A 69375-nucleotide genomic window follows, 5' to 3' on the forward strand; every position below is an offset into this window, starting at 1 on the left:
CTTTGCAATATAGGCAGCTTCCAGATGTATAGAGTTCAACTCCCAGAATTCTCAAAAATTGGCCTTAACAAATTGGAGAAATCTGGACTAGGGAAGTTCAACCCTCCATTCAGTGCAAGAATCCATTGCTATGGCATTTCCAACAGATAAATACCCATCCTCTGTTTATTCTCCTATGTGAAGGCAAGTCTAAGGATTCCCTACTCCATTATGTAGAGAATAACAACTGCAGTGTTTCCCTTAAAAATTATGGCAAGAAAGGTCATAAAATGGGGCAGAACTGCTTGACAGCAGTCTTACTTAAACCCTGAGTTTTGGGCTCAGTTGTGGTTGTAAGTTGAGAACTACCTGAATTCCATTAGTTTGGTTTTTTTTCTGCAAATGCTTCATACAATTAGATCTTTTTAACTGGTGCTCCAGCAAGACACCCAGATCTCTTTCATGTGCATCACTGTCCTGTATAATCTCCTAGATCCTATTCTTATGCCTTTTCCTGTGGTAATGAAGGGCTTTGCATTTACTTTTTAGTGCTTTCTGCTCATTGTTGCAGTTTGTCAAGTTCTGAATTTTGATACTGAGGTGGGACTTGTCAAACAGCAAGGCCCTGAATCCCCAAGAGATCTCTAGAAACTAAAGACTGAATTTGTTAAAGCTGATGAGGCTTGCATAGGCAAAGCAGGGAGCAAAACTCCAAATTAATGTTAGGAGATAATGAAATCTGTGGGCAAAGCTGCCTGTCAAAAGCATCCAAAATTACAGCATTTATTTGGTTTTATTAATGATTCAGATTGCACAAATTCACTTATCATATCAAGAAGTTCACGGTATTAATGATTCAGATTGCACAAATTCACTTATCATATCAAGAAGTTCACGGTATTAATGATTCAGATTGCACAAATTCACTTATCATATCAAGAAGTTCACGGTATTAATGATTCAGATTGCACAAATTCACTTATATCAGAAAGTTCACGGTATCTGTTGAAGGTTCTTTTCAGAAGAGATGAATGTAATCAGGTAGCAATACTACCTTTGAAACTTTTTATATTTAAATTTTTCTTTGCTGAAAAATTAAATTACTCCTTTCATGCATCCTGGTCTCCTCTCTGATAATTTACCTCTGTTAATACTTTATTGACTCATTGTTTTGTAAATTAGTCTTTAGTCTTGATGTTCTTATCTTTCAGCCTCCCCCTCTCTTTTCCCAGAGCAATTTGTTCTGCTTCTTCCAGCTTCTGGCTTAAACCATTTGTGTTGCCAGTCATCCTTGTGTCTAGAAGAGCATTATCTACATTTTCTACCAGGCTTGACAATCTGTAGCACCTGGCTCCAATAATATCTTGGTTGTTTCTCCTTCTTTGTATTAACAAGATGTTTTTAGAACCTTTGTGTACAATTCCTGGATCTCAGTACATATTGTTACTTGCTTACCCATAATGCCATTTCTCTCCTTGCCTGTTCTGCCCCTTTTGAATAAGTTACATCCTACAATTCTTGCATTCTGTTCATGATTTTCATCTCACCAGGTTTCCATAATGCCTACTATAGTCACCTTTCTGCATTGAGAGTTCTAGCTCTTCATGTTCCACACATTCACTTTAATTGATGGCAGGTGTGTACTGACCACTATTTAACATCAGTTTGAATCTGATTGGTTAATTCTGAACAGAGCCATATCTCTACTTATAAGAGAGTGTGCACACTTATACAACCACACTATTATAATTTTTCCCCCTAAAAGATTTCAGTTTGTTTCTCAACTTCTACAGCTTACATGCTATATTAAACATGGGAAAAATTCTGAAGTGATTTATCTTGATTTTTTTTACATCTCAAAAACCGGGCATTTTAATGAGTGTGTAAACTTTTTATACCCACTGTAGTCTTGCATTTTTTTGCTTCCACTCCCAGAAAGTGTTTCTCAATCTTCTGCTTATTAGCAGGTGCAGACAATGTTATTCATGTCAACCCTTACTTGACTTTGCAGATTTTGCAAAAAGATTTTATCTACAATTTTTATAATCATTAGGTATCCCAAATCAGAACATTTTGACATACTTCATCAACTGGATGTGTGCTGGTTTGTATGAAGTGATTATTTTTAGGAGTGTCTTCATGAATTGTTTTGAGTGTCATCATGGATGTGTGATTTATTTCACAAAGAATGATTACACATAAGCCAAAATGGCAGAATCTTTATTCTTGGAAGCTCTCTAGGATGCATAGTATTAAACAGCACAGGATACCTCCATTGCTTGCCATATCAACTTTTCTGTAGGCCTTTAGAACCCAAAACTTTCATGTAAACTACATTTTTAAGAAGTACTTAATTTTTCATATTGTGCATAAAAGCAATTAGTTTCAGAGCTTTATTTTAGTCCTAGAACTCAAGCTAGGAGTTCAGGTAGTCTGTAGTTTCCATATCTTCGAGTGCAAAGATGCCTTGAATTGCTCTGCCTTGAATTCTTAAAGTGAAGCATTGAATTCTGCTTTCCTGCCATACCTATTTCTACAAATGCCTCTAGACTCTTTGGATCCAAAGCACTTCATTCTGCAGTTTTATCACCAACCCCCTTAAAGTAAGAAACCCATCTCAGTACAGCTCTCTGATGAGATATGGAGGCAAAAGGAACTAGTGGATGGTGAAGAGTGACATAAAGGAATGGGGAAGAGAAAGTTATGTGTCTAATGCTTGGGAATAAGGATAGGACGTTGTTCAAACATGAAAGGATGAAGTGCAGATGGATAAAAGGGATTAGAAAAGGTTTGAGGAAAGCCCAGTGGAGGAGGAGGAGGAGGAGGATGTGTATGTGTGTGAGAGAGACAAAAAGAAAAGCAGCATCTGCTCCTGAGTGCAAGAAAAAAGGGGGAGGGGGTATTCCAGGGACATTGAGGAATGGAACTGTGGTTCAAAAATATGCCTGTGTTTTGTTGCTCAAGTTCCACTCCTTTCTTGTATTCAAGTTCTTGTTCGTTTAACTCCATCAATTTGGCATTTGAGGAGATGGGAGCCTTATAGCTAACTACACCCATTGTTCTGTGAATGAGCATTTCCATGCCTTAATTTGTGACAGAGCCTATGGTAGTTTTTCAATATTCCAAACATATCAATTGGCCCAAAATGAACAGTCCCATCGAGAATCATGATGCCAAATTGAACAACTGAATTGCAAATTATAGGTAGAGTTGATTCCCAGAAAACTGAACTGTTGATTGTAGCCCATTTAAAAAAAAATTCTGGGATGGTGGGAGTTGAGATTGTAAGGATTGCTGAATGCTTTTTTGTTATCAAGTTAATGCTGGGTGTAGAGTCTCCTGCTATGATTAATTTTCAGATGATGTTGTATGGCTGGCTTTGTCATCCTCATCAGCTGTGCTGAATCAGAGGTTGCTGTTTTTTCTCTCTGCTGTCTATTTTTGTCAGGGAGTTTCTAAGGCTGAGAGACTTGGGAGTAGGAAGTTTATAGGATGTTTCTGGCCTCAACATCATTCTCTTCTCACTCCAACATATGTAAAAAGATCGCAAGGAATATGTCCTCTCTTCTCTCCCAGCCTTTCTTTGATCCTCTTTAGAACTTCACTTCACACCAACCAAAGAGAGGTAGAAAGCTACAAGGGAGAAAGGTCACCTGGTCCTATGTTGAGAGCTTTATGGTCCCAGTTTAAAACCGTCTTTTCCCCTCAGTTTTGAAGATTGTAGGGACTAACTAACCTCCTTCTAAGGGAGATGGGTGGCATACAAATAATCAAACACTGGATCAAGGATTTTAAATCATTATCTTCCCTGTACTGTTCATTAGAGATATTTATTTAATTATTCTATTTCTTTAAAACAAATGCTTGAAACTAATTTGCCGCCTGATCTCGTTTAATAGGCAGATTGAAGGTAAAATGAAATAAGGCGATTTTCTTTCCACAGTGTTTTATCCACTGAAAACTGAAGTATGTTGGGAAACCCAAAATACTGAAATAATTACTGGAATGTTACTGCAATAGATGTAGTGCCTTGAACGAAATAGATAAATCCATTTGTTTAAAATCTTCAACCATATTCTGGGTGAGGCCCATTCCATATGTGGGGCCCAGGACAGTTTTCTGAATTACAACCTTTCCTGAAGAGGACTAAAGTTGTACGACTCTTCCTTTTGCTTCTACTCCTGGAGCATAATTTTTAATTACTATCTTCTGGACCAATTAAACAGTTACAATTCCTGAATAACGCCAGCTTGCATTTTGTAGGGTAATAGGAAGAGAACCCATTTTGGGGGTTCAAGAATTGCTGGGCAGTCAAAAAACCCAAGATAGTGACCATACGGCATAATGAAAGTTCCACTTTTTTTTAAATGCGTATCATGTGTCACACATAAACAGGTGGAGCCATCATGGCCACCATCTTGTCTTTTTCTATAATCCCTGTGGATATCCCTGAAGAATTGCTGGCCTGCTTCCTACATGCCTGGAGTAGAAGACACAGCAAATTATCCTTTTGTATGAAAAATGCTTTCAAATTTCAAAGGGCTATAGCTTTTTTCTTTCTCTCATAGTGATTCAGCTCACAGCAACATGAGAGTCCCTCTCTGAGGGAGACGTGCGGTTCAAAATGTGAAAAAATTATATGAAAATGTTAGTGAATTCCTTCAGATGCAATTTTCATTTCTCACTATAAATGTTACCATGGTGAAGCATAACTTTTAGATTTTTTTCATGATGTGTCTCCTGAAACCATTTTAGTCTGAGAATGGTGATTTTTAAAACTCTTTTTGGTTTTCTTTCAATTTACTTGGGGATATTGTGCTCCTAAGCATATTTTCTAGAAAGTGCTGTTTGCTACATCTGCATTGCTAATATGTGATATATATACTGAGAAGTTAAGGCTCAACTATTGTCCCAATGAAAAATCCTTGGCTAGTCTTTATTAAATTTTCACTCGTGCTACTTTTCCATGTTGGGATGAGGATTCCATCAGGGTCATTGAACTTATACACAAAAAGTGACTTTAAATAATCATTTAATCTCTTTATTCTCTTTATTCTCCTTGGCATTTTACCTCGTGCTTCTGCCTTGATTCTACTCCTATCGCTTATGTTGATTTCCATCCTCAATAATCTTGTTTTCTTCACCTTCAGTGAGACCTCATCCAACTGAAACTAGATTAACTCCAGCAATATCTTACACTATAAATTGAACTGGGTAACAATAGACCTGCATCCCAATAATTTTACTTTTGAGAGGATTCACTATCATGATTTTTCCTGGGTAAAACCTTGTGAACTTATAATAATTAGCACACCATCATTTCAATCTTTGTTCTAAGGTGAATGGTGCTTTAAAGTGTGCTTCTAAATCTGTAACTTAGTTGCAGGTTCTTTAGTCATCATTTCAGAACAATACAGAAATTTAGTGTTCTGTTTGTAATAGAAAGTACATTATTTTCTCCATAAGCAGCTCTGCAAAGTGTTATTTGTATTAATAGTTCATCATCAGTAATGGGAATGAGGACTTAAAGAACTTTAACCTTTGAATTGAAACTTTTGCATTGAAACCTATGAAGAAAATGGCAGACAGCATTTTGGTTTATTTAACAATAACCTTTGCTCTCATGTAAATACAGATAGATCTGCAACCTTAAAAGTGAGAGGTTAGCTTCTGCATTATGACATGGAGCGCAGCTTAAATCGTAACTGCACTGCACTTTTCTGGTGTGAAAAGGAGTACTTGGCTCAGATGTTGGTGTGCAATGCTGGAGCCCTAATAGACTTAGATACAATCAGCTTTTTATTTAAATTCAGCACTGATTTAAAATGTGCCTGTTTTATATTGCAAGCGTATGTCTCCATATTTTGCAAATTTATTACCCTAGATCAGAAGCCTTTTCCCCCTTCTGTTTTCTATTTCATGCAGCATATGTACCTGCAAAGGAAATGTGGGGTGCATATGCCAGTAAACACTAGAAGAAATATACTGACATGTTTTCCTTTTGCTGGGAGTCATTGAGCAGTATTTGGATGGTCTAGGGATTCCAGGCATATAATTTGAGATCTCACTTTAACGAGCATTTTAAATTGACATGTGACTTTTGCATTTGATAATCATTAATATTTTTTTAATTTTACAAGCATCATTGAAACATGAAGAGAAATGAGTAAGTAACATTGATTTTCCTTTAATGAAACATACAATATTCAAGGCTATCCAACAGGCTTGAGTTTAATGGTTCATTGCCATGTCCTGATCTATAAAATCATTTCCACTAATGCCATTCATCAACATGAATTATATCTTACAAACCTAAATTCAAACACAATACCAACTTTTATATCAACTTTTTGGGTGTCTATTTAATTTGCCAAAACATTTACTGCAGATAGAAATGTAAATACAAAACATTTTAGGAATTTTAGAAATTAAGCCAGTATGGCTTAGAGATCTGATTATACTCACATTGTTCACCAATATTTCTTCTGCATGTTGAATTTTACAATTTTTTTTAAAAAGTTCATTGCACATTTCCTTTTTACATACTTTTTGCCGATGACAAAACCCATGGCCATTACCTATGGTGTTTTAGGAACATGGAAAGTTGCAGACTAATATATCTGGAATACCTTAAGTTGCAGAAGAGATAGATAATGGTTACAACTGCCAGTGTGAAGTATTTTTGGGGTATTAATTGTGCTCACTCTTTTTATGATCATTGTTGAAAGATGTATTTATGCAATTGAAAATTAGTATCTATTAGACCTTCATTTAAAGTCAAAAGAAAATTGCTCCTACTGAGAAAATAGAAGTTGTTTGTGCTGAAACAGGGGAAAATCCTGTTTTGGAGACTCTGAAGCCTTCATGGGAAAATGAGGAAAGCTGCCTGATTAGCCCTTCTTCAGTCACACCCCAAGTTGCTGTTTGGGAAGCTACCAGAAGGGTGTCAGCTGGATCAGAAGATATTTCTTTGGGATAGTCTGCTTGAGAAAGGAGTTATAGGAATGAATAGTTTTTGAATGGCTCCCAAGAGCACTGACAATGTGAAAATAACCTGAGATTGTGGTGCCATTGGAACTGCAATGCAATGGTTTGCATCCAACATGAATGTTTTTTCAATTCTCAAAGCTTAGGTGAAAACCTCTCCCAAAATACTAGAAAAAGGGAAATGATTTCGGGTATGTAAAAAGGAAATGTGCAATGCACTTTTTTTAAAAAAATTGTAAAATTCAACATGCAGAAGAAATATTGGTGAACAATGTGTGGGAAATGATTTCAAGGGAAATGATTTCAACCCGATTCCACAATTAGAGGGTTTGTATTTTGCCTCTATATATTCAAAGTTCTGCTTAGAGCATTATTTCAGTACCTTTGAACACAAATTTTGAGAACCAACTGATTTAATATGACATATTATGAATTGTGAGGGACACATCCAACGTAAATATATTTTGGAGCAAGCATTTGTAATTTCTGTAGGGCCAAGGGTCAATCTTTTTTTTAAAAAAAATAGTATATCAGGGATCATATTTACCAAAACAGATGTGGGCTCAAGACAAAAGAAACTAATTCAGGACAATACAATTAAATATACTAAAAGGATGATTTGGTAGCACTCTTCGGAGGAGTTGTGAGGATCTGAGCTGCCATTTCTAGCTTTGGGTTTTGTGCTCGTTCTACTACATCTTCAGTACGTCTTTCTCCTTGCACCTTTGGAGAAAGGCTAGATTGAAAGTGGGCTTGCTTGTACTGTATTCCATATTGGATTAAAGGCAGGATATACATCTATTATATTAGCTCAATTGAAGGGCTCAAGAAATGATCGGGAGAAAGAATGCTTACAGCTAAACTGAAGTCTTCAGATGATAACAGTGGAAAGCTGTTGAGTATTAGGGGAAGCACCATTGCATTATGGCTTTTGGATGATGGCTCCTGTCTATTTATGGAGCAACTGGTTTCCAGAGGGAAAAATACTTACCAGTTAGTTCAACTAATAAAATAAGCTTGGACCTAACCCTAACCTTTGAAAGCTGTTTTTAAGAAATCTAGAAGATAATGAGTGCAGAAGGCATGGCAATGGGATTATGACATCATGCAGGTGGGTGAAAGGCGGCAAGGGCACTTCCATTGGATGTTCAGTTAATCACCAAAATATCTGGGAAATAGTGTTTCTTTTATCGATTTTTCACTAGACTTTGGAAGACCTCAGGATTTCTAGAAGATGCAAAAATATAGAGTATCCACCTGTTCCAGGGCGACTTTGCAATATCTTTGAGTTTTCACTTGTCCTACTTGTATGACTGACCACTTTTCCACAGGGTCCAGAGACGCACATTTTGTATGGAAAAAAAATGGGCAAAAAATGGCAAACTGTGTGAAAGAGCAAACCCACGTGCTGTCCAACGGGCGAGTGCATCTCTTAAGCTGGGTGAAAGATGCCATAGCACACAATTCAGAATACACTTGCCTGCTGATCTCAAAATCTGGGAACAAAGCTTCTACCTCTTCTATCACTGTAGAAGGTAACGGGTCTCTTTTGGGCAGTGACTTTTTTTTCTTCAGATTTCAAGATGTCACACAGAGCTCTAAAGCCAATGCTACTCACAAAGAACCCTGAAGCAGAAAGTCATGAGCTGATCAAACCTAATGGGCCAGATTGGCTGCTCATTTCAGGTAACAAAAAGGGGACCCAGTGGGAATACACAGATTAATGATGTCAAGAATGCTGACTTGTTCCAACACAAGCAAATTGGCATCTATGCAAAATTAGCAGTTGTGGTTAAAGGATGCAGCTGCATTGTTGCTGAGCAGAAGAAAACTTGGCAGCCTCCCGATAATTTAACACAAAAATGCTGAAATGAGCACGTGTGGGTGCCTGGGCTCTAGCTAGAAATATTTTTCTATCAGTGTTATTGCACAATATACTAAGTTGCTTTTAGATAACTCCCTTTTTATCTAAATAAAGCTTACAAAATAAGTAACATCCTTGCTAATCGATTATTTGAACGGCTATGTAAACGTTAAATATTTTCATAGCATCATATGCTTGCCCTAGATCTTTATAAGGGAACATATTATATAATTTTAAAAAAATATAAATATTTGAATGTTTAATAAGCATCTAACCCAAATCCCTCCCTCCATTGCTTACTATTTTTAGGTAGCAACTATCAAGACACCTGGTCAAGAGAGTTTGCTAGCTGGAGAAGTGTTATTGGTGATCATGAGAAACTGTTGGAAAATTGGAAAAATATATTGGTAGGTGTTACATACAGGGCAGGTGGATTTGCATTTTGTTTAGATGAAGGAAGGGCATTTCATTTTGGCAGGTTGCCTAGAAGAAATTGTCAGAATTGTCTTAGTGCAGCACTGTTAGCATTTTCGCCACAAAACAGAAACACTGCAAGTCACAACGTACAACATTATTTGGGAAGTCTCGGGCTGGTCAGTTATCATTTCTAAATTCATATTAGTTATTTTGAAACCTGGCAAACCAACCTGTTATTTTTCTCAATTGCCACATTGGCAATAGCTAGCGATAGTTTGGATGTTTTTCTATATCCAGATCATCTTTCTTGTACTTTCATGATTCACCCTTAGGCACTCCACCGAATTCATATTGCCAAAAGCAGCAAATACACTGAAGAAAACCCATATTGTTAGCTCACTTTCATCATAAAATCCTTATTCCAGAATGCTCACAGAGCCAATTCAAAGGACCCACAGCAGTCTAATATGACTGTAGTAGTTCAGAGTGCACTTTTATGAATTGCATGCTTACTAGTTTATTGAGAAGTTGGTGTAGTGGTCCATGACTATAATAAAAACTGAATTGAAATTGAGAATTTGAGGTGAACATGCAAATACTTAATTCCATGTAGAAAGTAAGATTTATGATCAGCAAGCTCAGGGACAAGCTGTTAAATCTATTACTGTATATTACTCATAATTAAAAGGCTTCTTCTGGTTCATATTTATTTAGGACAGTTGCAACAAAAATGGCAGTGTGAGATGCTAAAAGTGTTCTTGAAAAAGATACTCTGACATCGAACTAGATCAGGTATGACCCGTGCATCAATCATTCTAGAGCAGAAGACAGCAGTGAAAATAGCCTGTTACTTTATCAGCTGATATGAACAGTGTCTACTGAAGTGCTGCTATCAAGTGCTTGGTAAATATCCCCATGCTGAGAAAAAGAATGTTACATGATGTGCATGACTGCATTACCCGATATTTAATGAATTCCATGACCAATGACTTCGGTTTTTGCCTATTCAAAACAACAATTCCAGCTGGGCTAACTGTAAAGTACATGGAATTTCACTGCACTATATATTTATTAAGACAATATAATTCTGGCAAGGTAGCTCTTTCAGTTTAGTCTGGTTAGTTGCCTGTGGAACCCTTTGAGTAAAATGGATTATGCCTGCAAATAACTTCTGAAACATTCAATTATTTCTTCAAGTGGATTTTTATAACCAAGTTGTCATTCTGAAGCCTAAAATGATTGATCTGCTGAATCAAGTAATACAAAACAGTTTTCTTTTAACAATTAAATATATATTTTGACAAAAGTAAATGAAAACTCTGCAACTGCCACAACCACACTATACCTAAAGGTGAAGATGGAGTATGACTAGCTAAAATTGCACAATTATCTTGCTCAGAGCTAAGTTACGCCAATTCACATGCAAAACACTTTGCTTCAGTTTACAAACTTCGCTTGGAAACCTGGTAGAAGAGTTGCTAAAACATACTGTGTGATCAGTCTTCTATGGATGTGTAGAATACAACCACATATTAAATCAAGTCATCCACTCAAGTCAAACAAGATGAAATCGGCTTCCCTGGGTTTTAAATTTCTGTTAGCCGAATTCACAGAATTTTTACAGAATATGCAGAAATTCATAGTGATGCCACACGGTAAATTACATCATTCCCAATTATCCGTAATCTTACCAAATCCTTGAGGCACACATGCTGGCCCCATTCTGGACCCATGCTTAGATGAAGGGTTTTCCTGTTCCCCCATTCTATCTTCAAAACTGCGTATTTCAATATACAGAGAACCCAATGACAATTCACAACTTCTTGCTATAGAATAGAAAACTACCTTAAATAATGCCAGAAATGATAACTTTCGTTTGCTAGGAAATGTAGAAAGTGTTGCTGACTAGAAAAATATTACAAAGAATCACAGTTCGAACTATCTTATGCTATCTCCAGTGTTATAACACAGCAGTGACTTTTAAGATATTTTATTATAGATCGAGGTAGCTTACAGATGCTCTCCAATTCTCTTTTTTTTTGCATCCACCAGAATATCTTCCAACCACAATTGTTCAAAATTAGTGGTGCAGTTTCCACATTAAAACATAAAACTTCTTACTAAAAACCTGACAACTTTTTAAGTAAGAAAGATATGTTTTCAAAATTTGATGAACAATGAAAAAAAAACCCACTGTTTTTAAAAAATGTTAAGTGCATTCCTTGGCAAAAGACAACTTGCCCCAATAACCTGCACTAATAATGAAGGAAGATTTTTATTGTATCAGTTTTTGTTGAAGGAAGATATAAAAACTTTAACCAAATTCCCTTATCAGTACTTATCGAATGTAATCACTAATAAAGGAGCAAATAGGATTTGGAAATCGCAAGTACGACTGGAATGTTATGAAAATTACAGTGAAAATTTCCACTTTTTAAAAGGCACACAAAGAAGTACATAAGAAAAGCAGCATTTTCTCTGTGAAACTGGCCAGTAATAGCATCAATACCCGATGTTATTTTAGTGCAAACATTTTTTGCAATATAAGAGGCATACTGCAAACGAAGTTGTTTTACAGTTGTACAATTATTCAGTTGTCTCAAGACACAGAAATATTGGAAAGCTTATCATAAAGTGGCCCAAAATAGAATTATCCTCCATATCCCTCTGGCAAAAATAAGAATGGCTAAACCTTCTGAGCAAGGGGTGTCGAACTCCCACACAATTGGTTCTTCTGGTTAAAACCAAACTTCTGGCTCCATTGGAGAAAAAAAAAAGTTATGCCGATAGATCAGGCTAACTTCTCTCCAGCTTCTAAGTTTACTTGGGGTCTGGAAAGCTAATACAAGAGACTGGATTTTTAAGACAGGGGTCCTCAACTGCTGAGCTGCAGCCCACTACCGGTGTGTGACCTGTTTGGAACCGGGCTACACAAGTGGCGGGTGAGAACATGCACAGGTGCAAAGCTCCCTTCATGCAACCGGCAGCTGCTCACACAATGACCCTTTACATTTTTTTTCTCTGCTAAATTGAGCTGTGCCTTTATCATGGATATATGAGCAAAACTGTAGAAAAGCATGCTTAGTAAACTCAAGTCATTTCACATCGCCTGCTTCTCGTCTTGCACTGCTGCCCTCTTTCTGTACAACAGAATCCTGCTAACTTTCTAAAGATAGCCATTAACAGAGAAATTACTTTGTATACAAAAAAGTAAGCTATCTTATGACGAACCTTTTCTGTATCTATGACTATACCACCAAACTCCCTTTTACAAACCTGTAATCCCTTAATCTGGAGTAGAGTCAGGGCGATGGAGCTGAGCATTTTACTGGTTGGACACTCTTCCTAACAGCACGTGAAGTTTACAGCAGATTTTTTTTTTTCTTTGCACCCTAGGAGAGAAATATCTGCTGCTACCTAGGATTGGGAGATCAGATGTCATGGTTCCGCTAAATGAGACAGTTCAAACAAATTGCAGGCATTATCTATCTAAAAAGTCTTAGTAATGAAACAAAACATCCGCACTCATGGAGGGATGCCAGAATCTGACCTCTCCTCTCCTTGATAAGTCATATCCTGCACAATCTCCCTCCCCTAATTACACGTCATAAATCACATTCACCAATTAGTTTTACATATGAAGTTACACTTCCCCTTGACATCAGCATCTTCACCACTAGGCCACCTCGCCACACATGACTGTAATCTACCATCAATATTTAACAAACTGTTGAAGGTTTAGTTGACAGTTGAGAGGACCCCATTCAGGATATTAGCAATAAATATATTTGTAGACTCCAAGGCTGTACACGGTCCTCAAAAGTTCTATAATGGGACAGAATAGGAAAATACAGTACCAATAAATTAATGATTATTCTCTATGTATTTAATAATTCCACTTTGCTTCTACCATCTTTTAATTACACACCCATGACCTACACCAAATTGCTCCATCACAAAATAAACCAGGTGGCAGTATTGCATTTTTGTTTTGCTAATTTGCATATATCCAAACAATCATTATGTGTTAGCATATTTTATATATATTTACAATAATGTCTGGGAGAAAAATCAAGGGTGTTCCCTTCTCTTTTTTCATCTCATATTACTATTTTATGCACAGCTATCACACAGAGAAAAAGATACCACTTACAAGGATAATGCAGCTCATTTGTATCAATCCAGACTTAAGTGATATAATTATAGGAAATTATGAGAACAGTGATTGGAGACTCTGTGCTTATACAGAGCAGAGTTAACAGTCTGGCATTCAGCTAAAGGTGATTTCTTTACAGTATTGCTATATGAAAATACAAACAAACCAGATTCAATTCCTGACTCATTCTGTATTCCATTTGGATGAGCCAAGCACTTTCGCTGAGTCTACCCTCGAAGGGAAGTTAATGGCTCTGAATTCTTTGGCATTAAATTATCTCAGAAATTCAACTGTGGGTTTTATATCCTATGTTACAGATAATTAAATTTAGATAATTCGCTATTTACAAATCTATATACACTCACACAAACACAGAGACATAAAGTAAAAGTCAATAATGCCAAAGAAGGTAGTCTTGATTTACTGAGGCTCCTCAACACCCAAGGGCAACATGCCAGAGGTTGACAGTTTTTCCAGCTCCAGAACGTAAGGATTATATTCCTCTTCAAGCTTTTGCTTCCAGATCTTAACTAGAGGTGCAAACAAACAAAACACAAAAAGATTTTCCTCTGGGCAAAGGCATATGAACAACAATTATGGACTCTAGTTCTTACAAAGGCTATAACATAAAAGGCAGGAAGGCATGTATTACTATGCTTTTGAGAATACTAAAGTTGGAAAAATGGTTCCTCAGGGTAGCTAACTAGTAACTATTTCCTACTCAAATCTTGCAGGTCTTGTATTGATCCAGGCTCACAAAAATACGCATAATCATTCATAAATAAAATGATAGTTTTCTAATGAAGGAAACTATAAATAACAATCCATTATAATAGGGCTATTTTTTATGAAATGAGTGTTTTCATTTATTAAGAACATCGACTATATGCTAAATAACAGTTTGGTTAAAATAATATTTTTAATTATCACTTTAAAAGCTATGTAAGACAGCTTGTAGGCCATCCATGTTCCCAATAAGATTCTAATTAATCCATCATTTGAGACAATTTATCAGATAAAGTGCCCAAACGGGTGGCAGAATTTAGACAACTTTGGATGATCTCAAAAAGCAGGGTTGGATAGGTTATCTGAAAAGGATCAGCAGGGCTAGAATGGGAAGACAACAACAACAACAACAAAAATCACAAGCCACTGCTATAATGTTGTATGAAATCTAGATTAATGCTTCCATAGAATCATCAGAAGTTGAACTTGACACAAGGAAGATGACTTAATTAGCAAAAGTGGAACACTATACAAATACCACCAAAAGCTGCTGATGGCACCAATAACTAGATCATGAAGAATAAAAACTAGAAAACACTCTTTGGCAGCATTCAGGTATTAGTTGAATGGTTCAATACTTCAGGCACAAGAATTCTTGAAGGAAGTAAAGAGCAACACATCATCCTATAAAAAATAGTTGCTAATCTGTCCTATCTAATATATTAATACAGCAGTTCCAACCTTTCTGGCATCAGGGACCAGTTTTGTGAAAGACAATTTTTTTCATGGACCTGAGAGGGTGGGTGGGGAATGGTTTTGCATGCAACCTAGAGCACATGCATGCACTCGCTTCGCTTGCTTTCCCGCTGCTTGCGAGGCCCAGTTCCTAACAGGTTGTGGACCAGGGGCTGGAGACCCTTGTATTAACATATTTCTTGGTCAGTACAGCACAATATGGCCTGGGTTCAGAAGAATCACTGCTATCAGAAATGAAGAAATAAAACAAGTACGGTGGTGGAAGAATCTAGAGCACTGATTCAATCTTTTCTTATAAGTGATACCAAACATAACTCTGAGAAGGGTATTCAACTTTAAATACACATTCTATCACAAATGAAACCAACAAGGTAAATGTGGTTTTGCTTGGTTTCTCCTAAAGAGGCAGTCTCCATTCTGGATATCTGTAGTACAGATAGTCCTTGACTTATGACAGTAATGGAGCCTGCCCATCCATGCCGGACATCAAGGACTACATTAAATGAAATACCTAATAACCTCCCTGCCCCTGGTTTCCCCAATGCATTCATTAGGTCATTAGGTAGAGCATGGGGTGAGTCAGGGATGGGAGAAACCGAGGGAGGCCTAGTGCAGGCCCAGGCACTCCCAGGAGGCCTCCTCCACCCTCTTAAGATACCCCATGCTCTGCCTCCTGCCCCTTGGTTTCCCCAAAGCCCTATGGGCCTCCTCCATACTCCAGCCCATCACTGTTTGCGGTATGACAGGCCATTTCACAAACATTCAGAGTTACAATGCACACCTCGAAAGCTAAATATGAATCTGTTTCAGAGTTACAAATTCTGCAGCACCCCTGCAGCCATTCACCCTTATGACCATCCAGAGACGCTGCAGCAACCCCCCCCCCCCATTTCTCTCCCATTCTGCCCAGCCAGGTCCTCAGAGGCACTGGGCCTGCTTTGCCAACATACTGGGTACCATGCACTCCTCCCCATCCCCACTCCCCTGTTACTCTTTGCTTATCTTTTGACAAGCTCAGGAAGTCAGGGTAGAGAAGGCCGCTCCCTCGTTCGGCCATGTGGCACAATCAAGAAGATAAAATCCAGTCACTTTTGCCTCTGTTGTAATCCTTCCCTCTCCAGCCAGCATAAACCACTAGAATTTCTTCTTAGCTCTGCCAGTGCTAGCTGTACACTAATGGCGCTAAGAAGAAATCGCACCTATTTTGGTTCCTTGCAAGCCTTTCCTCCCCAGCTAGCATAAATCAGTAGTAATTTACCCTGGCTGGGGAGGAAGGGATTGCCATGGGAGCAAAAGAGATGGGATTTATTCTTTGCTCTACCAGCATTAAGAGTAGCGTAAAGCTAGCACTGGTGGCGCTAAGAAAACATGCATATATTGATTCCATGCAAGCCTTTCCTCTCTGGCCAGCTTAAATCACTACCATCTCTTCTTAGCGCTACCAGCGCAAGACTAAAGTAAAGTTAGAGCTGACAGCACTAAGAAGAAATTGTACTGATTAATGCTGGCTGGTGCCACTAGTGTAAAGCTAGCACTGGCGGAGCAAAGAAAAAATTCTAGTGGTTTATGCTGGCTGGCGAGACAAGGATTACAACGGAGGCAAAAGTGACTGGATTTCATCTTCTTGATTGTGCCACGTGGCCGAACGAGGGAGCGGCCTTCTCTACCCTGACTTCCTGAGCTCATCGAAAGATAAGCAAAGAGTGACAGGGGAGTGGGGATGGGGAGGAGTGCATGGTACCCAGTATGTTGGCAAAGCAGGCCCAGCACCTCCGAGGACCTGGCTGGGCAGAATGGGAGAGAAATTGGGGGGGGGGGGAATTTGCTGCAGCGTCTCTGTGGACGGTCATAAGGGTGAATGGCTGCAGAATTTGTAACTCTGAAACAGATTCATATTTAGCTTTTGAGGTGTACATTGTAATTCTGAACGTTCGTTAAATGGCCTGTCATACCTCAAGGATTACCTGTATTTATTTTTGGGTATTATACTACTTTAGTATTCTGCTACAGAAGTCTCAAGGCAAGACTGGTTTAAAAGGCAGTCGCTGACATCACTCTAAAGATTGAAGCACAAATTGCAGCTAGCTTTAACAAACCCAGATTAACATCATCAGGATTTGAAGAATTAAATGACATATTCAGCTACCACAAAGTAATGTGCAAAATTTGCAACTGAAGAATATTCCAGAACATTCTATTCTCCCGGAACTCAACGTCTAAGACTCCTAAAACAGCTTTGGGTTTAACAAATTTACTTTTGAAAATTTTGAATTATTCCAAGAATGGCATGGTTGTAGTGAGAGAAGAGAACATTCTAGAGTTCTCTAGAACATTCTGTAATTACTGAATTGTGGTACCTATGCTATCATAAAAACTGTTCACCTTAAAAATGAAAATGTACAGATGAACTGAAAAGAATGTACATATTTAAACCAAGACCCTGAAAACTCACTGTAATTTGGGACATCCTCTTCAGACTCTTGAAGGGGCACTATAACAACGTCTAGTCCAGAATACTTTTTCTGATGGGTTTGGAGTGTACAGTCACTTTGTTTTACTTCTTCACTTGACTCCTTCTCTAAAGCTGAAATCATCTCCTTGTAGGCCAGCCTTGCTTCCATTGTCAATTCCACCATTTTGTGAAAGTAGTCCTAATTTATAAGAAAGGGGAAATTTGCACTGATATAATATAATATAACTGATTATCCCAAAACAGCATAGTTCAATGTTCAGGGATTAGACAGCTCAACAGTATCAAGCTGTCATGTGTTCCCAAGTTCAATGGTATCTGGAAATCAAGGGTTTGGGTTTTTTTTTAAAGGCTAAAACACCAAACACAAGGGACTACAAAAATGATTTTGGAAAATAGCATTTTATAAAACACAGGAAATTAAAGTGCTTGAACTGCCTACTGAAATTGCGTATAGTAACATTATATAAAATCTGCCAGCAATCAGAATCTATAAGTGCAGCACACTGAAGCCAAAACACTGTTGTAGAAAAACTGTAGCGATGATACCTATGTAAAAATTCAATCCATATTATAGTGCCTCTGCATGTCTCTGTGGTCAAGATCATAATTGTATGTGAAAATAAACACTATTTACATGAACTGAGCATGATACAAATAAAACTGTACAGATAAGTAAGACCAGTTTGCTTATTTTTGTTTCAGGGAAAGTCCACCTTAGGAATTCTGAAGCCATGAAGTTTCTTGATTTATCAGTAACTTGCATAGTATTTAGAAATAGGGGCTTATTTATAAGAACAAAGGGCAACTTGTTATACTAATGGTTTTAATAAGTTCATCATCTAGAAATATAAAGTTAAACTAGGCAGCAAAAGATTTTGTCATCTTGATAAACAGCCCAGATGCTGCACCAATATAAAGGAATGGACTGATGCTAATAAATCAACAATGGCAATCACAGTTGGATACTGCAAGAGAAAGATGTATTAGAGCAGACATGTCAAACTCGCGACGTCATGTGACGTTGTGCAACGTATCGGGACAGTTTTGCCATTGCCGGCAATGGGGTGGGCGTGGCTTCCGGATGATGTATCCGGCCCGTGGGCTGGGAGTTTGACACCCCTGTATTAGAGGCATACAATTAGCATAGGTATTGAAATGATTTCCCTAGGTTATTTAATAATTTATCCTCACCAAAGATACACAAATTGAGTAGGCATTTGAACATGTGATACTAAAGGTGGGAAGGAGATACTAAAATTAAATTGAAAATTAATTTTTCCTGACTTTGGGAAGTTGGGGGCAGTTGGGAAATATGTATATCTTCTCTTGTAAGGAACCATGGATTAATCAATTATCTTTTCTTAAAATGTTTTTATTCAGTATGTCTTGTTTACAGGTGTAATATATTATGTTTTGAATTATATGGAGTAATTGGGTCATGGGAAACGTGCACTGATTTCTTTCTTCAAACAAGTTAGAAATAATACTCTGCTACAGTCACAAAGGCATTTGTGTAGGAAAGCAAAGAGGAAGTAATTTGCTGAAATTTCAGACACAAGCACAATTTTCTTCATGTCACTCAATAGTTATTATTATAAAGGAATATCTGACATATACACCTTTGAGGCAAAACCCTTTTCTCACTGCAATAATGCCTGCTTGCTAATCAATCCATGTCTTCTGTGCAGAGCCCTGACTCAATGAAAGTCAACTTTTATTTGAAAAGAATTGCTTCCGAGAGTGAGATGGGCAGCATATAAATCCAATAAACAGAGTTACCTGTAACTGTGAAGGCAAAAACTTTCTTCTTGCAGACATCTGCACTGAACCAATAGGTAACTGAGAAGTAATCATGAACAAGCCATTCTGCATTGCTCTAACACCAGAATAGCAACAGCAACAGCGCTTAGAGCCAGGGGTAGGCAACCTTGGCTCTTTTATGACTCGTGGACTTCAACTCCCAGAATTCCTAAGCCAGCATAAGCTGGCTCAGGAATTCTGGGAGTTGAAGTCCACGGGTCATAAAAGAGCCAAGGTTGCCTACCCCTGGCTTAGACTTTATACCGCTTCATAGTGCTTTACAGCCCTCTCTAAGCAGTTTGCAGAGTCAGCATATTACCCCCAACAATCTGGGTCCTCATTTTACAGACCTTGGAAAGACGGAAAGCTGAGTCAACCCTGAGCCAGCACCAAGTTACTTAAGGGCACAGAAAAATGCCCTGGATTACTGACAGGCATCTTTTTAAATGCTAGCAGTAGCTGTTGCAATACTAACAATTAAGACTTTTTTTTTTTATTTAAAAAGTTTTAACATACAATTTTCCTTTAAAAATCCCCCCTCCCCCTCCCTTCTCCCTCCCCCCCTACCTCTCCCCCCTCCCCCCCTCCCCCCCGACTTCCCAGAGCTAAATACAAGGTATATAAAAAAAAACAATCATAAACAACCATATACTAACATCCATAAACTCTAAAATCCATCCCTCTCTAGCTTATATAGGATAATATATATATATATATATATTAAATAATAGAAAAACAAAAATAGAAAAAGAAGAAAAGAAAGAAGACTTATTCAAATGCTACATGAAACTTCTTAACCCTATAAATCCATTTTCTCCATTCCATAATATAACGTTCTTGCGAAAAATCTTAGGCCAAAATCTACACCATCTCTGCCAGGTCAAAAATCTTTGAAGTCACTCTCCTATAATCGGCAGTTCCTCTTTCTTCCATTACTGAGCTATCAAAAGTCTTGCTGCCGTAATATATTCCACCAAATTTTTATCCAAAAAGCCTTGATCTTTTTACAAGTCCACCATACATGAAAATATGTAACATCTTCATCTCCACATCTCCAACATTTTGGCTGATAGTCCGGATACATACTTGCAAACTTTTTAGGATCTAAATGCCATCTATAAAGCATGTTATAAAAGTTCTCTCTTTACGTTCCTAACCCAAATCTTTTCCCACGTGTCCATTGCGATAACTTCCTAGATGTTCGTTGTGGAAGTTCCATAGACTTCTGCTGGTCTTGCTCTTTTATTATTTTCTTTTTGATCGTTTTAAAGCAGCACGCGTCACCCTCCGCTCTCCAGGATCATCCAAAGAAATTGTAGCTTGATCTCCTCCAGCACCATTCTCCTCTGTCTGTCCATCCTCAGTCTCTTGATGTTCTCCTTCTCCAGATCCCTTTGCAGCTTCCAGAAGTGATAATGAGGTTGCTTTTAAAACGTTATTATAAAAATCTCGCGCCTGCATCACAGTAATCAGACGGTACCTTTTACCTTCATACATCACCATCAACCCAACTGGAATCTCCCATCTGAACCTTATATCTCGTTGCTTGAGCTCTTGCACGAGGAATATAAAATCCTTCCTTCTCCTTAAAATCTTTGGAGGAATTTCTTTTAAAACCAAAACTTCTTGATCAGCAATCACCACTTTAGAATCATAGGCAACTTGTATAACTTCATCTCTAATTTCCCTCTTAGTAAAATAAACCACCACATCTCTAGGCAGCTTTCTCTGTCTTGCAATCCATGAATTCACACGAAACACTTTATCCATGCCTCCCTTTATTTCAGATGCTGGCTGATTCAATACCACTTCCAGAGCCTCAGAAATCAGCTGCTTTAGATCTTCCTTAATATTCTCTTTTAAACCTCTAATTCTAACAGCAAACTGCATCTGGTAATATTGAGCAAGACTCAATTCTCTGTCCATTTTGTCTCTTAAATCTTCATTCTCCAGTACTTTTGCTTCTAATATGGCATTCTTTTGAGTCAAATCTTCCACTTTTTCCTCCAATTCTTCCACACATTCAGCCACTTTATACACTGAGGACAAAATGTCTACCTTCATCACCCTGAACTTCTGTTCCATCCTCTCTTCCATTCTCTCCTCCAATTTCTCCAATTTCGCCTCCATCTGTGCAAATTTATCACCCATTGATTCCAGAATTACCTGGGCATGTTTTTCAAGAGCATCTTGTAAATCCTTCGATGTCAATACATCAGGAAGATGCAACGCCTGCAATGATGATTGTTGTACCGGAGAAGTTCCAGCACTCCGAAGAGTTTTTGAGGGAGGTTTAGCCGCCATCTTTTTCACTTGTGACGCACTTTCACTTTAAGTTTAAAAAGTCCATCAAGCTAGAGAGTAGAATATAATAATCCTCTTCACCTTTTCCTCTTGTACCGCTCTGCCTGCTCCTTTTATTCCATAGTCCTTCCTTCAGGCAGGGGTGGTCGCAGACGCCTGGCTCTGCTCCATGAAGTCCGGAGCAGAGACGCTGACCAGCTGGGAGCCACCCAGGCTACGGGGGAGTTCAATCCTTCAGCCGCCCAAGCTACAAGCTCAGGCGGCCCCGGAGAACTCAACCCCTACCTGGGGCCTCACCCCCTCCTCTTCTCCCGAGGAGAGGGCTTCAAATTCGCCCGAACAGCTGATCGGCGCTGTTTCGGGCGAAAATCACTCAGCTGAGCCGCGGGCAGCCCGGGAAGGCTGTCTCCGGCGCCGCGCAGCCACCGGAAGTCCTAACAATTAAGACTTTTAAAAGCTGAAATTCAAATCCATATTAACAGAAGAGGGCAAACAACGTGCGCAACTCACCTGAGCACCATCGTAGCTGAATATTCCCACCACACTAACAGGCACAATTTTGCCCATGCAGTGCCCTAGAGCTTTGCGATTGAGAGCAAAAACAAATGGAATATTCTGTTCACATGCAGTGTCAATTATGAGATGCAGAGTCTCATCCAACCCACCTGTGATTAAAAAAAAAAACAAATTAAAAGAACGAACTGTTAAAAAGAATTTTGCTGACAAAGTAACTAATTTTTCTTCGTTTCTCTCCTGAGGTATCCCCCAATGCCTCACTAAACTCCATCACAAAAGTGATTTGTTTGCTTCAGGTAAATACATTTTTAATGTTAAAAAAAAACACCTTACCTTTTGACTGACTTTTTTCACAATTTGGAGAAATGATGACACATTTCAACTTCTTCAGCTTTAGGTGTTTCAACACTTCTCTGAGCCCCATAACGACTCTGCGTTTTGTCTTGGCCTTCACAGGGTCTTTCTGATACAGGCGGTCTTGGAAACGAACCAACTCTTTTAGGAGATCTGTAACGCAGCTGTCAACCTCTTTACTAAGCACTTGAGTACAGTAGCTAAAGAAAGAACCAATTGTTTCAGTATTTTAGCAAATGCCCGACTTCCTTCTGTCTCTTTCTTATCCACTCTAATCGAAGAAGTCTACGTTCAGAACAAGTAACTTCTATACCATGAAATAAAAGTACAAAAACACTGAGTAAAAATGCCTTAAGAGAAACATGTGGGGGAAAAACATACATACAAAATAAAGGCAAACTGTCCTCATTTAAAATTTTCCTTATGTACACACAGCTATACCCCGATGTAGTTAAGATTTCTGACATTCAACATTTGGGATGGTAAACCAATACGCTGTGCAACAGTCGTACGGCAACCTAAGCAAAATGGACACCACTGAATGTACAACATCAGAATAAGAGCTCCTTTATAATAGGAAACAGATGATCAAAAAGGTATTAATTTGTTCAGCCAGGTGAAGATTCACTTCCAGGTGAAGACTGTGGAACAGATCATGAATTATTGATGTCAAATATACAAGTTCAACTTTAAAAGTTAAATAAATGCTAAAGAAAGTTTTACCGGGAGAAATACATTCAGAATTTAAGCTCAGTTAAGGGAACAGATGCAACACGCTGATGTGAAAGAGAACCTGAAGAGAGATGAGAAGAGATAAGAGACCCCGTAAAATTCAAAGATTTCAAAGAAATTATTCAAATGACTTGCAGATCAAGCATCAGGATAGCTGGAAAAAGACAAAGGATGAAAGCGAAAGCCTCTGGCAATAAGAAAGATTTACGATAACACAGACTTGCAACATCAAAAAGGAAAGGATTAGATAGTTCAATAATGTAAAAAAAGAAAATGATGTAAACCCCCCACCACAGAAAATGATTTTTAAAAGTCCAGATATCCTTAAAAGATCACCAAAATCACGGGAGAAGTTTCAGCCAAGCTGGGCTTCTTAGTAGTAAACATGAAATCAATTGAATAGAGGCAAATTAAGTTAAAGGAAGTAGGAAAGATAATACAGGTAGCCTTCAAGGTATGAACCTAAGGGAGCCTGCCCATTAGGATTGTCTAAGTCAAAAAATTTGTCAAATGAATCAGACTCAATTTTATAAATTTTTAAAATCAAATTCATTAATTGAATCAAATGGGTTGTTAAAGGAACAAAGATCTGACTCACTAGTTCCTTTGATTTCTTAACTAACATCATGAAGGAGAAAGATACAAGCAATGGTTTCTTCAGCAGAAATGTAGAGCAAGTAATGCTGGACATTAAGGAAGAGGGAAAGAATGAGGATTACAGATTTGGAGACAATTTTAAGAGTGCTGTGGACTGCAAGAAGAACCAAACAGTTTTGGACTAAATAAATTCTAACGTACCCCTTGAATCTAATAATCAGCACAGAATACTTTGGACAAGTGGTATGATGGACTGGGGGGGGGGGAGAGAAAAAAACCCTCTACATTTGGCAACATTGAATAAAGTAGAAAATATCACTGAAATGTCATTGGAAAAGCTATAGATTATTATCTGGAACAAGTCAAGAAGGAAGACATTTGTCCCTACTGATACCAGGGGCTGAATCAAACTGACACCTAACTAACATCATCTGAACCAAACAGTACATGTAAGGATAAGATAGTTTAAAAATGTCAACTTCTTCTCCTGTGAACTAAACATTTCCAATGGAAAAAACGTATCCAAAGGCGCAAATCCATCATTCCATCCTAACATGTAATTTGCTTATAATTAAGGTCATTGCAGAATTTTACTAATCCAGCATGTAGCTGAATGTACGGAGGAAGTCAAATTGGATTTGGAACAGGGCCGTAGAGGCAGCTCCATCCCTTTCTGATCTTCAGGAGTTCAGTTGGAAATCTCAAATCGAAGTTACTTGTTTGAACATGAGTGAAAAAACAATCTTGAACTGCGTGGGAAGCTGTACTACTATTTCAGATCAGTATGAATAGAGCTTTCCTTCAGACACTCACATTACACAAGTTGGGGAGATTAAGAAATGATATCTTCTTCATTCTCTATCCAGTGTGGAAGTTTTTACATATTCAGTTGAACTCTTGAACAGGCCTTGTAAGGATTCTATTCAGATTGCAGCTTTGTGCCAGAACTACCATCAGGCATCTCACTTCACAGAGCTCCCAGGCCGATAACAAAAGCAAGGTTTGAATGACTGGTTTCAATGTACTTACTCTCTAAATCTTCGGCTATGGATTTTGGGAAAGCTGGGTTTCAACTGTGATGCAGCAATGGGATTTTGCACGGAGCCACCAAATTCTGTACATCTCAAGTCCACTTCTGAATTACTCTCGGTCAGAATTACTGGGTACTCTGCAACTTCTTTTACAACTTCTAAGTAAAAGGAAGTTGTATACACAAATGGTTATTTTATTTTAATAGATGAAAAGCCTTAGAAATATTATTGATTAATTTAGGTCAGTTTAAATCTATTAAGGAAGTATTAAAGTTAATCTGGCATGAAAAGTGACAGGCCACATGAGGAGAGATTACAGAAAGGATAGCCATAGAACACGACATTTTACATATTTCTGTTTAAAGTTTAAGCAATCTTTGTACACAAAGCAAATAGTTAACATTTAAAATAATCACATCACCATCCTTCAAAAGCATTGCTTCATATTTATAACTAGTGAGTTAAAATCAATACCAAGAAGGAGAGTGCTCGATCCATTTGTCTGAAAGCCAAACTGAACAATTAGTATGCAATATTCCAAACATTACTAAAATATTCTTATTTTTCTTTGTTCTATGTTCTCATTGCATTTTATATTATATTTATTGTTAAACTTTTTATATTGCTTGAGAATGGTCTGAAGATGTGATACATACACATACTGTACACTAAAGGCAGATGATATGCTAAATATATATAATATACCATGTGTGTGCGTTAGTTATAGTTACATTTAAAATTAGATTAAAACATAAAATAGAAATAATATGTCTTCTTCACATTTTCAAGCTCTTTTAGGTTATAAGAGAAGCTAATTCTTTACTGTTCTTGTTTTAAACTGAACAGTGCCTTTTGCATTTAGAAAACCTGGCAATGCTAAATACCAAGAAGATATAAGCACGGTGCAATGAAGATCAACCTTATCCACTGCAGCTTTTAACTATCTACAAAAGGCCCAAAAGTGGCAGTTATATCCGCAAAACGAAGATAAGAATTTTTAAGCAAGATTTTTTTTGTGCACTCTGTAGGAAAAAAGCAAAGTCTAGGCCAGGGGTAGGCAACCTGGCTGTTTTATGACTTGTGGAGTTCAACTCCCAGAATTCCTGAGTCAGCACGGCTGGTTCAGGAATTCTGGGTATTGAAGTCCACAAGTCCACAAGTCATAAGACAGCCAAGGTTGCCTACCCCTGATCTAGGCTTATGTGCAGTAGCTGCTGTATCACAAACAAGCCACTCCAATTATTTATTAACACATTTTTTAAAAATCCATTCCCTATAAGCACCTGGAACTGATTGCGTGCTGATGTACACTGCAACTTCTTTGGAGGGTTGACAATGTTGCTCGCCATCAGGAACAGATTCTGCATTCTGCTCAACAGCATCAGCTTTCTTTGGTATAGCCATCTGTTCCAAAATGTGCTGCTGTTTTCGCTGTTCTCTCTCCTTTAAAATAATCTTTAAAAGAAAATACTTGCATTAGGCTCTCCCCAAATAAAGCTCACTGGTTCCTGAAATATTGGCAGGCAACATTTAACTACTTTGGGATGCTTTTTGTCTGACTTTCCATGAAAGGTAGCACGGCAAGTGGATAGATTTTAAATATGTGACTTCCGGTCCTGCATAGCAGCCCAGCAGTCGAGGGGTTCGGGACGCCATGCCCTTTGGCTGAGTTTCTTCCTGTTAGAGGGGACCCTAGATGGGCTAGAAGCTGCCCCGAAGAGGCGACAAGGAAGGAAGGAAGTCCTGGGAACCTTGGAGAGATGGCAGTCGACCTGATCAGTTCAGGAGAAGCCTTCCAGAAACCAACAGGAGAAAGGCTAGCCTAACTTCAGAGTCTAGCCCAAGCTGCAAGCAACCGAAGTCAAAAGCACTATTTTAAGCTAATTGTAAACAGCGCGTTTGAATCCTGGTAAGAACATCGATTTTCTCTATCCTACTTATCAACTTTCCTGAAGGAAAAAAAAATCCCAAAAAGCAAAAAACCTCCAAAAGTGAAGGAGGGGGATTTTTGCCCCAAGGAAGCAGCGAATTAAACTGTTTGTGGAGGACCAAAATGTATTGAAATGAAATGACTATAAAACCTAAATTTGGATGTTTGAAGTTACTGAATGGTTAAGATTCTCATTTCAAAGGCAATTTGTTCATTTTGAAAATTTGAAAAATAAACCAGTGCTGACATCTAGTGGTGGATGAAGACTACGACAGGTATGGCTTTCATCAGGACTTGGCAAAATCTGGAAAAAACTAATCTCTACTTGTGACCTTCAAAGCTGTAACAATAGAGAACAGCTGTGACAAAAAAGTAAACAATCTGGGCTGCAGACAAAGTGAGACTTACAAACTTCAGGGAACAACAACAACAAAAAAATCTTTTTTGAACTTTCTGGATTACAAGTATCTATTTAACTCTGACCCCAAAGCTTTTTGCAGAAAAAAGAAAATTTGGATTCTTGGTCATCATGGAAAATCAGAGATTTATAAAAAGAAACTATCAAGAAAAAATAAATAATTTTCAAGAGGAGATATGTTGCATCAAGCTCCCTTCGTCCAGTGCGCTCCCACAGGGAGGGTCTTCTCAGGGTGCCGCCGATAAAAGACTGTCGGCGGATAACACCCCTGGGGAGGGCCTTCTCTGTGGGTGCGCCTGCCCTCTGGAACCAGCTGCCCGTGGAGCTTAGGACTGCCCCCGACCTTTGCACATTTCGCCGGGACCTGAAGACCTGGCTCTTTGAGCTCTCTGGCCCAGGCTGAGAATTTTTAACTGGTTTTTTTTAATTTTAGGGATAATTTAATCTTTTTAAATTTGTTTTTAACTTTTGTACTGGTTGTTTTAAATACCCTGTAAACCACCCTGAGTCTTTCGGGAAAGGGCGGTATATAAATCTAATAAAATAAATAAATAAATAAATAATTCAAATAATAATGATTTCAAATCACAAAAAAATCCAAAATAACTTTGAAAATATAAACCAATTCATTTCCAATTTAACTTTACAACAACAACAACAAAATAATCCCAGGAAACAACAACAGAAAAGGAACAGATAAAACAGACAACTGAATACAAATTTGAGGATAGAGGCTTAAAGATGGAACCTAATAAAACAAAGAAGTATGATTTAACCCAAGTGGGGAAAAATTATACAAAATACTGGATTTGGAAAAGACAAGTTATACTTTAACACCACAAAACAAGGATAAGAATTTTTTTTTTGACAAAATGGACTGCAGATATACTAGGAAAAACACTAGAACTGGAGAGACAAAAATGATAAGTGAGGCAGAGAGAAAAAGAAAGAAAAAGATTTTCAACAAAAATGAATGGGCAAATGCCTCTCACAAAGATATTATACTTGACTTACCTTTTATATCTACAGTAACACCTACAAGAATATTTGACTGAGCAGAACATACTGATTAAGAAAGATACTGGGCAAAAGAAAAAGGCTAAGGTGAAAATTAAGAAAATAGACAAAGGGGCCTATCAGAGAGAATATTTAAAAAACCTGTTCAAATATGGTTAAAGAAATAGAAAAATTTTGGATGTGAATTTGACTTCAAGAGGGAAGAGCCCCTCAAGTAACATAGTACTTTATTTTTTTATTTCTTGATATAAGTAATATAAGAGTTGGAATGGCTTATATAAGAGGAAATGTTTTAGATATCTAAAGGTGATTGACTTTAAAAAAATTGCAATGGATTAAAAATGTTTTGAGTAAGAGTTAAAAGACTAGATGACTAGATTTATTAAGTTGAATATTTAAAGATTAAATATATTTTTAATTATGGTAAAAAGAATGAATTTTTTTTAGAAATAAATATGCATTAGTTTATAGGAAATAGGGATTTTAAGTAGCATACTATCTTTTTATTTTTTTTATTCTTATTCTTTTTTCTTTTTTTAGTCTTATTATTCCTTAAGAAAGGTAAAAGTATTGGGTTGGCCTGCATGAGAAAAAATAGACTTAAATATTTAAATGTAATTAACTTTTAGAAAATCTTAACCAGTAAGAATGTTTTGAACATTGTGGAAAAACAAATGTAAACAAGAACTGTAAGCAGGATCTATGATGAAACAACAAGAATGACTAGATAGAAAAGGAATATTATATTGATGTGATTATTATCTGTAAAAATATTAGAAAACGTTTATACTCAATCATCATACGTTAAAACAAGTATTAAAAAAAAGTTTTTAAATATGTGCAAATACTGAATTCTGTTCCACATGCTCAATGGGTTGGGTTGAAATGAACGCCTTTAGTAATGTAGGCTTCTAGAGATTCACATTAGGTCAGATTTTATTCATGTTGACCCACCATTGGCCAAAAATCTAAAGGGTCACTTGTCCAAATCCCTGAGTAACAACACCTATCTTTTGGCAGCTAAAGAACATGGGAGAAATTGGCTAGACATTTTTCCCTTCTTCTTCTATGGAATTTTCTTGGGAGCCCTGACTAATTGTGAAGAAACAAACAGAGGAATCTAAGCTCAAGTTGTGAGTGAAATCTTCCAGAATGCAGAAAAGAATTGGACTTATGCAGACTTCTAGGTGCATGAAAGTCCAGAAAGAATAGCATTTGTATTTTATATTATATTATATCAAACAGGCACTAAGCTAGCCTCATTCAATTTCTTTCAAAGCTAGTCTTCCTAATATCTCATTATCATTTTATGCTAAACCTTCCCATCATCTCCTTGTTCATACATCTTTTTTTAACCTAACACCCATCCATGTTTTCTTTACTACTGTGTATTCTTAATAAAGTTTCAGTACCATTTTAAACAGATATATTTTTGCCAGTTTATGTCTTATGTAGATTACAATGTGATAACATGCATCAGAAGGCCTTGGTCTTCATGGATTGAAAAGCAGATATTAGTTTAAATGCTCTTAAATTCCTTCAATTAACATGCATCAGAAGGCCTTGGTCTTCATGGATTGAAAAGCAGATATTAGTTTAAATGCTCTTAAATTCCTTCAATTAACATGCATCAGAAGGCCTTGGTCTTCACGGATTGAAAAGCAGATATTAGTTTCAATGCTCTTAAATTCCTTCAATTGCAAAAAGGGGAAGACATTTTCATCCTTTTGGCCTTACTGCTACAACCCTGTTTAAGAAAAGCAAAATGGTGGCAGCAAACACTAAGCTGAAAACTAATATTTGTAACATCACCCTGGACTGTTCTATTGGATGAGGCAGACCTGGTGGTGCAGTTTTACAGTAGGAGAAGGGCTGTTATACATCTCTGACAGGCAGTTGCTAATAAAAAAGTAATATAAAAATATAAAAAAGTAAAGTAATATAAAGAGAAATCCTATGAGAAAACCATGGCATTATCTTAACATGAAGTAGCACCTTTTTAATGTTAAATTAAAAGATAGTTTACATGTTATGCTGCTGTGTCATAGTAAGGTAGCTATACATTTTATATTCCTGATCATTTCAACAACCTGTCCCCCAAAAAACTCTTTGAGCAATTTTACCTTAAAAGTGAATTCACTCAAATTCTATCTCACTCACATCCCTAAGAATTAATGTTTTAGTCCTTAATATGTTTCTTGTAGCAACAGTTTGAAGAATTGCATATGTATTAAATATTAAAGAAGGCCAATGCATCTATAGCAGTGTTTCTCAACAATGGCAACTTTAAGATGTGTCAACTTCAATTGCCAGAATTGTCCAGCCAGTCTGGGGAAGTTCACACATCTTCAAGTTGTCAGGGTTGAGAAATGTTGGTAGGGCAAAGGAGCAACAGTTACACTATACTGTACTTAGGAGTGGTTAGATGAATGTACCTTTTTTAGTGACGTTGGCTTCTTTGGCTTTGGGACTTCTCTCTGCTTCCCTTTCTTGACCAATGGAGAACTAGAGTCCAAGGGATTGTGTGGAGTATTTTTCTGAATTGACTGCGAATTTTTTGTTACTCTGAGAGACTCCTTAGAGGGCAATGTTACTCCACCACCAACTGAAACAAATATAAATATACAAATATAATCTGATGGAGGCTTTAAATCTGAAGTCATTGCTTACCTTTGAGTGTAATTCAGATTTAACAGTGAACTCATCACATAAACTCAAGAATGTGTAACACAACATCTTCCTTTCTTTGTATAGCAATACATTACACCAGCCTTTACTTGGGAACATGGCCGTTTTAGAAAAGTAAACTGCTGTCAATTTCTTCTGTCTCTGTTCCTTCCAAGTTTAACTAAAAGTAATTAGTTGCTATTTTTAAAAATGATAAAATACTATAGTTTGCTCTCTCCCTCTCATACCTTCATCCACTCAACTGCAGATTGCTCCAGCAAATGTTTATGCTCATGCTTACCTTATTAATGCAAATAAATCAGTCTGGCGTTTATACCAAGTGTTTAAACAACATTTAAGAAGTCATGAAACTTTTCACTGAAATTCAGTGAAGTCATTACCACCTTGCATTTGTCCACATTTATTGTAATATCTTGCATGATATATTCAGACTGCTCTCACAAACTTTTGCAGATTAAGAGCAACTTTATCTTTCATACCCATCCAGTGTCTAAGACTGTCAATGTAATGGTAGATTATCCACACATCACAATCATAACTTATTATTCATTTCAATTGTGAAAATATCATCAAAGCCATCTATACTTGGACCTTACCTATGATATAAAACTGAACCGTTTAGACCAGGGGTGTCAAACTGCTAGCCCACGGGCCGGACGCGTCATTGGGAAACCACGCCCACCCCATTGCCGGCAATGGTGAAAAAGCTCCGATACGTTGCGCGACGTCACGTGACGTCGTGAGTTTGACATGTCTGGCTTAGACTGAGAAACATTAAAGCTAATGAGCTATGCATTACATCCCCATAGTGGTTTTGATAGATTATACCCGCCCCACAAAATGGAGGCAGTTTACTTCAAGTCAAACAAACTATTGAAGAAGAAAAGCATGCATTGGCTGATTACAAAAATGACAGCCAAAAACAAGCATTGATGCAAATTAAAAATGGAAACTTACTGAATGTGTAGGAAAACAAAACATAAAATATCGAAATAATGTAATAAAAACAAGAACAAAATGCTGGCCCAAAAAAAGCATTATACGGAAGAACTCCATGCGTATGAAAGCCAACACCAGCTAAAGAACTGATAGCTTTGATTTCACGTAACAGACAATAAAACCTAAGAGCCTTGGTGGAGCAGTGGGCTAATGCCTCCTTAAGTAACACCAGCTGCCTGCAATTAGTGCAGGTTCGCATCCCACCAGGCTCAAGGTTGACTCAGCCTTCCATCCTTCCGAGGTAGGTAAAATGAGGACCCAGATTGTTGGGGGCAATTAAGCTGACTTTGTAATAATGCCGCTTGGGGTGTGTGTGAAAGCCCTAATAAGCAGGCATATACATAGAATGAAGGCTACTGCTAAGCTTGTAAGCCGCCCTGAGTCTTCGGAGAAGGGCGGGATATAAATGGAATTTAAAAAAAAATAATAATAAAATATCTGAATTCTTTCATTCCTTTATTGAATTCTTTCAATAATTACCTCACCTTAGACGATATGAAGTACAAAATAGAAAAAGAATGATAGATTTGAATGTCATCATCTAGAGCAGGCATGTCAAAGTTGCGACGTCACGTGACGTCACGCGACGTATCGCAGAGTTTTCCTCATTGCTGGCAATGGAGTGGGCGCGGTTTCAGTATGATGCATACAGCCCAACGGGCCAGCAGTTTGACATGCCTGGTCTAGAGAAACAATATCAAAAGCATACCTGAAAGCACCACAGGTTTAGATGATTGGTTTAATTTTTCTGCATGCTGTTTTTCTTCCAATACTGCCAGCATGCCTCCTAAATCAAGCTGTACAGGAATTTGACTTTTTTTTCCATTCTTCTTAGATGGAAGAGCATCCTGTAGGAAGCAAAAAAATATATATCCAGATTTTCTCCCATTCCAAATTCTATCTAAGAAATAAAATGTATGTGAGCATGCCTATCCAGCAATATTCATATAGCAAACAAGTTAATGCAACACAGAAATAATAAATTCACCTGCATTTTCCTTTTTTCTATTGGAGCTGGTGAATACTGTTTGCCTGTTTTTCTTGTTGATAATGTCTCTGGCATAGGTACTATTAATTCCTTTGGAGAACGGTCATGAGACTCCAATCTAGAGAGCTCTGTGATTACCTGGAAAACAAATAAAATGAAAAAGGTATGAAGGGTGAAAAGGTATGGCTCTCAGTTGAGTAGTCTAATTACAAGTAGTCCTTGTTTTGCAGTTGAATTGTTTAGCGACCATTTGTAGTTACAATGGTGATGAAAAAGAAACTTTGCAACCAGGCCTTGTATTTACAGGTCTGTAAAGCAAAGGAAAGCTGAAGTAAGAACACATACATTGTTGCGGTTTCATTTAGTAACCACATCACTTAATGACTAAGTTGCTGGTTACAAAACCAGGACTACTTATAGATTTTAATCCATTCCTCTAAGTTCTTATGAGCTGACAACCTTCAAATCATGAGGTAACAGGGATTCTAGCTATTAACTCCAAAATTATAATGACAGATTTTGATCAAGTGATATTCCATGGATGCTTTCACACATGAATCTATTCCTGCTTCAGTTCTTTAGCTTCACATATATCTCTGTGCTATATGTGATAAGACTGTCATCCAATCTTGCAAGCACGGGGTTGTTGTCATCAACAAACAGCTTTGGGTCCACGTAATTACCAAAGTTTTTCTAATGTGTGTAGGGCAGCCATTTTTAATTCATTGGGAGTCAGGAAGCAGTTTTGAGACTTCACAAAATACCGTATATACTTGAGTATAAGCCGAATTTTTCAGCCCACTTTTTGGGCTGAAAAATTCCACTTCGGCTTATACTCCAGTCAACAAAAAAACTTACCGAGGACTTGTGCGCGGCCGAGGCTTTGGTGCTTCCGGGATCGCGCGCACCTCTCCCAAGCCACCGCCGTCCGAGACCTGCCGAAGTTTGGGGAGGTTTGGGGAGGTGCGCGCGCACCTCCCCAAACCTCCCCAAACGTCGGCAGGTCTCCGTTCCTCCGCGCCCTGCCTGCCTGCTTCTTTCCGCAGCGGAAAGAAGCAGGCAGGCAGGGCGCGGAGGAACGGAGACCTGCCGACGTTTGGGGAGGTTTGGGCGCCTCCCCAAACCTCCCCAAACGTCGGCAGGTCTCCGTTCCTCCTGCCGACGTTTGGGGAGGTTTGGGCGCCTCCCCAAACCTCCCCAAACGTCGGCAGGTCTCCGTTCCTCCTGCCGACGTTTGGGGAGGTTTGGGCGCCTCCCCAAACCTCCCCAGGTCTCCGTTCCTCCGCGCAGACCTGCCGACGTTTGGGGAGGTTTGGGCGCCTCCCCAAACCTCCCCAAACGTCGGCAGGTCTCCGTTCCTCCTGCCGACGTTTGGGGAGGTTTGGGCACCTCCCCAAACCTCCCCAGGTCTCCGTTCCTCCGCGCAGACCTGCCGACGTTTGGGGAGGTTTGGGCGCCTCCCCAAACCTCCCCAGGTCTCCGTTCCTCCTGCCGATGTTTGGGGAGGTTTGGGCGCCTCCCCAGGTCTCCGTTCCTCCGCGCAGACCTGCCGACGTTTGGGGAGGTTTGGGCGCCTCCCCAAACCTCGGCAGGTCTCCGTTCCTCCTGCCGACGTTTGGGGAGGTTTGGGCGCCTCCCCAAACCTCCCCAAACGTCGGCAGGTCTCCGTTCCTCCGCGCAGACCTGCCAACGTTTGGGGAGGTTTGGGCGCCTCCCCAAACGTCGGCAGGTCTCCGTTCCTCCGCGCAGACCTGCCAACGTTTGGGGAGGTTTGGGCGCCTCCCCAAACGTCGGCAGGTCTCCGTTCCTCCTGCCGACGTTTGGGGAGGTTTGGGCGCCTCCCCAAACCTCCCCAGGTCTCCGTTCCTCCGCACAGACCTGCCGACGTTTGGGGAGGTTTGGGCGCCTCCCCAAACCTCCCCAAACGTCGGCAGGTCTCCGTTCCTCCTGCCGACGTTTGGGGAGGTTTGGGCACCTCCCCAAACCTCCCCAGGTCTCCGTTCCTCCGCGCAGACCTGCCGACGTTTGGGGAGGTTTGGGCGCCTCCCCAAACCTCGGCAGGTCTCCGTTCCTCCGCGCAGACCTGCCGACGTTTGGGGAGGTTTGGGCGCCTCCCCAAACGTCGCGCAGACCTGCCGACGTTTGGGGAGGCGCCCAAACCTCCCCAAACGTCGGCAGGTCTGCGCGGAGGAACGGAGACCTGGGGAGGTTTGGGGAGGCGCCCAAACCTCCCCAAACGTCGGCAGGAGGAACGGAGACCTGGGGAGGTTTGGGGAGGCGCCCAAACCTCCCCAAATGTCGGCAGGTCTGCGCGGAAGAACGGAGACCTGGGGAGGTTTGGGGAGGCGCCCAAACCTCCCCAAACGTCGGCAGGAGGAACGGAGACCTGCCGACGTTTGGGGAGGTTTGGGGAGGCGCCCAAACCTCCCCAAACGTCGGCAGGTCTGCGCGTAGGAACGGAGACCTGGGGAGGTTTGGGGAGGCGCCCAAACCTCCCCAAACGTCGGCAGGAGGAACGGAGACCTGCCGACGTTTGGGGAGGTTTGGGGAGGCGCCCAAACCTCCCCAAACGTCGGCAGGTCTGCGCGGAGGAACGGAGACCTGGGGAGGTTTGGGGAGGCGCCCAAACCTCCCCAAACGTCGGCAGGAGGAACGGAGACCTGGGGAGGTTTGGGGAGGCGCCCAAACCTCCCCAAACGTCGGCAGGAGGAACGGAGACCTGCCGACGTTTGGGGAAGTTTGGGGAGGCGCCCAAACCTCCCCAAACGTCGGCAGGTCTGCGCGGAGGAACGGAGACCTGCCGACGTTTGGGGAGGTTTGGGGAGGCGCCCAAACCTCCCCAAACGTCGGCAGGAGGAACGGAGACCTGCCGACGTTTGGGGAGGTTTGGGGAGGCGCCCAAACCTCCCCAAACGTCGGCAGGTCTGCGCGGAGGAACGGAGACCTGCCGACGTTTGGGGAGGTTTGGGGAGGTGCGCGCGCACCTCCCCAAACCTCCCCAAACTTCGGCAGGTCTCCGGACGGCGGCGGCTTGGGAGAGGTGCGCGCAATCCTGGAAGCACCGAAGCCTCGGCCGCGCGCAAGTCCTCGGTAAGCTCCGGGCGGTCACTTGCTTCGCGTCTCCTGAGGGAAGGGGGGGCGACTGGAGCGGGTGTGTTTCCTCGCCTGCTGGGCGCCGCGATTTGCCCGGGGAACGCGCGGGCCCCAAATGGCAGCGTGGAGCGAGGAAGCGGACAGCCAGGGCTTCCCCGAGAGCCGCAGCCACACAGGGTATTCCTGTGTATTCAGGCTTGCAAAATGGCGGATCGAGCCTCTGCTGGCGGCAGAGGCTTGCAGAGCGCGGATCCAGCCTCCGCCGGCGGCGGAGGCTTGCAGAACGGCGGATCGGCTTATACTCGAGTCAACAACTTTTCCCAGTTTTTGGGGGTGAAATTGGGGGTCTCGGCTTATACTCGAGTCGGCTTATACTCAAGTATATACGGTACCTTCTTTGGGTACTTGCCTATTCACAAAATTTTATGAAAATACAAACCAGCAAAGATATTTTTCCAAGGTTATTTTCTAACACTGCAGCTCTCTATTAGTTTTATTTCCTAAGAAACCTTATGAGGTGTGTTTGCAGCCTTCAAGAATTTTGGTTAAGAAAGATGATACTGATACTTCGTATCATATCATCTTCACTGGATTGCAGGGGAACTGGTGGAGACAAAGGAAATTTTTGTTAAGAGTATCTTCCTTTTATTTTTATTCCCAATTCCTTTATTATGACTGATATCATTTATCAGCGGACTGATAAATGAAGTCCACTTGACCAAAGCGCTCAGGACCAATTTGAAATGAAAGAGGAATAAATCCCAGCCATTAAAAAAAAATAAAACTGTTAAATTTACTTGGTATTTGGATCATTTTTTTCTCTTTTTTTTGTACACCATTTTTTTTCTTTTTTGTTGTTGTTAGTGCTGGGCATATGTTTTTATTTTGTTTGCTTTTCTGTTTTGTATTTTATCTTTTATGATAAAACAAAATAAATATACTTAAAATAAAAATGAATACTCATTTAAAAATGAAAATAGAGACAAATAATAATTCTTACATTAGTCTTCTCAATAATAGGTGTTACACAAGGAATATTTTCAGTTGCCTGTTTATGTTTTCTGTCAAAAGCAGCTGCTAAACCTGGGAATTCTTCAACATCCTGCATAAATCAAAATAGATTATTTGAGTAGATCTGGATAGGAAACTATTTATTTTTACATATAATTCAGAGACTGCCTAATTCCTGAGATTTTTTTAAATGACTTACAATTAAAAAAAGAATACAAAAAACCCCCTGAAACAAAACTGCGGTTCAAAGACAAATATTCCTCTATTTTTACAATGTGTATGTGTCTCTGTATTTATTTGTTTATTTCACATTCAGAGAGGAAAACAAATCCTTAATTTGGTAAAGATATTGTAACGTTTTTAGTGGAAACAGTACTAATTCAAGTTATAAACTTAAAAGAAAAATAATCATTATACACTATATCAGTTTAACACTTAAGCTATTTTTCTTTTATAAGAAGATTGTGATTTTCTCTACTTATGATTATACATCATTAAAAAGTAAGATAAAAATGATAAAGCTTTATTTTTAAATAGGACCTGGCATTTTAAATAATTGAGGGAAGAAATTTATACTAAAGCCTGCAATTTAGGCTTTTTATTTTATATAAAATAATATTTATGTGATTTTGGATTGTTCTGTGGAGCTTAATTCATAATTACTCTTTATTTCTTTAAATCATTCTTTAATATAATTCCTTCACAAACATATGAATACCGTATATACTTGAGTATAAGCCGACTCGAGTATAAGCCGAGACCCCCAATTTCACCCCCAAAAACTGGAAAAAGTTGGTGACTTGAGTATAAGCCGATCCGCCGTTCTGCAAGCCTCCGCCGCCGGCTGCTTCGTTCCGCAGCGGAAAGAAGCAGGCAGGCTGCTTCGTTCCGCAGTGGAAAGAAGCAGCCTGCTTCGTTCAGGCTGCTTCGTTCCACAGCGGAAAGAAGCAGGCAGGCAGGGGGCGGAGGAACGGAGACCCGGCGACGTTTGGGGAGGTTTGGGCGCCTCTCCAAATATCCCCAAACGTCGCCGGGTCTCCGTTCCTCTGTGCCCTGCCTGCCTGCTTCTTTCCACAGCAGAAAGAAGCAGGGAGGCAGGGGGCGGAGGAACGGAGACCCGGCGACGTTTGGGGAGGTTTGGGCGCCTCTCCAAATATCCCCAAACGTCGCCGGGTCTCCGTTCCTCTGTGCCCTGCCTGCCTGCTTCTTTCCACAGCAGAAAGAAGCAGGGAGGCAGGGGGCGGAGGAACGGAGACCCGGCGACGTTTGGGGAGGTTTGGGCGCCTCTCCAAATATCCCCAAACGTCGCCGGGTCTCCGTTCCTCTGTGCCCTGCCTGCCTGCTTCTTTCCACAGCAGAAAGAAGCAGGGAGGCAGGGGGCGGAGGAACGGAGACCCGGCGACGTTTGGGGAGGTTTGGGCGCCTCTCCAAATATCCCCAAACGTCGCCGGGTCTCCGTTCCTCTGTGCCCTGCCTGCCTGCTTCTTTCCACAGCAGAAAGAAGCAGGCAGGCAGGGGGCGGAGGAACGGAGACCCGGCGACGTTTGGGGAGGTTTGGGCGCCTCTCCAAATATCCCCAAACGTCGCCGGGTCTCCGTTCCTCTGTGCCCTGCCTGCCTGCTTCTTTCCACAGCAGAAAGAAGCAGGGAGGCAGGGGGCGGAGGAACGGAGACCCGGCGACGTTTGGGGAGGTTTGGGCGCCTCTCCAAATATCCCCAAACGTCGCCGGGTCTCCGTTCCTCTGTGCCCTGCCTGCCTGCTTCTTTCCACAGCAGAAAGAAGCAGGGAGGCAGGGGGCGGAGGAACGGAGACCCGGCGACGTTTGGGGAGGTTTGGGCGCCTCTCCAAATATCCCCAAACGTCGCCGGGTCTCCGTTCCTCTGTGCCCTGCCTGCCTGCTTCTTTCCACAGCAGAAAGAAGCAGGCAGGCAGGGGGCGGAGGAACGGAGACCCGGCGACGTTTGGGGAGGTTTGGGCGCCTCTCCAAATATCCCCAAACGTCGCCGGGTCTCCGTTCCTCTGTGCCCTGCCTGCCTGCTTCTTTCTGCTGTGGAAAGAAGCAGGCAGGCAGGGCACAGAGGAACGGAGACCCGGCGACGTTTGGGGATATTTGGAGAGGCGCCCAAACCTCCCCAAACGTCGCCGGGTCTCCGTTCCTCCGCCCCCTGCCTCCCTGCTTCTTTCTGCTGTGGAAAGAAGCAGGCAGGCAGGGCACAGAGGAACGGAGACCCGGCGACGTTTGGGGATATTTGGAGAGGCGCCCAAACCTCCCCAAACGTTGCCGGGTCTCCGTTCCTCCGCCCCCTGCCTCCCTGCTTCTTTCTGCTGTGGAAAGAAGCAGGCAGGCAGGGCACAGAGGAACGGAGACCCGGCGACGTTTGGGGATATTTGGAGAGGCGCCCAAACCTCCCCAAACGTCGCCGGGTCTCCGTTCCTCCGCCCCCTGCCTCCCTGCTTCTTTCTGCTGTGGAAAGAAGCAGGCAGGCAGGGCACAGAGGAACGGAGACCCGGCGACGTTTGGGGATATTTGGAGAGGCGCCCAAACCTCCCCAAACGTCGCCGGGTCTCCGTTCCTCCGCCCCCTGCCTCCCTGCTTCTTTCTGCTGTGGAAAGAAGCAGGCAGGCAGGGCACAGAGGAACGGAGACCGGGCGACGTTTGGGGATATTTGGAGAGGCGCCCAAACCTCCCCAAACGTCGCCGGGTCTCCGTTCCTCCGCCCCCTGCCTGCCTGCTTCTTTCCGCTGTGGAAAGAAGCAGGCAGGCAGGGCACAGAGGAACGGAGACCCGGCGACGTTTGGGGATATTTGGAGAGGCGCCCAAACCTCCCCAAACGTCGCCGGGTCTCCGTTCCTCCGCCCCCTGCCTGCCTGCTTCTTTCCGCTGTGGAAAGAAGCAGGCAGGCAGGGCACAGAGGAACGGAGACCCGGCGACGTTTGGGGATATTTGGAGAGGCGCCCAAACCTCCCCAAACGTCGCCGGGTCTCCGTTCCTCCGCCCCCTGCCTGCCTGCTTCTTTCCGCTGTGGAAAGAAGCAGGCAGGCAGGGCGCAGAGGAACGGAGACCCGGCTTCGTTTGGGGACTTTTGGGGAGGTGCGCGCGCACCTCCCCAAACCTCCCCAAACTTCGGCAGGTCTCCGGACGGCGGTGGCTTGGGAGAGGTGAGCGCGATCCCGGAAGCTCCAAAGCCTCGGCCGCGCACAAGTCCTCAGTAAGTTTTTTTGTTGACTGGAGTATAAGCCGAAGTGGAATTTTTCAGCCCAAAAAGTGGGCTGAAAAATTCGGCTTATACTCAAGTATATACGGTAAATAATTAGCTGAGTCAGATAATTAACTTTAGCACCTCAATTCTTGGAGGTTCTTGAACTAAAATGCTCTGGGGAGGAAGTTTCTCTACTTCACTGCATGATCTGGTTTTCTTTTTCTTCTTCTTCTTCTTCTTTTTCTTCTGATCTACTGTTTCTTCAAGATCATTTGCATTTTCTCTTATTTCTGATTGCTGTATAAGTAGAAGTAAACAATTCTTTAGGAGAGGATTAAAATAAAGCCAAGACTGTATTGTAGGATAAGGCTACAATTTTAGTTACAATTATCTACCCTCAAATACAGTTCAAATAAGCTCTTAGTCTCACATAGTGAGAAAACATGTTTTCCTACCTGGAATCAAAGATAGGAAAATGACTCCCTATGTCAGGGCTTTTCAACCTTTTCAACCATTGTACCACTTTTAGGATATGGCAACATACGAGTACCACCAGTCGCCTAGCAACGTGTCAAAAACTTGATGACCAAAAAAAAAAAAAAGGAAAAAGTGATCAAGTACAGGTAGTCCTCGACTTACAACAGTTCGCTTAGTGACTGTTCGAAGTTACAATGGCACTGAAAAAAGTGCCCCCCAAGCCACAGCTGACAAAGACACCGGCCTGCCCACCTGGCAGCCCTCTTCCTCCTGTCCGAGGTTTCCATTGTTGTGAGCATTTCTGTTGAGGATTGGCAGCGGGGGTGGGGTGGGGGGTGTTTGGTTTTTATTCCTCCCCTCTGCTGGGTGGTTGCAGCAGGTTTTGGTCACTTCACATGACCCTGGGACACTGTGACTGTCATAAAAATGAATCAGTTGCTAGGCATCTGAATGTAAATCACAAGACCCTGGAGATGCTGCAACATTCCAGCTGATCGGCGCTTCTTCTGGGCTCAGCAGAAACGCCGGGATCAGCACCGAGCTCCAGCTGGAGCCTGGCACTGATCCTGGCACTTCTGCTGAGTCCTGACGGCCCCGAAGCGCTGGTCCTGGCGCTTCCACTGAGCCCTGCAGCTCCAGCCATCTCTCGCTCAGGCTTGTGCGGTACTGCCACTGGTTCAGCTCATTCCCCTCCCCCGCTACTTTTCTAGGATGGTTGCGTACCACCTTCCAGGTGCCAATGTACCACAGGTGGTACCCGTATCACTGGTTGAAAAGCCCTGCCCCAAGTCAGTGGTTCTCAACTTTTTCTTCACCACACAAACCCTTTAAACCCTTTTGTGGCCATGGCCACGGACCATTAAAACTTAACTCATTTAAATCATAAATTTCTTCAAGCCTTTGCAGACCCCCTGTGACCGCATCCTGGCCCCACAGGGGTCTATGGACCAGTAGCCTAATTCTGTCCTTATTTTAGCCACTCTGCTCAATTTCATAACATGATTATAAATGCATGTTATATCTATACTAAGAGATAAAAATCAGGTTTTTTTCCCCCAAGATTTAAGAGGAAGGCATTTTATAATTAAAAGAATAGAAAAGTCTCAGGAAGGTTAATAGCATACTATAAGGAAGTGAAGATATATGTTTTATTGCTTTTATCTTTTTTATGAATTTATTGCTATTGTGAGCTGCCCAGAGAGGTTTAAGATGGATAGCCATATAAATATTTTAAATAAATAAATATAAATAAATAATAAACATAAATAGAAGAGCTATGTGGTAGAAATCAAGGAAAGTTGATCAGGGGAGTGATTATGCCCTGGGAAGAAAAAATGTGGGTTACTTAATCTCATTTATTTATTTAAAACATTTTTATACTACTTCCATTAAAAATATTCTAGAGAAATAATGTGTTTGATTTTTATCACAATTATCATTCTGCCTCTTACAAATCCATGTATTCAAATATTTTATACTGCAGGTTCACTAAAGTTCTGGGTAATTACAGTATAAATCAGTGAAAGAGCTTGGAAACTAAGCTTCATACCTTGTAATCCTCAGGAGCATTATCTGTTTTTTTATTTCCAGAATGATTGCTTGCCAGAATTGAAGCTGGAACTGAAACAACTTTTTCAAGACTTTGTGAAAGCACAGTGGCCCAAGACAAGGGTGGCTCAGTGAAAAGGTCTGAATGTGCCTGAGGAACTGAGAACAGACAGAATATATATACAAACTAAGTAGTATCAACCACTAAAGTTCAGCAAGATATACTTTTAATAGGCTATGTCAAGCTTTCTAAGAAACCCTTTCTAAAGGCGCTATTTTGGAGAAGTATTCCCTCTCATAAAAAAGTATTATATTTAAGGACAGCCTGACAAATAAATCTCAACAAACCTTCTGGTGACATACTGCACTGTAAAATGAAATCATTAAAGGAGAATATTAAAGGGTTTAAATGAGGGGTCCTTGGTGCTTTCTGAGCTTGGCTGGTTTTTTTTTTGCAGATGTTTCATTACCCAAACTAGGTTAACATCATCAGTGCTAGTAAGGAGTGAGTTTGCTCTGTTTATATTCTAGTAACTTGCCCTGTCAGTGTTGGGGGTGGCCTTTCAGATTCTTTGGTTGGGCTGTTTACCCTCAGCTTGTATGGCAGTTCCTTGATTGGGATATTGTTTACTTGACTATTGTTCTGATGTTAATCTTGGAGTTAATCTATGCTCATCTGGGTGCTGCTTGCTGGTGGAGAGGTATTTTGGTCTTTTTGTTCCCTTTTTGGCTTGCTGATTGTGTCGTTTGCATAGTATGTAGATACTGTTCATGTCTATGTATCTATTAATGGCTAATCTGTCAGAGTGTCAGGCTTCTAGTGTTTTTGGACTTGGCTTTGTTTAGGAGGGTCAGTTTCCCAGACCTAACCATAGTTTCGACCATGATGAGCACAGATTAACACCGACAGGGCAAGCCACTAGAATGTAAACTGAGAGCAAACCGACTCCTTATTAGCATTGATGATGTTACCTAGTTTGGGTATTGAAATGTCTGCAAGAAAACAACCAAGCTCAGAGGGCACCAAGGTTGCCCCGTATAAAATCATGATTTGTATTTTACGTATTAAATGAAAAATGGAGGTCTTCGATAATTATTGTATACCTTGAAACAGACTAATCACATGTATGGCTACTTTATCCACAGAATGAATGGATTTTAAGCATATGCATTTATAAAGTAAGAACTGGAATGTGAATTAATGCTTTAAACTCTAAAGTAGCAGGATACAGCATCAACATGAAGCCAAGTTATACTAGGCTGGATAATGCTTACCACCAGGATCTGACGAAGAACTTAAGGGTCTTGTAGGGAAATAATTTTTCCGACATACTTCAACCTGTAGTAAATATTGACACCTTTAGTTGAAAACATGCACAATTTAGCATAATTTAAAAATAATTCATCACATGCACCACTACTCGGAATCAATCAGGAACTAAAGCCTCACCATGATAATAAATAAAATAATAGGTTCATAATAAAATAAAAAAACTGGTCCAGAATAGCTTCAGTTGTTGCAAAAAACATCTTGCTTCATTAAAGGAATTCTTTGCGATCTAGTATATAATTTATGTACAATGGAAAATCCATATTTAGTTATGTTCAATTACAAATTTACAAGAGCCACTGGAAATAAAGTACAAATATATACATACACAGAGATGCATACACACACACATTTTTTCTGCCAGACAGACATTAAAATTTTATGCTTTTAAATCCTCATTTTTAAAACCTTTAAGTCTTTTATACAGAATTTCTTGGGAATAGGGGGGATTTATATTTTTGCAAAGTGGTCATTACTACTTATAACTCTGAATTTTCTATCTATTTGCATGTAATAAATGAAGCTAAACTCATAGAAGAATGGGAAAAAAATTAAAAAGAATTGGAGAAATTCAATCCTTTAACTGAGCAAAGTCTATGGATGAAGTTTAAATTAGGCCCATTTAACTCAACCACCATACATCAAAACTCACATTTGTATACTTGGCTGTCTAATTTTTTTATTTAGCAAGTATTATTTGTAAATATTGATTACCTGCTAGATAGTACAAAGGACTTAAGCCATATTAATACATTCAATGCATTGTTCTCACCATGAGACAACTACAAAATTATTACAGAACAAAAGAATAGACCAACCCACGCAAAAATTATTATATACACAAGGGTAATAAGAAATATTTAATCATTTTTAGTTGCCAACCAAACTCTCTCTCTTTATAAATATAAATCAAATTAAGTTCCCCCCCAAAGAGGATATTTTATACATAATATATAAAATAATCAGAATGTCATTTTAGGAAGACTTAGAGGAACATTTTTGATAACTAGAATTTAGTTCCAAGTTTTCTCTAACATGCAATGGAACTGACATTATTGATGAGATATATTTCTATTCACGTTCCTTAATAGAAATTGGCAGTTGTACTGATTAGCAAATGGTTTCGTATCAACACCTCTATGTTCAACATTTCAAACACTATCCAGTAGCTAACCTCTTTGGTTATGTTTGAAATTGCAAGTTTTCCTGGAGGTGTCAGAGGCAGCTTATCTCCTTCTGCTGAGCCCACTGGCCCCCATGCATGCTTTTGAAGATCCAGGAGATTGTTACTTTCTAGGTCTTGGAGTTTTGGGAAATCTGACAAGGTCATTTCAAAGGCAGGTTCTGGAAGATGCTCAGCGTTTGGAATTTGCTTGAACTTCCCATTCATAACTTTAATAGGCCTATCTAATTTAAAACAAAATGTAAACACTAATGGTTACCTTTTTCAATAACACATAATCAGTTTACTATTTTTTAACAGTTATTTATATATAGGCCAGATCCTGAAACAAATTATTCTGTTCAAGACTCAAGCCACTGCATTCTATCACCCTGTATAGTGTATTTCCATCTTTCTCACCAGCCAAGCCAACCAATGATTATATCCCCACTAAGCATTCTTAGTTCTAATTAGGTTGTTTCCCTTCATTTCCCCTCCTGTTTGATTTAGGCGTCAAACTTGTAGATGCACACCTCTGTGCCCTGTTCCAGCTACGTGCAAAATCTCTTTTTCCCCCAAAAAAGATTTCTATAGGAGCCTCTTTGTTTCAGTAGAAGGAACATTTTAGAATATTTTCTCTGTGTGAATGAGAAAGTGCTGCATTTTAACATTCCTTAAGTATATTATTTAATAACGTATGTTATCTAGAAGTGTTCTTACTGTGTATTCTGGCCTCTTTTTTTTCAATCATGTGAGTCAGTGTACCAGATTTAATAGGATTTCTGCTATGCAGAGCAGTATAAGATGCATTGTCTGTCGATCTCCAGGTAAAATCACTTCCATTAGGCCTTTTATTCTCCAATCTAGTTTCATTATTTTCCAGTCGTTTCTGTACAAAATAACAAAGAAAAACAATACGTTCCAAGTTGAATTTCCTAAAATATTTCCTTGTTTATTCCACTTATATTTACATTTATTCAAATACTGATCAGTTATTCAAATAAAGCATGAAAAACAAAATGAACATTCAAGAATAAACATAGATTATACCTAAAGGAAAGATACAGCCAAGAGAATATATTTCCTCCTGGGATTAATGCAGAAGAAGATCCTTTTGCCTCTATCTAGTAATTGGTCCGTTGGATAGAGGGCACACAGTTGAGCCTCTTCTGCAGATCTTAATATTCAGACATGTTCATATCAGGAAGATGATTTCTTAGATAGCCCTCTAAACTTTAAAAATGGTTAATACTATCTACTTCACTTTCCGCTGAGAAAACCAATTGCAGTAATACAGATACAGCTATATGATTCAAGTACTGGTTTGCAGCTCAGCTCCTGCATTTTGTATTAACTAAGGCTTCTAGGCTTTTTTCAAGGATATCCCTATGTGCGAGTAGTCCTCAACTTATAACCATTAATTTAGCAACCTTTCAAAGTTACTGAAAAAAAGTGATTTGTGACTAGCTCTCACAACTATAACCATTGCAGCATCCCCACGTTTATGTGGTCAAAATTTGGGTGCTTGGCAACTGGCTTGTGTTTATCATAGCTACACTGTCCTGGGGTCATGTGATCTCTATTTGCAACCTTTCCAGGAGACTTCGAACAAGCAGTGTGGGATTTGTTTAACAACCTGGGTGATTTACTTAGTAACTATGCTCCCCACCAAAAAAATAATTGCAAAATTAGATGTTACTCACTTAACAATTTCCCCGCTTAGCAATGGAAGTTCTGGTCCCATGTATGGCTGTAAGTTGAGGGCTACCTATGATGCTCTTTGTAAAAGTTGCATTGAAATACAAACCATGAACAAGGGTGTTACCACATCTGATTTGTCTTAGGAAAGGTCCCAGCTAACACAGTGTATCTATTTGTGCAATCATGCTCTTTGTCGCAGTCATTACTTGTGAATCCAAGGACAGCTAAGGATCAGGAAGAATACCAGGAGGAGGCCCACAGTTTTCCTTTAGGCAATGTTCCAACAGTATGCCTCCTTCTTTGGAGATGAAGAGCAAGAGACGAGAATTCAGAAAGACAGAAAATAGCTCTCTAAACCTTTATCACTTACCCTGGGAAAACAAGCACATTCTTTTCTGATGAAAGAAGTCTGTTTGGTGTACTCTCTACCCCGTTTAGTAGAAATGTTCTGACTCTGGAAGCTGGAAACTGCATGTGTATTTGGTGCGGCAGTAAGAGAATAAGGAGAATTGGTGTACTCTTCAAGAGAAGCACATCCTGTAAGATTTTGAGATGCACGCTGAGAAAGACAGGTGGAGGTATCCCATGACACTTCTTCAATATACAGCTGTTGTCTTAAACAAAACAAGCATATTGATTTTTAGCGGAACAGGTTACTCAAATACATCAATATTTTACAGTAGGAAAATAATCCCACTTTAGAAGTAGGTTTTTATATCATAATATGGGTGGTATTCAAATGTAACAAATTATGAAACAATTGTTATAATGGAAAAACATGGCTTTTTAAAGCTATAACAAATCACTTGGTTTGTTTTGCTAAGATTTTTTTGAGAAGGAATAAACATAAAATGACATAAAATATGGAATGAAAGCTGATTCATAAACTTCAAAAATACACGTGTTAGGTTACAGATGTAGAATTTCTTCCATATACTGCATGCAGTAATATGCCAACAAAGAAAAGAGGATAATTGGAAAATATTTCACTTCTAAATGCTAGCACTAGATGTTTAGATAACAGAAAATGAACATCACAAGTTTTATAAGTATCAACATTTATCTGTATGTTTTTTGGAAATGAATTATTTTACATAAATAGGATATAAGCTAAACTTCTGTTTCCATTTAAATTATGTTCTTATTCTTATTATTCCATAGTTAATAAAGTAAGACATTTAGGGATGAGAAAAAGGCCTTTGAAGTTGACACGTCAACTCTGAAGTGTCTCATAAGAAATAAATTAAATACTGTAGCCTAAAATACTAAATAACCAATAAATATAACATCACTCAGAATTATTGTTGAAATGGGGAGCCATATAAATTGCTTAAATAAATAACCAATCAATATAATTCACCAAACTACTTAGAAATTAAATTCAAGATCTTGGGAAATTAATAGTTTCCTCAAAAATGAGACATAAAGAATACATACCTATTCACTGATGGCTCCTGAACGTATGGGTAGCACGTAGTATAATATCCAGGAAAGACACACGCCTCTGCGGGCTCTGGCCATGCCACTGTTACTGCTGCAAATTTGGGGACAAATGGTTCGACCTCTGCTGATAACTTGATGCCCTGATACACAAAATAATTTTTGATTACATATACTTTCAGATTATCCACAAAAAGTTAAAAACATTATGTGTACGTACATGGGAGAAAATATGATTCTTCTGCTCTTGAAACAAGAATGAAGGAATCAAAATGCCAACTGTGTATTTAACGCTGCGTCAATAATTTAATGGCTTAAATACTTGCTTTGAAACATGCACATACACGTACATGCGCATATTTATATAAGCATGGAATAACTATTTATATTGCATGAAGTACAAAAGATGGCTTTCTATCCATTTCAATGATCTCTTGACGATTACAAGCAGCACTGTAGGCAGTAGAGATATAGCAGCAGTAGGCATATTGTAGGCAGTAGAGATACAGAGCTTTTCTACCTTTGCTATTAAATTAAATTAAAAGACCGTCTATAGGCTTTTAAGTCCACACACTTTCTCCCTTTCTGCAATCTCTCTTCTTTTGCAGGAATCTTCTTACTATCCTTTTACCTCAGTTACGGTCTTGCATTGCAAGTTTAAAAGTCAGATGTAATTTAAAATGGAAATTTGTGAAAGAGGACAACATGTGATCTTATTACACACTCCTAGCATTATGTATCTTATGTCTATGTATGTATGCATGTTTGTATATGTAGAGAGAAAGAAAATATCAGCATGGTGTAGCAATTAAAGTGCTGGACTAGAAGCAGGGAGACAAGATTTAATCCTCCCTTAAGCACAGAAACTGGCAGATGACTTTGGGCCAGTCACTCTTTTTCACCCCTAGTTGGGGGAGTTGAAAATATCTACCAATTCGTACTAGACCACCACAGTAGATCATAATCTGTAACATTCAGTGAAAAACACTTCAACCTGCTGTAGGTTGATTCAAGCTGACAATAATAATAATACGCATACACACTGTAGCGTGATTTCATTGGCTATTAACTTTCACTTATAAAGCAGCAACCCAAGTGAAGCAAGTCATTCAGCTAGCAGTTAAATGCCCATTTGCTGTGCACCCTCTAGTGCAGGGGTAGGCAACCTCGGCTCTTTTATGACTCATGGACTTCAACTCCCAGAATTCCTGAGTCAGCTATGCTGACTCAGGAATTCTGGGAGTTGAAGTCCATGAGTCATAAAAGAGCCGAGGTTGCCTACCCCTGCTCTAGCGGTTATTTCTGGCGACACCACAGGAAACTTTCGGCTCAGATTATGAATTATTTATTAGTGCAGTCATAATCTGGCAAATTTATACTGATTACTTGTAAGTGCATATTTAATCAAAAATTTAAATATACCCATTAAATCACATTGCAAAAATATTAAGCTAAAGTATGCTTATTGAATGATTTTTACATTTCTCTTGACAATCTGAATATTGAAATAATTAAAATATTTTGAAAATTGACATCACAGATTTTTTTCAGCCACTAGCTAATCATAATTACCCTTGTGATGAAATAAATAATTCATAAATTAAAACTGAAAAGAACATATACTATACAAACTTAGCCAAAGGGGAAGAATTTATAAATAAGCTGACCCCCATCCAAGCGAAATATTACATTTTGTATTTAAGATAAGTACACACAGTGTTTTTACAGATCCATTCAAGCTTTGATATGGCCCAAGGGCTAATCAATAAAGTTGTTGTTGTTGAAGATAAGTATAGATAAGCTTCTATAATATTCCCTATCATATTGTTGAAGTAAATTGGTTTACTCTGTCAGGAACTACAGTATCTGTTAATGTGCTTGTATATGTTCTATTAAGTCATATGGAACCACACATTTATTGGTTCTTTTTCCAAGTGGAATGTTTTTGGTTTGTTTTGAATGTATCGTGTTATCCACAAACATTTCTAGCACTGCTAATCACGGAGGATGTGAATAAACTTAAATCATAAGAACTCTCTTTCACTAAGAGTGCCAGGCAATATGGCAAAATTAAAGCAGAGAATACTTTTTCCTGGCTACACTTTACTCTCAGAAAAGCTAGTAAATGCAGACAAGCATATTCACTAATAAGCAATACTAATGACATATTGCATCATCTAGTTTAAATCTGGCTTCCAATACTATTTTAAATAAACATCTATATATATGCACCACTTGGACCTTTTGCATGCCAAGACATGTGTTCTGTCTATGAAAATTATACTCTTTTCCACAATAAACATATTGATCTAATAAATGGAAAAAGATATAATCCAGAAAAATACCAAAATCAACTTATGCATTCATAAGAAATATTTTTCCAGAGATGTAGTTTGCCTGAGAATATGGATCTATCTTCAAAGAACCATTAGTCAAAATCAAAGCAAGACTTTATTTGCAAAAGCAAACTACAAATTAAATTTATGTCAATGTTGTTTCTGTATTTTAAATGTGAAAAAACAGCATTTCATATATAAAAAAACATATGCTAGGGTTAACCTAGTATACTAGGCAGATCAGAGAAGTTTTTTAAGCTTTTAAGTGACCCATATAATAGGAATCTATGCTTGTTTCAAATCATATATTGGCATATTGGATTTTTTTTACTTAAGAAATATTTTAAGTAAACAGAAGTATTTCTGGACAGAAATATGACTAAGAATGGAAAAGCAAGAGAAAGTTCAACTTTTGGTGTGCTTTGGAACCAGCTGTTACACAATTCAATCTATCAGGAGCACCTGTCCTCTGGAATGATATCCTCCAGAAATTTCTGTAGTTCCTACTTTTGTTGTTCTGGACATCTTTAAAAACTGAATGTTTTAAAGATAACTATTCTCCCAGCCATGGAGTAGACTGTGGAGCCCTATGTTTTATGTACAGTATGATGGAGACTGTTTGTCTGGACATATGGGATTCCACTTTATTGTTTTCTTTTTATTGTTTCCTATTGATAGCGTAAGCCATTTAGAGTTACTTTGGAGTTGGTTGGCCGCTACATCAAACAAAACAAACAAATAAATAAATTAGCTACTTCCATACCACATATTATATACTATCTACCCAGGTAATAGTTTCATTCACAAAGCTTTAAAACATATATGAATGAGATTTCTGAAATATTATTCCCAGTAGTGAATTATGGTATCTCTGCAAAGAAAAATCGGTTCCAAAGAAACACCCTTGTGATTGCTAAAAAGCCAATTGTTTGTTTATTGTGGTCAATGACCGATCAATGTTCAGAAGAATATCTTTTGATACCAATCATATTTATCTAGCTGCCACCTTCTAGAATTCAATGTACCCTTCTGTCATTTAGCAGTCGCAATTCGTTCCTTAAACCAGAAGAGAAATGACTAAGAGAGAGAGGCTGCAAAGATCACTAGTTGCTGCCATCTGTTTCTGATAAAGTCCTCTTGTGCAGTTTTGCCAATAAATTACTGCAGTGTTCATTATTGTCAGACACACAAAATTTGGTGATAAGTGCATGCATTGATCAGAATTTCCTCCCCCCCCCTTATATCTGCAATCATTAAAAGAAGTACCTGCTAAATAAGATATTTAATACAGATTAAATAGTAATCAGAAAAATCTAATTTCAGGCAATACTTCCTAAAGTAATGCTATCATTACTCCCTGCCCCTTTAAATTGATGTGCCGATATTTTCAGTTAGACTTCTTTTAACCAGCAGCAGAGGGCAGAACTTAAGTCAAAATTCTGGAAGAAGACAATGGCAAACCATTTCTATATTATTATCAGGAAAACGATATGCTTGCACATTACCTAATTCCTGAGAGTTGAGCTCAATTTCAGGAAGCTTTTATGCTTATTTTAATTCAGCTTTATTTGAAATCATTTACATTTACAAACAGAATTACAATACTGTTTTATACTGTAAGGTACCTTATGTTATCTGAGACATTTCTTGAAAATCAGATAATAAATATATTAACTGAATAAAAAAATAGGATCCTTTTATTGGAAAAAACACTGCCTACTGAACTTCAGCTTGTTGTGGTAAGTTTTGCCATTAAAATATGACCTTCCTTAAAAAACAAACAAATGGAGAGAGAAATGGCAACCCTTTCATTGCTTTATAGAACAGAAAACAGGTGTAAGGCCATTCATTACACCTTTGGGGGGGAAAAAACAGGAAAGATTTTAACTTTAGCCATCTTGGAAGTGGGATGGAATTCATTCATTTCCTGTAATGATGATATTTACAGTACAGTTCCTACGTTCACAGAATATCTTAACAGTAAGCCACGGTTAACAAAACACGCCGGTTTTATTCAAATAACTAATCTAAAACGAAACACCCCATTATGGTTTAACGTGACGCATTTTGTTTGGCTTCGGACTTTCCGCCGCAGTTCGTGAACTATGATTTAGCGGGTTGTGAAAACACACTCAAGGTGCGTCTTTTCCTAAGGGCCTCTAGCTGCGCCCACCGGAATTTCACTTTTATTTGCTGTCCGGGGCCTCTTGTCCAGGGGTCTTCAAACTTGGCCCTTTTGTGACTTGTGGACTTCAACTCCCAGAATTCCTCAGCCAGCCATGCTGGCTGAGGAATTCTGGGAGTTGAAGTCCACAAGTCACAAAAGGGCCAAGTTTGAAGACCCCTGCTCTTGTCCGTCCGCAGAAAAAGGAAGGAATCCCCCCCACCCAGAACTGAAAAGGCTCGTCATCTACCCTATCACTTCGAGACGCCGTGATTTACGTTAAGAAGAAACCTCAGACAGAGACTTCCTTTTCTTTGGCTTTACAGGGATCGCGCGGGGAGTTCTCGCGGCCGGTTACATAACAACGGCCAGGGGGGGGGGGGACTTAAAAAAGAAAAGCCGGTCTTTTCAATTTTTAGTTCTCCGCAGACCCAGCCAGACCGCCGTTTCCCCGCTTACCTCATTGCCCGCTCCCCGTTGTGAAGTCATGGCGGGGGGGGGGAGGAAAGAAGGGGGCAAGCAAAGGGCAATGCCTCGCTAACGGCGAGTTTCTACCCCACCCTCCACCGCAAAACCCAGCTGGCGCGCACGAAAGCCGTCGAAGAAGCGACGCCAGTCTCTCGGGCTCGTGGCCAATCAGCAGCGGCCTCGTCATCATGTGACGGTCGTCATGACGCCAGAGGCAAAGAGAAGCTTGTGTAGGCGGAAGTGCCCGAAGGTTCTGCCGAGAAAAATCGCTCCGGCTCGCGCGGGAGCCGATCCTCATCCAGCTGCAAAGGGGAACCGGCAGAGCGAGCCATCGTGCGACGAGTTGTTTTTGGTACGCAATGACCTAGAGCAGGGGTAGGCAACCTCGGCTCTTTTATGACTCGTGGACTTCAACTCCCAGAATTCCTGAGCCAGCTTGGCTGGCTCAGGAATTCTGGGAGTTGAAGTCCACGAGTCATAAAAGAGCCGAGGTTGCCTACCCCTGACCTAGAGGGTGACAAAAACCTTGGCTTCTGAAACTACATATTATCGTCCTATTTGTCTGAAAATTTATTTCAATAGACGCTTTTTTTCCTTTCAAAATTAAGTCCCATAAAATCCTATCGATCTGAATTGCCTTGGGAAGCTGCTCTTTCATGCAGCCCTTGATATTTAGCAAGCCTATACTACTAGGTATCAGTAAGATCTCATCTATACTTGTTTGAATTTTCTAAACAGAAGACATTTGGGGGAACCTGGTTGCCTCATGAAATGCACTGCACGTATTTTTAAGTGTATATTTCAAGTTTTATTTGGAGGGCTTAGAGTGGCAGGCAGTGTCATTCATTCTCTTCAATATTCTGTGTGAAGTTGTGTTGAATGAGTTATAGGTAAATCAGGATTTGAGCCTGACGCTCCATAATGAACATTCATCATAACTGTCAATAGTCACATCACATAATAAAGGTTAGGGGTTAGGATTAGTTTAGAAAAGGGAATCAGTATGCCAAATGCTGGGGGGGAAAACACTTAACACAGAAAAAGTGACAGTACTCACAAGGTTTTTTTTATTTCAGTCTTAGAAAAGGATGTTCTATCAGCAAAGGTGTCAAACTGCCGGCCCACGGGCCTGATGCATCATAACAAAACAGTGCTTTACAGCATGGGTTGCCAATCTCTTGGCTTGTCTCAGGCTGCATATAAAATTTGTAAGTTTATATAAATATCACTAAAATCATGTTAAAACTATACAAGCTTGTAGCTATTCAAGACCACATTCGTGGGCTGGACACACCTGCTGTACAATAACCTGTTAATATCATTCAGGAAATGTAGACCTCTAAATCATACATGAAATTCCAGATGATTGCACAAGTACCAAATGGAATGACTTCATGCACCCTTGACACAATTCTTATAATGCAAGCCAGGTCTGTTAGCTCTTGTAATAGGTACATCATACAGCTGACTCATGCTTGTCAATGACCACACCCAAGTCCTGCTCAAATGTAGTGTTTCCAAACAATTCTCCGTGTTATATGTAGGTCCCACATTTTTTCCATTCCTAAATATAATACCTTAACAGCTGTATTAAAGGATATCTTGTTACTTTCAACTCAATCTTCCAACCTGTTGAAGTATGAGATTGATAAACAAGGTGATGGAATGTGCATTTAAGTTTAAATCTCCAGGGTCAGATGAGTTGCATCCTAGAGGATTTTTAAGGAACTTGCTGTAGTCTCGCCAAATATTTATCCTTGAGAAAGTGCCAGATTACTGGACAGACCACCCCCAATTCTCAAAAAGGGAAGATATTTCCAGGAACAGTAAGACTCATCATTCTAACATCACTATTGGGGAAGATTCTAGAGATAACAGAGCAATTGATCCATAAGCACTTTGGAAACAAGTTATTACCACAAATCAGTATGCATTTGTCAACTGGTTTTTCTCATGAGTCATTTTTTTCAGAGATAGATAATTTTCTTAAGTTTCACAGCAGGTGATATTTATGACTACCTGATCTATTAGGAAATCTCAGATCTATAGGCTGGATCCAAGAAATAAATAGGTCAGCTGTTGTTAAAACCTTTAGACAGCTTTTCTTATACTGTATAGAAATTAGATTGAGAAATTAAAATCCATGAAATACATACCAAATACATACTTAATTTTAAAAACAGATTTATTTCATCAGGCCTATTTTAGGAGTTGAAAAGCCACAGGATGAATTGCTCTAATGGTTATAGAAAGATACATCGCTAATATAAATCAAAGATCATTGACGAGTTTATGATCAACACATGTAAGTTGTAAACTTTATTGAACAAAATTGACAAGAGCAAATAGGCACTTGTTAACAATGGGCGTTCAAGTTCATAGCAGCCAACAACTTTGCATTTTACTGAGCTCTGTTGCTGTGAATAATACAGCTCATGCACAGGTAATGACATTTGTACATTTTTCTCAAGTATTCACTGAATACTACCAACATATATACATTTGTACATAAAATTTCAGAAATTTAGAGAAGTTATTTTTGTTGGCCTTTTGGAAGTGGTCTTCTAAAAAGAAGGATATGTGGTTCTGCAAGAGAAAAACAAATTTGTTTATGACTATTGTGAAAGCTTACACTTGCCAATCATGCTGATTAAACCCATCCCTTTATCACTGCCATTGTAGCTGACTTGGGAAATATGTAACATAAGGCTCTAGTCCAACATGTTTGAAACAAATTGTAGTCATATCACAACATCCCACTGTAAAACATTTATTAAAAGACATGAGGGTAAGCATGAAACAAAATGTATTCAAAATATTCTGTACCACAATATAATATGTTACAACTTACTTCTCCAAAGATCTATACATTTTAACTCAACTGACATAGGACTCTATACATTTGTATTTTCCCCTTCAATTCCCGTACGACCACAAATGAAATGCATAAACATTTCAGTAGTTTATACAAACACCCCTCATTCACATTAGTGCAAGGAGAAGTCTACAGGGAAAATGTTTTCTAAAAATGTAACATCTCCATTTATTTTACCTGGTTCATGAATCATATAATGGACCCAGCCAAGACTTTGCTGAACACCAAGCCTTCTCCATTCTTCTTCAGTCATTAAATGTGTTTTTGGTACTTGCTTTGAGAGCTCCCTTGGCAGCATCACATGCCTATCACAAATAAAATGTATACATCACATTCACACAAAGCGGTTGACTCAATATGAATGAACCCAGTCATGAGTAAAATAAAGTTTCCTATAAAAATTCATTCCTTTCAGGAAGCAATCAAAATTCTTTAGAATCCTTCTTCAGCTGACGTTATATAATCAACAATGGCAACATTCAGATACTTTCAAAGTAGTATTATATTATATTAGGTTCAATATCCAGTTCTACAGACAAGTCTTCAATATTCACACCCTGCACAATCAAGCTACTTTTCCAAATCTAGAAGATGCACAAGAAAGAACCATTAGTGCAGCCAACGCCCAACCAGTCATTAAGTTTCCTGAGGGTTAAGCCTGAGTCAGCCATTCTTTATTTTTTATTTTATTTTTTCCAGAGCTTAGGTCAGGATAGAGTTCAGGTGGAAAAGGAGACAAGTTACTCCCTCGGAGGTCGAGTCTATAAAAACACACTGCAGCAGTAGCCGCTTACTGTCCTTTAGCAGCGTCTCAGCTCTTTTGCTGGAGGCTTCTATAAATGGGCAGAGAAAGATGATTTGGGGGCATTGATGCCACCTTTCCCCGATGTTTCCTAAAGAACCCCCGAAGCCTTCCAACTTTCCCTTTTGTTACAAAGTCTGAGGCGGCCAACCGTTTCGCTTCTGTGTACTGAGGCAAAGGCAAGTCGATGGAAAGCCGACTTCAGCCATTTCCCCTCCCGTCTCCCTCGGCACAAAACGAAGTAGTACGAGCCTCCCCCCGTTCTCCCTACCGGTATTCGTAGTTCTCGTCGAAGTATTTATCCGAATAATAGATCTGCTTATGAGCCATTGCGACAGGAATGGCGGCGGCGGCGGCGGCGACGGAAACGCTTCTGTTCCCAAGCGAAATTCCCCCCTCCGGCCCCAGAGCTCGTCACTAACCGACTGCCGTGAAGGTAACTCGGCACCCGACCCAATTTGAATCCAACATCTCAGCGCTGATTGGAAGGGAGCCCTGGACGAATCGGAGCGCGCGCTGTCACGTGACCGCGGTCTGTTGCTATTTGTCTCTCTCCTTAGATTTGTCTCCGTTTCCACCAATCGGAGAGCGTAGGCGCCGAGGGGCAGCGGGGGGCGCCAAATATACTTGCTTGCGGCGTTCGTACGTTGGTTATTGGGAAGTGGCGGGTTTTCTCTCTCTCTCTCTCTCTCTCTCTCTCTCGTCCGATATCTCCGGTGGGGTGGTGGCCAAGAGCGGTTTGTTTTGTTTTTTTTACCATTGTTATCGTATAATGGCTGCCCTTTGCACATAGCTACCGATCTTTTCCGTATTATTTTTTAGAACAATTTGATTCTTTGGCGTGTTTCATTCCGAATTTAGGAAAGCGAATCCCGGAGACCAGGACAACAATCTAGGGCAGGGGTAGGCAACCTCGGCTCTTTTATGACTCATGGACTTCAACTCCCAGAATTCCTGAGCCAGCATGGCTGGCTCAGGAATTCTGGGAGTTGAAGTCCATGAGTCATAAAAGAGCCGAGGTTGCCTACCCCTGATCTAGGGCATTCTAAAAAAAACAAACCCCACAACGATCGCATTCTAGAACCAGTAATACATTGGGGAGCCATTTCATCCGTTTCCTAAAGCCAGTGAGAGAGAGAGAGTTGCGTATAGGATTTGCAAGAGTTTTTTTAAAAAATTCTGTCTCCCGTTCCCGCTATTGAGTTTCCTGAAGGAGGGAAGTGATCGGAGTCTTTTGTTGCGTCCGGTTCTCACCCCCATATCGGTTCAACCATCTCGGACCAGAAGGCCTTGTAACTCCGCACTGTTGAGAGTTATTTTAACTCTTCCTCCCACCGACGGACTTTCCAACGCTGAGGAACGGTGGCTCAGACAGCCTTCCTCAATTTAGTGAACTCTGACGGACTCCGGTTGTAATCTCCCAACTATCTGAATGACGGGAGTAGTAGTCAAATTATTTTGACAAGTGTTGGCTAGGAGAAGTCTCCTGACAAAATTGTGTACAGGTAGTCCCCGGCTTACAACAGTTCATTTAGTGACCGTTCAAAGTTAACAGCAGCACTCAAAAAAGTGACATGGCCATTTTTCACACGACCGTTTCAGCATCTCCATCACATGATCAAAATTTGGATGCTTGGCAACTGGCTCATATTTATGGCAGTTGCAATGTCCTGGAGCCATGTGATCAGTTTTTGCAAACTTCTGACAAAATCAATGGGGAAGCCAGATTCCCTTAACGACCATGTTACTACCTTAACAACTACAATGATTCACTTAACTGTAGCAAGAAAAATTGTAGAACGGGGCAAAACTCACTTGACAAATGTTTCACTTAGCAACCTAAATTTTGGGCTCAATTATGGTTGTAGGTCAACCTGTACACGTTTTCACTCACTGTTTTCTGTCAGGCCGACTTTAAAATTTTCTGTATAATTTTTCTGAGCACATTGATTCCCCATGTAACATTTAAAAATGTGTTTTTTCTCTTGCCTCTTCCTTTCTTCTTGCGTTCTACTTGTCTTAACTTCAAAGGTTTCTAGGTTCATATTTTCCTGGGTTAAGTCTTTACCTCTCTGTTCAGACATATAAACTTTTCCTCAGCAGTTCAAAGGGATTCTACTCTCAAATGATTATTTTTTATTTTTTTCTCCCTTTCTCCTCCTTACACCTGCATGGTAGCCTGCATTTGTTTTCATTGAAAAACAAAAAGGAAATATGAAAGGAAAATTCCACATGCTGCACTCTCCCATAATTGTTTACGTTTGCATAGCACACATGCTTTTTAAGTTGTATTCTTGGAGTTGTTTATCTGCGTAACTTTAAAGCTTTTTCATGAAATCTTTAGCACAATCTCTAAACAATAGAACTTGGAAGTAAAGTACCAGTGAATTCAGTGGAACATACTCCTTGATAAGTAAATATAAGTTTTTAGCCTTGTAACACTTCCAAATCGTTACTGTTTTCACTTTCAAACATTCAAAAACATTTCAAACATTTTGTCCTCACCAGAGCTGATGTTGAAACACAGAAGAATCTGTGAGCTGTTCCTGATAACCAGTAGTGAAGAAAAACAAAATCTAAGCAGACTTTTGTCTCTATTTGACACTTTTTGAGAGAGCTTAGCATTTGCTGTAAGAAAGAGCTGTTAAGGTACTTTTTTTCTCTGCTCAATTTAAGAGCAAGTGTAAAGTTATTTACACAGAGAGTTTGGAGGCAAGAGTTCCATCAACAGAAAAAAAAGTCTGCTCCAACTCCAGCATATGTAGTCATAAATTTTATTCACAGTGATTTTTAAATCTCAACAGAGTAGTTGGGAAGAAATTAGCTTTCTTATCTAATGGAGATGACAAGTGGGAATTAATGGGTACGATGCTTCCTGGATTACTGAGAAATATTATATGGAGTTGCCAATAATCTTATGCCATATTTTAAATCTAACCTTATATGTAAATTCTGTTTCGGCTTCAGATCCAAATATCCCAATCTGAGCAATGGTCTGAGATTTCAAGAATTCCAACACATAATGTAGTGTGGATTAATATACTTTTAAATGTGACAAGTTTTTTTTCCAAACTTCATATTATGCTTTGCTTTTTAAATATAAAGATTTTTATTTATAGTTTATTTCTTTAAATACACTGCAAAATGATGCCCAATACAGGCATCCATTCAATTTAAAATTATAAAAAAAATCTAATTAAATACTTCATGTCAAAGTAAGAACTCTGAACTCTGGATATCCTAGATCTAGACTCTCTGAATAGAAACAAGATAATTAATCTTTTCTAACCAGGTCAGAAAATTGATTTAGGGTAGCTGGAGTAGGAAATGCTTTTTATTATCTAATCCATGTCTCTAAATATCTGACAAAGGGGCAGTTGAAAAGGTTGTAAAGAAACCTGAATAATTTGGTCACATCTTGCTTAAAACCTGGCAAGAAAATTATCTGGATAGGATTCTTTATTTTTTTTGCAAGATCACAATAAGAATAGATAATTAACATAATTTGGAGAAAAGCTGATATAGCCCTTTAGTGATTACAAGAAATTTTATGCAATTATAGATTCCTAGGCACCAGACTGGGAACAGGAATGTCGTGGCATATTAATGTGATAAACTTTGTATCTTACATAGTAGGCCCATATGTCATACAACTTGCTTCTGTCTTTAAATATTTTACCTGCATAAATGCTGGCAGCCTTGAAAGTTCTTGCTGCTCAGAAATCCCATGTATCAGGATATATGCGCCAAGGCAATTTCCCCCCAATATGCATGCAGTCAAGTTGTTTACCTCCTGTCCTTGCCTGGTATTTGTTTACACTAGTTTGCTTAAATACTTTCCAAGTTAATGGGTAAATATCTAATCACTGTGTATTGCAACAGATTTACAAGATGTTTGGCAAGATTTTAAGAAATATGCTTTAAAACTTTTTTTATTAAAAAAACCTGACTGGAGCAATATATTTAAATAAAATTACTTTTTATCCCAAATTGGGATTAAAATAGAAACACTAACTCTGCTTTTTAACCAAAATCAATTGTATGTATAATATGAATAATTTACACATCCCTAAATATTATGAACTCAGGATTCCTATCACCTGAAAGTCTGAAGCTCTAGGTTCACAAATTGGTCAGTGATATTGTTTCTTAGTTTGGTATTAGTTGTGTGAATTTGGCCTATTGCAGTTTTTTCAAGAAAATAGGATACCAATATTTATTTATTTATTTTATTACATTTATATACCGCCCTTTCCCTGAGGACTCAGGGCGGTTTACAGGGAATTAAAAACCAAAAATACAAAAGTTAAAACCAGTTTAAAAAAGATTAAATTTAACCCTGTGCAACTAAAACCCCAATTAAAATAAATTAATCCTCAGCCTGGGCCAGAGAGCTCGAAGAGCCAGGTCTTCAGGCCCCGGCGGAATGAACGGAGGTTGGGGGAAGTCCTCAGCTCCACTGGCAGCTGGTTCCAGAGGGCAGGCGCCCCCACTGAGAAGGCCCTATCCCTGGGCGTTACCCGCCGGCAATCTCTTACCGGTGGGACCCTGAGCAGACCCTCCCTGTGGGAGCGCACTGGACGAAGGGCACTTGATGCTGGCAGCAGGTGTTCCCTCAAGTACCCCGGACCCAAGCCATATAGGGCTTTATAGGTAATGACCAGCACCTTGAATTTCACCCGGAGGGCAACCGGAAGCCAATGCAGCTCGCGGAGTAGAGGTGTTACATGGGAGTATCGGGAGACCCCCATTACAACTCATGCGGCCGCATTCTGCACCAGTTGAAGCCTCCGAGTGGTCCTCAAGGTCAGCCCCATGTAGAGAGCGTTGCAGTAGTCCAAATGGGAGGTCACGAGCGCATGAGTAACTGTGCGTAGGGCATCTTGGTCCAGATAGGGACGCAACTGGCGCACCAGGCGAACCTGGGCAAAAGCCCCCCTGGTCACGGCTCCTATGTGGTCTTCAAAATTGAGTCGTGAATCCAGGAGGACGCCCAAGTTGCGAGCCCTATCAACGGGGGGTAACACCTCACCCCCCATCGTTAGAGATGGAATAGTCTGGTTGACCCGAGATGCCGATATGCACAGCCACTCAGTCTTGGCGGGATTGAGACGAAGCTTGTTTCTCCCCATCCAGACCTGGACCGCCTCCAGGCACTGGGACATCACGGCGAGGGCATCACTGGGTTGGTTCGGGGTGGAAAGAAAAAGTTGGGTATCATCAGTGTACTGATGATACCCCACCCCAAAACCACGAATGATCTCGCCCAGCGGCTTCATATAGATGTTGAACAGGAGGGGCGAGAGAACCGACGCCTGAGGAACTCCACAAATGAGAGGCCTCGGGGCGGATCTCTGCCCTCCCGCCAACACCGACTGCGAGCGGCCCAGGAGATAGGAGGAGAACCACCGTAAAACGGTGCCTCCCACTCCCAACCCCCTGAGACGCCGCAGCAGGATATCATGGTCGATGGTATCGAAAGCCGCTGAGAGATCTAATAGGACCAGGACAGAGGAGCAACCCCTGTCCCTAGCCCTCCAGAGATCATTCACCAGCGCGACCAATGCCGTCTCCGTGCTGTGTCCGGGTCTGAAACCCGATTATATAATATATAATCCTAATCAATACTATTATACTTCAATTTGAAATTTCAATTTTGGGTGAATGGCTTATAATTATTGTATGTATTTAGGATGGAAAGGTCACAGCACTGTGTCCAATTTCTCAGTCCTTTACAGAGGAATGTATTTTGATGTGTCTACACAATATTCAAATGGGAAATAACAATAGCTTTAGTGCTATTGAACTTACTGGTATAGTAGATTGCATCAGAAAAAAATACAACACTCTGTAGCTAAAGTAGTATATCACTTTTTAAACTACAGGTTGGGTTTTTGTTTTTTTATTTAACTCAATTTATTCTGATCTCAATATATATATACGTTTTGGTCTCCTTTTTACAAAATAGTCTTGTGGATAAGACTGACTACTGGATGCAGTATTTCAGTAGAATAAGTCTCAAGTACTGTTCTGGTTTTTAAGGTTCATTTTTGTATAGAAAAAAAAGAATATTTCCCATGGGAAGTTGATTGTGTTATTGCTTGTATCCCCTCAATAAATTTTCTACGTAGTCCTTCAACATATTTTTGAAAATTTGAAATTACCTGTATTTTTTTAATGTGCATTTTGGAGAAAGAGAACATTTCTATTAATTTTACTGAAAGGGTTACATCCAAATAGACTATTCTGTACAGTTCATTCTTCACCAAGTCCAGAAAGAGTGGTGGAACAAATTTTAGATTCACATTTTTATCATGTGTTAACAATACAAAAAACATCTGCTTCATTGACTATGCTAAAGCCTTTGATTGTGTGGATCACAACAAATTGTGGCAAGTTCTTAAAGAGATGGGAGTACCAGACCATCTTATTTGTCTCTTGAGAAACCTATATGAGGGTCAAGAAGCAACAGTGAGAACTGGACACGGAACCAGTGATTGGTTCAAAATTGGGAAAGGAGTCTGGCAAGACTGTATATTGTCGCCCTGCCTATTTAACTTATATGCAGAGCACATCATGAGAAAGGCAGGGCTAGATGAATCAAAAGTTGGAATTAAGATTGCCAGGAGAAATATCAACAACCTAAGATATGCAGATGATACCACTAATGGCAGAAAGTGAAGAGAAACTAAAGAGCCTCTTGATGCGGGTGAAGAAGGAGAGTGCAAAAGTGGGCTTGAAACTCAACTAAGAAAACCAAGATCATGGCATCCAGCCCTCTCAGTTCCTGGAAAATAGATGGGGAAGAAATGGAGGTAGTGACAGATTTTATTTTCCTGGGCTCCAAGATCACCGCAGGTGGGGACTGCAGCCAAGAAATTAAAAGACGCTTGCTCCTGGGGAGGAAAGCTATGGCAAATCTAGACAGCATACTACTGCCAACAAAAGTGCGGATAGTCAAGGCCATGGTTTTCCCAGTTGCAATGTATGGTTGTGAAAGTTGGACCATAAGAAAGGCTGAGTGCCAAAGAATGAGGCCTTTGAACTATGGTGCTGGAGAAGACTCCTGCGAGTCCCTTAGACTGCAAGGCATTCAAACTGGTCAGTCCTAGAGGAGATCAACCCTGACTGCTCTTTAGAAGGCCAGATCCTGAAGTTGAAACTCAAATACTTTGGCCACCTAATGAAAAGGAAGGACTCACTGGAGAAGAGACTAATGGTGGGAAAGGTTGAGGGCAAGAGAAGAAGGGGACGACAGAGAATGAGGTGGCTGGATGGAGTCACTGAAGCAGTAGGTGTGAGCTTAAATGGACTCCAGAAGATGGTAGAGGACAGGAAGGCCTGGAGGAACATTGTCCATGGGGTCGCGATGAGTCGGACATGACTTTGCAACTAACAACAACAAAACAATACAAATGGGTAGTCCTCAACTTACAACCAATTTTTAGTTACCATATGAAGTTACGACGGACCTACTTGAAGCTTATTTACAAGTTTCAAAGACTCAAAGTTCCGATGTCAGCCCCCTTCCACGGTTACGTGACCAAACTTTAAGTACTTGGTAACCTGGCTACTTTTATGGTCATTTCATCGCCCCATGGTCACCACTACATTTTGTGACAGTTTTGCTGAAAACTGGCATTTCTGGTTTTTGGCAAAATTGTATCCATAACATAGAATTGGTTTGCTTAACAGCCACAGTGTTTGCTTAACAACTGCAGTGATTCACTTAACAACCACCAAAAAAAAGATTGTAAAATTGTATCACTCATATGATCTTTTCTATAACCATCATGACTTATGACCATCACAGGAAGACTTCATTACAAGAATCAGACAAGGGCTACCTATAAATCATTTTGAATATTCACACAGTACCATACATGTGCCAGAGCTCACTCCATTTTTTTTTAAAAAAGTGATTTCATTCAGAAATCTATAACCAAAAAGTCAATTTTTTAAAATCTCCCATTAGTACTACTATCAGAAGTGATAAAATTAGTATCAAGAGTTCACGTGTACAACTTCAGTGTAATATAAATTAATCTAAAAAAACAACCATGCATACAGACTCCATTGGTCTTCATTTGTTAATATATCTACCCAGTATATGATTTTGTTAACACATCTAGTGGTCGATGAGACAAGGTCAGGAATTTACCAATGGCAAACTGATCATCAAAGTCACTGGCAATCTAACCATGTATACAGAACCAGAGTCCAAGTGGGAACCAGAAGCAATTGCAAGTCTTTCTTCCCTTTAATAATTAGCCCAGCATTTCCTCCATTACCCTACTTATTATGAACACAATCTACTCTCCCCTAACTTCTCCCCATCAGGCTTGTATTCTGATATCAGGAAGACCAATAGATCCTAATGAATCATCATTACCCCAAGGCCAATCCCCTTCAAGCCTCACATGCAATCTGGTACGGTAGCGATTTTGGCATAAGTCACTCTAGCTTCCTGGTTTCCTCACATCTCAACTTTCTTATCACCTCAACCTCACTCACATCTCCCTCTTACAAGAATTGGATCAAGGAGAGTCACTACAGAGTCACTACACTCTCAGCTGCCCTCTCTTATTGCCAGTTATCCACTGCAGCTTCTGATCAGCATAGCACAAGCTGGTCAGCATGCCGGGTGATCTCGTGCACATATCCAAGGCCTAAAAGTGGTTGCCTTGCCTCACCAGAAGGATATGTAACAATCACAGTGCGGCCCACAATTCATGACTGCAATGCCAGGACCCCAACCCAACAACCCAGATTCTGCTCCTGAATACCTGAACCAAATCTGGGCAATTCCTCCAAGTATGCCTTCCAGGTCTAGCAGCCTTTACCCTCCCAGATATCCTCTCAGTAAATGTACCTTTAGATCTCTGGCTGTTGATCTCACTCTTTTCTTCTAGTGCATTCCTCATTTCTGACATAGTCTTCTCCACTATTCAGCCTTTTCTTTGGAGGTCTTTGCTTTCTTCCACTTTCACTACAGTCACTGTCTAGCTTCCTGCAAGATTCAATTTAATCCAGTCTATTCCTCCCTCCATCTCTTCCTCTTTTTTCCCCTAAACAACTTCACTTTTCCTCCATATCCCCAGACTTCTATTTTTTCCCACCAGCAATCCTTTCTCCAGTGAATGCTATTCCAGCCCAGTGGTGGAATTTTTGGCCTCTTCACTGGTTAACTTGCATCAGTGATACAGTGTTCTGGGTATCATTTTGGGTTCACGGTAGTGGCCTATTTGCAAGACATAGGACAAATATCAAATCCAAATATGCCTCAGTTGATATAAATTAGGCATAGAAATTAACCAATTTCACTTATAGTGTTTATGTGACAAGGAAAAGCACATTCTTTTTTATTGATCTTCTACACAAGCTGCTAACTATGATTGGCTATGTTTTAGCAAATGGATCCTCTAGTCTAGACAATATGGGCAACATCATATTCAGTTCGCTCTCAACCCTTGGAGAAGCCAGCCTAAAACCTTTTCCTGCTTTGGTTTTAAGATGATGTTTTTCCAGCTTCTTCCGCCATAAACTCGTGCCACTTTGGTTCATCTTAGCAAGACAACTTTTGTTAGCCACCTAAGGCTTCTGCCAACATATCCTCTGTCTAGTTTTTGGCTACTGATTAACAGCAACACAGTCTTATTCTGCCCATGATGTCTATTTTATACTGCCAGTACCAGTGGGGAGAGAAGAATGGGATATAGACAGTGTGGGATTCAGCCAGTTCACACCAGTTCGGCAGAACTGGTAGCTAATTTTTGTGGCCCAGACCCAGAATGGACTTCCAGAAGCGGCATCCACAATGAGCACTGGTTGTTCACATATTTGAATCCCACCACTAGATATAGATCTTTGGGAGGTCAGTTCTGCCAGCACTAGGAAGATCCAGTTCCTTTTGTGAAAGGGAGAACAGGGACAATAGAGTATTCTGATGCCAGTGAACCCCAGTAGGATTGGGGCAAAATGGCTGCCATGGAGCAATTCTCCCCAGCTTGTTTCCCCTGTGGAGGTACTGGTTTTGCAGCTGAGAGTCACACAGTGAAGCTGCAGATTCTTTTACTACAATGCTGTGGGCTGCAAAGCTCCATATCTTCTTCCCCTGCGGTCGGGAAAAGAGAGTGTCCTACCACTGCACAGGGAAAGTGAGTCATTTGGGTGCTGAGAGAATGGGCTGAGTTACCTGCTTCCGTCCCCTCACTTCTGCCACATTGGGTAGTAACTGGAGTAAGGGCTCTGTTGTTGTACTTCTCTGATCCCATGATCACTCTGCTAAGGGGTACAAAGGAGGCATTCCTCCTTGCTCTCCCCCTTCTTCTGCAAACAGAAACCCTTGTTCTGCTGAGATATAATAGGGATGGAAGCACAGCCGGAGCTCTTTGAAGATGGCATACTTTCTCACAGGCTCCACCATTGGATAATTCTGAATAATCACTGCTGCTGGGTAGAATAGCCCAGGCTGGTATTGCTATGAAGGCAGGACATAAGCTGCAGAGTTAAAGCTGCATGCTCCTGATGACTCATGCCTGCGCTCTCTATGGATTGCAGTGTTTGAATGAACATGCCAAGTTAGTGATATTCTGAGACTACCTGAGGCAGTCAAATGGGATCGTCAAATCCAGGGGAGTGCCATTTTCTTGCTTTTCCTAGCATTAAATGGGGGGATGGCTGCCATTGGCAATATCAAAAATATTTAAAAAAGATAATACACTCATCATGGGCAAATTTGGATAGCTGCAGTTCTCCTGAAGGCTACTAAACCAAGGAAGCAAATCAGGTGTCTGCAAAGACAATACCTCTCACACTTAGCTGTTTCAGAGCACAAGGCATAGTCACGTTGACAGCAGACAGCTAGAGTTGGAATTATCTCCAAGAGTGTCTCCTTTAATAAAATCATATTTGAACAATTCTTATAATGTACTGTATCTGAAGGGGAAAGGATGGGGAACACCTACATTGTTGGCTAACATCTCCCACCCACAGGTTTGCATTGCTATGGCAACATTCCAACCCCCTCATATGACGTCAGTCTCACCTTGGGCAAGACAGAGTGTTAAAGGGACAGGCCATAGTTATTTATACCATACTGGAGAAGTCAGGAAAGGTCTTGTACCCTCCTCATCTAAAATCTCCATCACAAATATATAAAGAGCAAGAACAAAAGAAGCAATAAAACATATTGGGACTGGTGTATGATTCAGTCCAGAAGAAAAAATTATCAGCTATCATCTTAAGTCCTGACAGAAATGAGATCCCTAGGTATGACCCCAAATTTTTACTGTAGAAAATGAAAAGATAACCACCCATGAAGTGCTCCTATTTCTAAAGAAGGATATTGTAATGAGCAAGTAGATAAATGATAGATAGATAGATAGATACCATGTTACATGTCATGCAGACATTATATTTGTCATATTTCCTGCTTTGCAGTTATTTAAGATCTTGACCCCTGTTTTGTGGCTTTAAAAAAGTACTCGGTGGTAAATTCATACATAGCATCAATGTGTTGGGAAGGGAAATGGAAATGGAAAGCAGAGCCAGGTTAAAGAATAATCATGCAAGTATCATAAAAACAGCTAACAAAATACTGATGTATAAATAACACTGACAATGTGGCGGAGAACAAACTGTTAGGGCAGCATATATGCATGGTTACATAAAAACACAATTTTTCAATACTGCTAAGGCCAAATCCACTATTAAGCCAGTGTCAACCTGGAGAAATTATCTTCAAGGAAGAGTAATAATAACCATCTTTGTCATCAGGAAGCATCTATTTCAACTAGAAGCTAAACTCTCTAGTGAGGTCTCCCAGTATTGTAAATCCACTCACTTACGTAGAATATGACATGTTCTCCAACCTGTTCTCTTGAAGGTGTATCTTCCTTTATGCTCCAGCTCTTTTATGGTGATCTTTTGTTAACGGTCAAACTTCCTTATGCTATCCAGTCTTTTGGATTCCAGTCTAATTGCCCACAGTTGTGAGAGCCAAATGACATATAAATTTAAATAAATGAGTCCAGAGCACCATACACAGGAGCTGTTCTTAGGTTTAATTTCATAGCAGCAACTCTGTTGAATTAAGAAAGAATAATCAATATGTCATCCAAGGAGCTCTGTAACTGGGTCTACCCAATTTATGTCTAATATTTTGACTTCATCTCTCCATAGCTTTCCTATTTTGGCAAATCATCTTTTCTTCTACCACATTCATATATTTGTTCATATTTTGATTTGATTTTATCATGCCTTGACCCAAGCTGAATGGGGTACCTTCAGTGAGTCGGTTTAAATTGTGTTGTTTTATTGTTTGCCTCCCAAAGTCCACTGAAAGTACAGCAATCCCCTAAAGTACATACATACCTAAATTGCCTTTTGTTCTTCTCACCTGTCTGTTTCTTCATCCCACAAATTCTGCCTAAAGGTAAAGGTTCCCCCGCACATGCGTGCTTGTTGTTTCCAACTCTAGGGGCCGGTGCTCATCTCTGTTTCAAAGCCGAAGAGCCAGCGTTTGTCCGAGGACGTCTCTGTAGTCTTGTGGCCGGCATGACTAGACGCCTAGCTACCTAGCTACTCCTTTTTTAGTCTTTTCCTTCCTCTCAACCTTTTTTTATTCTTTATCCATATTTTGGTTTTGCAGTATATTTCTCATTTGTTCTCCATGACAAACCATCTTAATATATTTATTTTGCACTGAATTCTCATTTTTATACTCAATCTACATTCATTTAGCACCCATTCATTTTCTACCAATATTTCAACAGCTTAAAATTTCTTTATCCATTTTCTCACCTTTAGTAAACTTTCTAGTAAAGCACACAAATTCACCCTGCTCCAGTTTTTTGCCACTGGTGTATGATCCACTTTTTTCTTGATCACCAACATCTACAGCATTTTTCCAGTTTCATTCTCATTCTCATACCTTAACCTTTTTTATTCTTTACTTATTATATTTTGATAATCCTCTTATGATTTATCATGCAGGTCAATATCCTCCTTTAGTTTGCTCTTGAGTCATTTTTAA

General features: G+C 39.9%; 2 protein-coding genes across 4 annotated transcripts; both read right to left on the bottom strand.

The window, feature by feature from the left end:
* Positions 1 to 9184: 9184 nt before the first annotated feature.
* SECISBP2 (SECIS binding protein 2) lies at positions 9185 to 52773 on the bottom strand. 3 transcript variants are annotated; one of them, XR_014025499.1, is made up of 19 exons: positions 52654 to 52773; positions 47692 to 47837; positions 46625 to 46868; positions 45274 to 45442; positions 44566 to 44798; positions 43337 to 43400; positions 42063 to 42220; positions 40178 to 40333; positions 36826 to 36927; positions 32733 to 32870; positions 32454 to 32592; positions 30493 to 30662; positions 25976 to 26147; positions 24691 to 24850; positions 22312 to 22532; positions 21973 to 22127; positions 17338 to 17536; positions 13769 to 13933; positions 9185 to 13072 (listed from the first exon to the last, which is right to left on the bottom strand). XR_014025499.1 is itself a non-coding variant. In XM_081320552.1 (18 exons), the coding sequence occupies exons 1-18, from the start codon at positions 52681 to 52683 to the stop codon at positions 13824 to 13826; spliced, it is 2766 nt and encodes a 921-aa protein (XP_081176678.1). In that variant the 5' UTR covers positions 52684 to 52773; the 3' UTR covers positions 9185 to 13823. The 3 variants fall into 3 exon arrangements, 1 of the variants encoding a protein (XP_081176678.1); XM_081320552.1 differs by having other exon boundaries at positions 9185 to 13933; XR_014025498.1 differs by lacking the exon at positions 21973 to 22127 and having other exon boundaries at positions 9185 to 13933.
* Positions 52774 to 54961: 2188 nt separating this feature from the next.
* CKS2 (CDC28 protein kinase regulatory subunit 2) lies at positions 54962 to 56749 on the bottom strand. Its single transcript, XM_081321123.1, has 3 exons — positions 56611 to 56749; positions 55715 to 55842; positions 54962 to 55248 (listed from the first exon to the last, which is right to left on the bottom strand). Exons 1-3 carry the CDS (start codon positions 56667 to 56669, stop codon positions 55196 to 55198), a joined length of 240 nt encoding a protein of 79 aa, XP_081177249.1. The 5' UTR covers positions 56670 to 56749; the 3' UTR covers positions 54962 to 55195.
* Between the last annotated feature and the right edge of the window lie 12626 nt (positions 56750 to 69375).

Source organism: Vipera berus (genome assembly GCF_964194415.1).
Source record: "Vipera berus genome assembly, chromosome: 2".
Taxonomy (NCBI): Eukaryota; Metazoa; Chordata; class Lepidosauria; order Squamata; family Viperidae; genus Vipera; species Vipera berus.

Bases quoted from the DNA above. Each gene is read 5' to 3' on its own strand.
- SECISBP2 (XM_081320552.1), bottom strand. From the start codon at position 52,683: ATGACTTCACAACGGGGAGCGGGCAATGAG. The intron at 44,799-45,273 runs GTAAGAACACTT...GTTTTAAATTAG, and splicing joins AAAAGAGGCCAGAATACACA to ATAGGCCTATTAAAGTTATG. The intron at 17,537-21,972 runs GTGAGTTGCGCA...CTTATAAATTAG, and splicing joins TCAGCTACGATGGTGCTCAG to GACTACTTTCACAAAATGGT.
- CKS2 (XM_081321123.1), bottom strand. From the start codon at position 56,669: ATGGCTCATAAGCAGATCTATTATTCGGATAAATACTTCGACGAGAAC. The intron at 55,843-56,610 runs GTAGGGAGAACG...TATTTGTGATAG, and splicing joins GACGAGAACTACGAATACCG to GCATGTGATGCTGCCAAGGG. The intron at 55,249-55,714 runs GTAAAATAAATG...TTTCTCTTGCAG, and splicing joins TTATATGATTCATGAACCAG to AACCACATATCCTTCTTTTT.